The sequence below is a fragment of the Camelus bactrianus genome, chromosome 2, assembly GCF_048773025.1.
Source record: "Camelus bactrianus isolate YW-2024 breed Bactrian camel chromosome 2, ASM4877302v1, whole genome shotgun sequence".
NCBI classification, from domain to species: Eukaryota; Metazoa; Chordata; class Mammalia; order Artiodactyla; family Camelidae; genus Camelus; species Camelus bactrianus.
The window spans coordinates 15,939,855-16,000,802 of record NC_133540.1 but is presented as its reverse complement, the minus strand read 5'-3'; the positions used below and the strand labels follow the sequence as shown (position 1 = coordinate 16,000,802).

General features: G+C 41.7%; 1 long non-coding RNA gene across 2 annotated transcripts; it reads left to right on the top strand.

Annotated features, from left to right (window-relative positions):
- Nucleotides 1-20,834: 20,834 nt before the first annotated feature.
- Nucleotides 20,835-27,294, top strand: LOC141579320 (uncharacterized). Of its 2 annotated transcripts, XR_012510466.1 has the most exons (4): nucleotides 20,835-21,015; nucleotides 25,659-25,755; nucleotides 26,056-26,231; nucleotides 27,057-27,294. It is a non-coding gene; the product is annotated as an uncharacterized LOC141579320 (long non-coding RNA). The 2 variants fall into 2 exon arrangements; XR_012510467.1 differs by lacking the exon at nucleotides 25,659-25,755 and having other exon boundaries at nucleotides 20,862-21,015.
- Nucleotides 27,295-60,948: the final 33,654 nt, after the last annotated feature.

The following is a 60,948-nucleotide window of genomic DNA, read 5'->3' as shown; positions in this document are numbered from 1 at the left end:
AGCCATAAAGACATTAATTCTTCCTGTTTTGATAGACAGTTTCAATGCAATTCTGATTAGAATACCAACCAGATATTTCATAGAATGTAACAAGTTAATTTAGGGTCAGGAACAGCCAAGAAACTTCTTTAGAACCACCACTGGGGAAGGGTAGTTAGGTCATTCATTTCCACTGTTCTTTCTGAAGTGATGAAAACGTTCTGGAATAATAATGGTTGCACCACTGTGAATATGCTAAACGCTGCTGAATTGTACCATTTAAATGGATGGACTTCACAGTGTGTGAAGAATATCACAATAAAGCTGTTATATGAAAAAATATTTCTTGACAATTATTTTTCACTCTATACAACTAGTCTGCCCCACAATTTAAGAAAAAGAAAAAACCAAAACAAACCAAACTGTGCCAGGAGCTCTTTAGGACTGCAATGTCCCTAGGTCTTCAACGCCTCTGGTGGTGCTGTTCCTGTTAACACATACTAGCTGGGCTGGACTACTTAGGGACTGTAACTGTATTCCTAAAATCAGCGGTCACATGTTTCACTCTGGGAGAGGGAAGGAAGGAGGATGTCGCAGCCTCATGCCTTCAGTTCATTTCTAACTGAACAAAGCCCTGCTTTCAACACTGTAATCCCTCTCACTATAAAAACACGTGTCATTAACAAGCACCGCCATCATAAAAACTGAAAGTGTTCAAGGTACTTACCTGGGGCAGAAACACTGAGGGAGGAGAAGGAAGCTCGCTCAGCACTGGCGCTCCCTTTTCCTGACTCCACCAGGAGAAGCTGGGCTTTACAGCTGGAGACTCTCAGCCCGGGGAGCAGCACCCACGCTGCTGAGCTTGTCCTCAGGGAGCGGGAAAGGGAGAGGAGGGGAGCCCTGGGTCGCGGGGCAGGGAAAGTGGCGGTGTGTGCACGCGGGCTGCAGCCCCGCTCGGAGGCCAGCTCCAGCCCCAGCCGCCCGCCCCCGTTTGGGTCCACAGACCCCGCCTGCCCGGGACACAGCCCTCCCAGGGGCAGGGACGGCCCGGCAGCTGAGGAGAGGAAGCCCGGGAGGAGAGGACTCACGAGCGGGAGAGGGGAAGGGGACGCCAGCCGCGGACTGAGGGGAGCCCGGCTGGGGCGAGAGGCGGCAGGTGCACACCTGGCCCTGGACAGCTGTGGCCGGGGCGCCGGGGCAGGTGGTGCGGTCAGAGGTGCCTGGTCCAAGGAATTCAGCTGAACACACGCTGACTCACACCCTCCCGTGCTGTGACACGCAGACCGCCCTCCCGCAGCCGCCTGACCCCTTTCCCGGGAGAGCCCAACTTGCACTTCCACAGTAAGAGGCCCAGGCTTCTGGAAGGAGCCAAAGCCTACAGGGAGACAGAGTTGAGAAGCCTTTGGGGCCTATCCCCGGCTTGGAGCTGGGGCTTCCAACCCGGCGGTCCAGCGTGCACCGACTTCGCATGCGCAGGAGGACCAGGGATCCTCTTTGTTCTGCGAGAAAAGCTGGGGCAGCAATGGAGGGATAAGATGGGAGAAGGAGGAGAGGAGGGGAAAGTGGAGTGAAACAGATGGACAGGAGTTGCAGAGAGAAGGGAGGGATCTGGAGAGGGGAGAGGAGTAGCGGAGATGGGAGAAAAATCTTTACCTCTGGGGGCTCCACAAAGGAGGAGGCAGTCCTGCCTCTGTAACCTTCTCTAACACTTCAAGGCCCGCAGCTCAAGTTTTACCTCCCTGGTCCAGCCCTCCAGCCAAGGCCTCTGCAGAACCCCTACAGGGATCACACCCGTTGCCCCCACGCAGAGCTGGGTTTTCTGTTGCTCTGGGAACCAAGCGCCCGAAGGTGTTGTCGCTCAGAACTACCTTGGGAAGAGTACATATTCAGCTTTTACACGCTGGGAAACAGGCAGGCACGATCTCTGCCTTGGCTCCACTGTCCCAGTTGTTGGGCTGGTGGGGAGCGGGAGGTAGATCAGAGCCCCAGACAGAGCAGACTGCCTCATTGTTGGTGCATAGTCCCTATCCCTCCTGGGTAAACCACACCCCACCCTAGTGGAACCATCAAGGGCTCACAGCAGTTCCCTGGGTGTGGGAAAGCTGTCCTCAGTTCCAGTGCCCAGCTTACTAGGTAGATAGGAGTGTTACCGAGTCCAAATTCATTCTCCTCAGTTTAGGACAGGCCAATAAGTTCGGAGACCAGGTGTTGGGGCATGGAATAGCAAGTTTCTGTAGACCTAGATGGCAAACTAATGTCCTGGAAAACCATCTCCCCAAGTCAGAATTCAGGCTCCTTTCCTACGTGCTTAGTTGTAGCAAACTTCTTGGTGTAGGAATTCTTTGTTTTTAGAATCCTTTGTTCTTGCAGCTATCTGCCTGGGTCAAATCTCTGTAAACCTCCAGCAAAACAAACGTTATTTTCTATTCTGCAACTTGTAATCTTTTTATGAATGAAAAAGTGTTAAATATCCTTAAAGGGCAGAGCCTTCAGAATAGGCTCTCCTGTATATTTCAGGCTCTAGGCAACATTTTTATACAAGCAAGATGAAGCCTAGGTGGCAGAGCACAGGGTTAAAATCAAAGGAATAGATCTAATATGGAGACAGATTTGTTCTTTTCTGTTACCGGGGAAGAAGCCACTTCAGTATTTACATCACTTTAAGGTAAATATAACTAAAACTTTAAAGGAATTTACATACATAGGTGGGAATGTGCATAGCATATCTGGAAAATCACACAAAGATTAGTAAACAGTGGCATCTCCAGGGAGGGCAGAAAGAACAGAGGATGAGGGAAAACTTCTTTCACTTGTGTATTTTTGTGCTCTGTTTGAATTTTTTTAACCACATGCATGTATTTCTTTTTCAGTAAAAAAATTGTAATGGAGCAAAGGAGTAACTAGCACAGCAAATACAGCAGCCATGGAATCACTGAACCATCACTTTTGATTTAAGCCAGGAACCATTTATTGACTCTCTCCTATGTGCCCAGTGCTGTTTTAAGTATTCCATTATTATTATTATTATTATTATTATTATTATTATTATTATTATTATTATTATTATTATTATTATATTAATTATATTATATTATAATAATAATAATAATAATTTTATAAAATTGTAATATGCTATCCCTCACCCCTGCCCTTGGTTTGTGTAAAACCCACTGAGATTTTATTGAGTTTTTTCCAAGGTGTAGGGATAAGTTATAAACAGAACACATTTTCAGGGCAAAAGAGTCGGAGTGATTTCCAGCAAGCCAGATATCTATGAAGAGTTTGTTATAGAGGCGCCCAGAGGCTGAGAGAGAAAGCCTCCAGGACCCTATAAAAAGCTGCCCAAAGTGCCTTCTCCATGGTACTACTGAAGTAGGAAAGAACAAATCTGACTCCATATTAGATCTGTTCCTTTGACTTTAACAAAGCCAAGTTAATATGCTCCAGTCTTTTCATGGGTTATGATGTCACAGAGGAGACGGACAGGTCAACAAGGAACCACTCTGCCGTGATCACGGAGCCAGGGAACGGGAAGGGCGGCAAGACGTATGATGCATCCTCAGCTGTGCCTGCGCTTCTAGGCAGGTACCCAAAGTCACCTCGACAAGGTGTCAAATGCTTGTGACCACGTCCTCATCACCTGACATGAATTAAAGAGAAATGGAAACCTATAAAATTCCAATACACTTGCTGGGTACACCGTCCAAAGAACAAAGTCACAGTTTGACAACTGGCCATCAGAGTTCCCTGGGATTCATTCTTGGAGAACCTTAAAAACCACTCCTCTGTCCTCAAGGAGTGCTGAATATTTGTCCTATTTTTGGCTCAGGGATGGAGCTCATTCAAGTGAACTTCAATGTCTGCACAGATTTGACTGTCTTTGTCCAGGTTCACTTGTCCATTCTAAAGAGGCTTGAGCTAAGTCCATCCTCCATAAGATCTGTTCCCTCCAGTGAAAACTCATCGAGCCTGCAATTAAAAGCCAACTGAACAAGACTCTCCTCAGCTAAAAAGTTCACCCACTCTTCACTGATTTCTTAATCTCCTTTCCTAGCTAATTGCAACAGACTAACAACTCCCTCCACCAAGCTCCCCAACTATGTCAGTTTGTCTCCCCAAACAGAAAGTGAGGTCCATAAAAGAGGTGACTCCATAGTCACCTCTGAATTCCTAGCATACAGTAATGTCAATAAATAGAACTATGATTATGGCTTCTTTCCTTTAAAACCTTTCTGGTTATTTGAATGAGACCTTGGAAGAGAGGTGTTTGCGGTCCAGTATCTTGATCCACAAGACACTGGAGGCCTTTTTCGGAATGGCTGTTCACTGATCCATTCAAAACACACTTTCTCATTCCAGGAGTAGCTGTGTTTTTCTGCCAGGAGTTTGTGGTCACTCTCATGCCAGAACAGCTTTAAATTATATCCCTACTTTGGATTTGTTATTTTTCCCCTCTCCCAACAAAATTGACTTTCCTTACTTTCTTGCCTTGAGGAATTTTTTTTTCTTAGTTCACCCTTTAGTAAACCAGGCTTCTCAGGATCTGCTTGGCCTTACATAAGATCAGCCACTCAACTCCCATTGTGAGAGGCTTGGGGCTCAACTCCTGCCCTCCTGTCAGGGCATTTGAAACACAGCTCAGGAGCCAAACGGCCCCCCAAGCGCTTCTAATGCTCGCTTACTTCCCAGAATCCCTTTCTTGTTTGTCTTGGATTCTGAGTATTTCCCCTCACTTTCTTGGCAATTAGCTGTGCAGCTGGAAAGATGAGGAAGGAAGGTTTGATTTCTTAATCAGCATTTTAAGGAACTTATGTAATGAAGGTTTTAACGAGTTTCTATATCACTCCATTGCCGAGACAGGAAACACACTAGATATTTTCTAAATTTAGGTATCATGTGCATTTTTTCTTTGCTTTTCTTTTCTTAACTAACAGATACTGTTTAATTAAAAAAAATAAGGCCCCAAATAGGATAGGACCTTGAAATGGCATACAAAATTAAAGGGCAAAGACAGAAAAATGAGAAATAATCTACAAAGTTAATAAAATACATACATAATGGATCAGAGCAGCAATTCTCAGTAACAGCTAATTGAAACATGACCATGAGGTAGAACTTCTCTCCTGTCAGGAGATGGCCAACAGAAAATAGAATTAAAACAACAAACTGAAATTCAACGTCTGGCAAGGTACAGAAGGCTACCAGCTAAATGTGTCTTCTTCTGGAAAAGAGGGAGGCCCACCAGCTCTTTAATGTGGAGCCAGAGCCCAGGGGAGGGCGGTGAATAACCGCCCTGTAAGTACCCAATTAGGAAAGTGGGTGATGAATAAAGAGACGTGAGCTTTCATGAGAGAGATGATACTACTATTCACTTGTCCTGTAAAGTATGTCTTCACGTTCAGTGATCAATACCTCGGCGTCCTCAGGGATTGAGATTATAGGAAAATGCACAGCCTGAGCCCAGACCTCCTCTTTGAGCTCGTGACATTGCACTTAGATGTCTCATGGGCACCTCCAACTCCACCTGCAAAGAGCTGACTTCACGGATCTCCTCCCATAGCCGTCCTGCCCAGGGCCACTGGTTGGGGGGCAAGGTCTCTCTGCCTCTCCCAGCTCAGGCCCATCACTCACAGATGTGACTGGACCCATCCTTCAGGGCCCAGATTTCCTCAGTCACCGAGCCCCACCACCCACACCTGACCTACCAGGTACTCACTGGAACTCACTCAGCACTGACTTTGTGCTGGGGTCCATGCTGCACACTGTGAACACGTTATCTCACTGGATCTCCACAGCAGTCCTGGGAAGTCGGTACGTCACTGCTTTAATTGATTAGATAAATTGTTTCACTTCCTTGAGTGCATCATCCAAAGTGAAACGGCTACTAAGCCACAAACATGGGACTGAAAACCACTTGAAAATTGAACACTGCTACACCTCGCAGCCACCCTACTCTGACTCATCACATCACCTCCTGCCGAGCCTTCTAAATGTTTCCCAGCATTCTACAATACAAAAGTGATCTATGAGAGCACCCTACTCCCCTATTTAAAATCTGTCAATGACGGTCCACTGCCCTTAATAGAAAGCCCCACTGGGCCTGAGAACAGCCCAATGGCCCGGCATCCTCATTCCCTGCACGGCCACGACACCTCACCCACAACGCAGCTCTACACTGGCCGTGTCCAAGACAAGGATGCTGACTCCGTACAACCTGGGGCTCATCTCACTCGAACAATGATCACCTTCTTCAGTGGTCACCCTCTTCATTGCTGACTCTCAAAAAAATGTTTTTTCAGAATGAATCAATATCTTTTTCCTCACAACTTCCAGTCATTGATAATGAGCTCCCCCAAAAGAGAGAAGACCTAATTCTCAGTCTCCTTATCTGTAAAGTGAGAATAACAAGGAAATATGTGAGGTTTTAAGAGAAATAATATTCATGTGAGGCTGAGGGACAATTCCACCATACAGTAAGCGCTCAATATGTGCTTACTTAATATTAATAATATATTCCATTCCAGCAAACTTAAATCAACGTTTTATGGCTTTGTCCAACAGACTACAGACAAACTGTTGGATGAAACCCTTTGAGCAGATCAGCACAAGCGTACAGGGAGAGGTAAGCGCTGACTCCATTTACAGCTGCAGCCAACCAGCACTATGGGGCAGGGGCAGTTTGCTCAAACTCTTACATGTTGCTTGAGCATTTAGTTGTCATTATTGAATAAACATGTGTAGTTTAGTCAAAGCTCCTGAAACATAAATCTTCAAAGATTGATGCAAATTGGGTTTCAAGTACAACACTCTCACTAGAAATTATTTGAAAATGATAATCTTAGCTCCTCTGCACATCAAAAGGGCATGTTCTTAATGTATCTGACTAAATACACAGAAAGAGTTGTTTAAAAGAAATTAAGATAAAGCCATCCTGAATAAGCTGTCAGTATCATCTACACAAAGCCCCACCCAAGGGTCTCATTTCTCATTTCTCACTTCCACATAGGTGTTCATGTAGCCTAACTTGGGTCTTGGTTTCTTATAACACAGGGTTGGGAAGAGATGTGGATAGATTTATGTAGCAAATTTAAACCTAGGGTATTTGTTGTGTAGGAATCCTAGAAATAAACAAATTGATATATAGTCCGCCTGAAGAAGCATAGCCTTTCCATTTACAACAGCATTAAAAATAAAATGAGAGATACATTTAACAAAAATTTACAAGATTTGTACATTGAACATTTTGAAGTATCACCGAAGAAATCTTTAAAAGATTTACATATATGGAAGGCATCCCATGTTCATGGAATAGTAGACAATATTGTTAAAAATGTTAAGACTCCCCAAAGTGATCTACAAATTCAGTGGAATCGCTATCAAAATTCCAGCTGAATTCTTTTCAAAAATTGAAAAACTGATACCAAAATTCATATGGAAGTGCAAGGGGACCAGGACAGACGAAACAATCTTGAAAAAGAAGAACAAAGTTGGAGGACTCACTTTAAAGTTTACTAAAAAGCTATAGTACTCAAGTCAGTATAGTGCTGGCATAAGTTTGGATAAATAAGTCAATGAGACACAATAAAACCCAGAGGGGAAAAACTTACATTTACAGTCAGTTTTCCACAAGAGTGCCAACAACACTCCATTGAAAGAATAGTCTATTCAACAAATGGTGCAAGGACAGCTGGGTATCTGCAGGCAAAAGAATGAATATGGAATCTGGACCCCCCATATTGTATATAACAAATAAAAATTAATTCAAAATGGATCACAGACAGAAACATAATAACTAAACCTATAAACTTTCTAAAAGAAGACACAGTATAAATCTTTGTGGTCCTAGGATAGGTTTTGGTTTCCTAGATACAATACCAAGAGCAGAAGTGACAGAAGATAAAGGCAGATAAACTGGACTTCATCAAAGTTAAAACCTTTTTCTTACAAAGGACATCATCAAGAAAGTGAAATTACAGGGGAAGGTTGTTTCTAAGGGATAGAGTGCGTGCTTAGCAAGAAAAATAAAATAAATCAAAACATCTAATTACCTCCCCTATAAAGAAATTGTTTTAATGTTTAAGAAAACTAAAGTGAAATGACAATCTGCAGAATAGGAGAAAAATTTTGCAAAGCATATATCTAATAAGAGACTAGTATCCAGGATATATAACAAATGCTTACAACTGAACAAGACAAAGAAAATCGACCCAATTTTTAAATTTGCCAAGGATTTAAATAGATACACAAATGTCCAATAAGCATATGAAAAGATGCTCAGCATCACTAGCCAAATCAGTATCAAAATGCGATCTCATTTTACACCCAATAGGATGGTTATAATCAAACATGGACAATAACAAGTGTCGTTCAGGAGGAAGAGATACCTTATATGTGGCCATTGGAAAGGGACAATGGTGCAGCTTCTTTGCAGAAGTCTGGTGTTTCCTCAAAAGATTAGAGTTATATGGCTCAGCAATTCCCCTCCTACATATTGAGCCATCCCTCAGTATCCTCGGGGGGTTGATTTCTGGAACCCCCACCCTGGATACCATAATCCAAGGATGTTCGAGTCTTTTTACAATCAGCCATCTGGATCCATGAAGTGGAAACTACACATAAGGTGGGCCAACTCTACAGCCAAAAGAATGAAAACATATTCTCACAAAAAACTTGTACATCAATATTCATAGTAGCCAAAAGTTACAAACAATATCCATCCATCAATGAATGTATAAACAAAATTACCAAGCATAGTCCCACAAAGATTTGGTCTTTGAATCTTTGACAAAGGAGGTGAGAACATGCAATAGAATAAAGATAGCCTCTTCAGCAAATGGTGTAGGGAAAACTGGACAGCTGCATGTAAATCAATTAAGTTAGACTACTCCCTCACAGCATACACAAAAATAAATTCAAAATGGCTTAAAGACTTAAATATGTAGACAAGACGCTATAAACCTCTTAGACGAAAAGATAGGCAAATCATCTGACATACATCTCAGCAATGTTCTCCTAGAGCAGTCTACTCAAGCAATAGAAATACAAGCAAATATATATAAGTGGGATCTAATTAAACTTACAAGCTTTTGAACAGCAAAGGAAACAGTAAGCAAAACAAAAAAACAACCTATGGAATGGAAGAAAATATTTGCAATGAATTAAACTGACAAGGGCCTAATTCCCAGAATATGTAAACACCTTTTACACTTGATAAGAAAGAAAAACAAACAATTCAATCCAGAAATGGGCAGAAGACCTAAACAAACATTTCTCCAATGAAAACATACAAATGGCCAATAGGCACATGAAAAAATGCTCAATATCATTATCAGAGAAATGCAAATCAAAACTGCAATCAAGTATCACCTCTCACCAGTCAGAATAGCCATCATTCAGAAGTTCACAAACAATAAATGCTGGAGAGGCTGTGGAGAATAGGGAACGCTCCTACAGTGTGGTGAGAATGCAGTTTGGTGGAGCCATTGTGGAAAACACTATAGATGTTCCTCAAAAGACAAAAAATTGACCTCTCATATGACCCAGAAATCCCACTCCTGGGCTTATATCCAGAAGTAACCCTAATTCAAAAAGACACCTACACCCCAATGTTCAGAGCAGCACTATTTACAATAGCAAGACATGGAAATAACCTAAATGTCCACTGACAGATGACTGGATAAAGAGGTTGTAGTATATTTGTACATTAGACTACTATTCATCCATAAAAAAATAATAAATTAATGCCATTTGCAGCAGCATGAATGGACTTGGAGAATGAAATTCTAAGTGAAGTAAGCCAGAAAGAGAAAGAAAAATACCATATGAGATCGCTCACATGTGGAATCTAAAAAAAAATAAAACAACCAACAAACAAAAAGATAAAGTTATCTACAGAACAGAAACAGACACAGAGACATAGAAACCAAACTATGGTTACCAGAGGGGAGAGGGTATGGGAAGGAATAAATTGGGAGTTCAAGATTTGCAGATACCGACTATGTATAGAATAAACGGCAAATTTATACTGTATAGCACAGGAAAATATATTTAGTATCTTATAGTAAATTATGTTTAAAAAGAATGTGAAAATGAATACAGGTATGTTCCTATATAACTGAAGTGTTGTGTTGTACACAAGAAACTGATGCAGCATTATAAACTGACTAGACTTCAATTAAAATATGTTTAAATAGACCAAAAACGAACAAAAAGAAAAAGGATATTATCAAACCAAAGAATAAAGTACTGATTCAGGCTACAACATGGATGAACCTTCAAACTTTATGCTAAAAAAAGCCAGACACAAAAGGGCTAATTGTGCCCTTTTAGGTGAACTGTATCTAAGCGTTTATTGTACTATTCCTATAAATTTTCCGGAGGTTTGAATTCTATCAAAATCAAAATAAAATGTATTATTCATTAAAAACATAAAACGATTCCTCACAGGAGGGCTTTAATTATTAAATGCAGAAATGCATGTAAAGCTCCTGGAACAACAATTTGCATGTCCACAGACAGTCACTGCTGTCACTGCCACTCAGGGGGTGGTGCCAGCGCTGATGAGACCTGCCTCCACTTGCTGCCCTGCAGGCAGGAGTGAGGGCCTGGGCTCTGACAGGCAGGGTGAGCGTGAACCTGGGTCAGACACAGCCACGCCCCAGACTCTGCGATAACCAGCTTTCTTATACAAACTGCTCCATGTAACATAAACACACTACAGGGATGTATCTTACAACACAGGGAATATAGCCAATGTTTTACAAAAACTATAAAAGGAGCATAACATTAAAAATTGTGCATCTATTTAACACCCTGAAACTTATATCATATTGTAAATCAGCTATACCTTTAGAAAAAATTAAAAAAGTGATTTTAAATTGTTTTCCCTTTAATATTCCATTCGGTTTTTAAGTAACTACTAAACAGCTTAGAATGTATAAAAGCATTTAAGTGTGATAAATTTGTTTACATATATATTTACTTTCAACTTCCTGCTAAAAGAGAATTTAAACAATTTTTTAAACACAGCTTAACAACCATAACAACAAAAAGACAAAAGTGACAGTGAAGAGAAAAAGGAGATTCAATACTTAAATGAAACCAGGGGGAGGTAAAGTCATAAAAATGGATGCCATGAAGTCAGGGTAAGTGTTAAAGGCCGACTAGAAATTCAGCTGTAAGATTCTTGGCAGCTAAAGCAAAAAGAAAAAGATGAAGAGGTGGTGATAGAGCTCAGTGGTAGAGCGAGTGCTTAGCATGTACGGGGTTCTGGGGTCAAGCCCCAGGGCCTCCACTAACAGATAAATACACCTAATTGCCTAACCCCCAAAAAGAGCCCCAAAGAAAAAAATAGAAATTTCTTTATGAAAGATATCTGATATTAAATTTCGATTAAATACTTAAAAAAAAAAATAGAAAAAGATGAGTGACACAAGCGATAATGCCCGTGAGATAAATCTGCGGTGGCTGCTGGCACGTCCCCATGTCCCACGTGGGAAAATCTGAAACATCCTTCTCACCACTCAAAGTCATCCTCAGCCCACACCACCCCTCCCCCTGTTAAATGCAGGAGCACAAGCAGGGCCTGGCCTTTGCTCTCTCTGTGTCACCACAGTGAGACAGGATGGAAGGGGCCAGAGCACAGCCATTCAAGGAAGGCCACAGTAATTAACATCAAAATGGTGAAGCATTCAACCCCCAATAGGCCTTGAGGCTCAGGATGAAGAGATTTAACTTCTAGCAGAACTTGAGCAACATTTTACACCCACTGTAATAGTAACATGGTGAATAACACAACCCCAGGCATCATGACAGTCCCAAGGCTAGCCAAAAAAGGTCAAATGGTGGGAAATGGCCAACTCCCTGGGAATTCCAACCCCTTGCCCTTAGGCAGGTCCTTCTACTTATTAGCATATGAAACCACCAAGCCCATGAAAACCAGCAACACAGCACCACATTGCGGGCACCCCTCCCTCTCCCTCTTTGGAGAAGGCCCACACTCTGTCTGTGGAGTGTGTACCTACTTTTTTTTTTAGTTAGCATTAAAGATTTTTATTTCAAAATACAGACGTTTTCTAAGCATTACAGCCAACAGATGACACTTAAAATTCAGCAACGCTTTGTTTACGCTTTAGCCATAGTTCTAACAGATTTCATGCTCAAAAAAAAACAAAAAAAAAAGACAAAGAAGAAATTGAAAAAAATAAAAAACCCTGCCATATTTGAAAGAATTAAGATCAACTATAGTCAAATTTCAAGTAAAAATGCATTTCACACAAAATAGAGAAAATGCTCAGAAAGGGTTTTTTTATCTGGAACCATTCCTTGAAAACTTCCTCACATTCTTTTTTTTTTTTTTTTTACATTTTTTATTGATTTATAATCATTTCACAATGTTGTATCAAATTCCAGTATTCAGCACAATTTTTCAGTCATACATGCACATATTAACACTCATTGTCACACTTTTTCTCTGTTCGTTACCATAACACTTTGTGTAAATTTCCCTGTGCTGTACAGTATAATCTTGTTTATCTATTCTACAATTTTGATATCCCAGTACCTACTTTTAATCTGAGCATCAAACCCCAAAACCTCGTGGTGTTTCTCTTGCCTTTCAATGTATCTATCTGAATAAATCTACCTTTATTCAACAGTGGCTTGGTTTTGAATTCTTTCCTGCATGAAACCAAGGACCCACATCGGACGGGGCACATTCCAGGGGCTCAACCAAAGCCTGGGGCACAGCCCTTCTCATGCCCCATGTTTTTTTTTGTATCAACAGGACTGGATTTTGAAGGGAGCTCTGAGGACCCAGCTAAGGGACAGAAGCAGCCCCCAGGGCTCGAATTGGCGGGCAGCCCCTCCCCCAGCAGGGGCCTGGGGTCTGCTCAGTTCTCTGTGGTTCTCTGTTGTGCTGACTCCCCAGCCAGAGAGAGTTCTCCCTAGGCCTATCCCCACAAAACCCTTCTCTCCAAAATACAAGCACATCATGTCACAGTCCTCTTGTTCAACCAGGAAATGTTCAGCCCACATTTTCCTTCCCCAGTAAAAACCTAACTGTCCTCCCTCCGATCCCACCACTTCTTTCTTTGTGAGAACTCTGCACTCCCCACACACCATCGTGAACGCAGGTGCCTTGCTGGTTGGGACCGAGATGTTTCAGTCTCACACAGCCTGTGTCTTTTCACTTTACCCTTGCTACATTAAAAAAGTCTTTCCTGAGTCTCCCACCCATCTGAATCTGAACTTCACAAAGTGCTGAGTTTACGGTCATTATGTGCATACTTCCCTGCTTTTGGCTAGGTTTCCTTCTCAAGATTTTCATTAAGGAGCTGCATCAAGACGTTTTAAAGAGGCTATTCTTACATCTGAGCAGATGAGCCTGCATAAAATTTAAATGGCTTTGAAGAGAGAGTTAACCAGGAACAGAGAGGTCGCAGGTCCTAGTCAAGAGTGTCATGAGGCAAAATGTTCTTCAAAGGCTCAGAGTGGCTTCTGAACACGGAGTCAGAAGGGAGGAGGTGCCAGGCAGTGAGTGGGGTGAGTGACACAGGGTACGCTTCCCCAGCTGGGGAAGAAATGTTTTTTTTTCTATTTTTCCAAAAAATTTCTTACTATCTTTTTCTCCTATTGTCACATACCATTTCCTATGAATTAAGAAAATCAATGTCAGTCATTTGGGCCACTTGGGAGAAGCTACATGATGCCATTCAAAGGGCTGGGGCATGACAGCCAAACCAGTCTAAGTTGAAAGACAAGCGGGGTTATTTCCATGGTGATCACGGGCATGCAGCAAATTTCCCAGCTTCAATGACCTCATCTCAAAGGTGGGGCCAATAAAACTACCTAGCAAAATGCATGATGATTATGGCCAACATCTGTTTACTAGGTAAGTGACCGTGACAGCTGCCACTTAATGGGGAATGAGAATGATCAATGAGGCCCAGTCTACCTGGTCACAAGCACCCTGCCTTCCTGCCTTGGTGCAGCAGCAGAGCTTGTTTAGCTGAGATGAACGCCCCCAGAGCAGCCCCGACGAGAAAGATCCCAGCGCTGCACTGCGAGGCCTGTTCCTTTCCTTCTCAGAGCTGATCACAGTTTGCAGTCATCTGTTTTTATGTTTATCACTTTTGTAACTACCTCCCCTCCGGAGTTTTGCTCAAGGAGCACAGGGCCAGTTGTGTCTTGCTACCTGCTGGATATTCTGTGCTGGGTGACAGTCGACCCCACATCTGTCTCTGGTGCTTAACGAAGAGGGTAGAAGGCCCAGGGGCCCATGCCAAATCGAGGCACCTGCACCCAAAATTATGGTCTGACTTTGGGCAAATTACACAGTCTTCTTTACCCTGAGATTCCTCATCTGTCCATGAAAATAACTGCCCATGGCACACAGAGTTACAAGGATTAATAGAAATCACCAAATTCACAACGTATTCAAGGGGCCACCAGTGCGCCCTCAACAGACACATGCTGCCTTTACGGCTCTGACACACACGAAGCGGGGTGGCCGCACACAGTGAACACTGCTAAGTGCCAGTGTGTTAAGTGCTTCATGTTTGCTCTAATACTCTTTACAACTTACAACAATCCCAGGAACAAAAGAGTATTATCATGCGCATTTCACAGAATCACCAACAGGTTAAGAGAGGTTACATTCTATTCCAAGGCCCTATGGTGAGGAAATGGCGATTTAAACCTGAATCTGGGCCCAGACGTGGGCTCCATCTCTCTCCCATCCACTTGACCACTTGCCTATGAAATCCACCTGTCCAATACACAATTTCCAGCTGGCCAGCTCTTAAATGCATTGTGTTCCAACTTTTGTCAATGTTGGTTAATTACCATAAATTGTTCTCAGAAACCACTACAGAAAAGAAAGGTGGAATCACGTCCCTGCCCACAAAGGAGAGGAAATCTGCCTTGCCTTCTCCTGTAATGTGCAGAAAGCCTTCCCTACACCACCAAATCCTTTTGTATCCTTCCTCCATGTTTATGTTTGCACACAGCTTATTAAAGTAGAAAGTACCTGCAGTAATTCCATCTCGGTTGCTTTCCAAGGTTGCAGATTATCCATAGTCAGTCTGTGAAAGAAATTATTACAATGTGAATGAAAATACTGCAACCATGTCAGTAAACAAAGAATGCTGAAACCAAGTCATCAGCGGCTGCCAACACACCCCAGCAAGGACAGGCCTGCAGCCCAGCCTCTGCAGCCACTCACAACGGTGCCCTCTGAGCAGACTCAGAATAAGAAAGGACAGGATATTAGCCCTTGATAGCTAGGTGTTTGTCTAAAGAAGGAATTCAGTGAGTCCAAATGTGTGCTTCCTCCCATACATAGAAAAGCACTAAATTCTTGAACTTGACATACCTGGCTTTCTTTAGATAACAAGCAATCTTTTATTGTTCCAACTTCCCGGTCTTTGTTGTAAAGCTCCTATATATCCTAGTTCCTCCCCAACCTCTTCTAAGCAGTCCCTCAGAGAGATCTGAGAGGCTGTCATCCCAGGTCAAGTCCTCCTGCCAAATAAATCATAACTCTTAACTTTTAGGCTGCACATGTATTTCAGTCAACAGTTTTGGAAACCATGAAAGGACCCAGAGCAGACTTCTCTCCAGCTGAACTCTCCGAGGAACCGGAGCCTTGGTACCAGCAGTGGCCCTTTGTGCCCGTCTGCCTCCTCGGGGAGTCCAGATGAACTTGAGTGAGTCTCTTCTGGTTCTAGGATCTCCCATATTGGTTGATGATCCTGAGTTTTATTTGGCAGTGTATCCAGGTACCTGGCCCTCCAGTTGAAAGATACTGGGGGGAAAATTACCCACCCAGTGGAGACATGCTGGGTGGGGCCTGGTTGAAAGATAACAGGAAACACCCAACTTGAGGAGACGTCCAAAGTGGGGCTGGTGGAAACATACCAGGAAAGTACTCACCCAGTGGAGACGTCCCGAGTTGGTCCAAGTTGAAAGACTGGGTTCAGGACTGAGTGGTTTGGTAAGAGGCTGGTCTAATGTTTTCCTCAATTTGGTTACCTCTACTGAATTTTTCAGGATAAAAGTAAAACTCTTATGAGGAACCTTTCAACTCCAAAATTGGGACCCTCCTCCTGGCTGGTAACAGCTTTCTCCAGTGACAGAGAAACTTGCAGGATTGGTAGAGGTAAATACTTCATGCCATATACTTGTCCCTGTGGGAAAACTTACTAGCAATTTTATTTTGAGAACCCGACCTTAGAATGGGGAATAGAACTTTCAAAAAAAGAAAAAAAAAAAAGAAAAGAAAAGAAAAGAAAAAGAAATGACAGATTGCCAGCCTCCATCTAATACCACAGCCAGGTTTATATACGTACAAATCTTACAACATTAATTGCAAAAAAAAAAAAAAAAACCTCACCCTGAAAGTAACTAACCAGGAGGACTGTTAAAAACATTTTTAGGAATTCTGAACTTATAAAACAAAATCCCCTTTAGGGGTATCTTGGATGTTTTTTCCTATGTCCTTGAAATGAAAACGTTTTATCTTTCTCTGGGTATTTTATTTTTGTGTACGTATATATATATGTGTTTCATTTTTTTTAAAGGAAACCTTGGAATCTGCAATACAGAAGGTACAAATATTGTGTACATATGGTGGCCACGCAAATAAATTGGGATTCTCAACAATCCTTTGATTGTACCAATTTTCAGATATTTTGCCATCTTAACCTTTGTTTCATCAGCATGTACCACAAAGGCCTTTAGCTTTTGGAGAGTAAACTTTTGAATTTTATTTAGGCAACACACCCACTCTCATGTGGAAAATCCTCTTCATCTTATTGGTTTAAAAATATATATATATTTTATTTTATATAAATGAATATATATAAATTGATGGCCATATGTTGGATCCTTTAATTTGGAAAAACTTTTAAATTGGTGATAGTTGAAAGAGCTCTCTGTATAAACATCTGTTTTATTGGTAACTAATAAAATCAAGTTTAAAGGTCGAAAAATATATCTAATGTTTAACTTAATAACTCAGTTTAAAAAAAAAACTGGTTTCAAAAGCTACATTTGTGTTTTTACTTTCCAATCAATGGTTTTAGACATGCTAATAAAAACTTAGAATAATTAATGTTAATTAGGTTGAATAACTGGAAAAAGAATTGTAAAGTTGTAGGAAAAAAAAGATAAGGGGCTTATCCCAAATGGATAAATATTTTTATATGGTTATTTTGAATGAGATAAATAAAATGGACATTTTTGCATTTACATGCAAGGTTTTGATACTACACTACGTAAAGTTAAAAAAAAAAGAGCCAAAGATATCACCTACTACCTCCAACATTAAAGTTCAAACAAGTCCGTTTTATTTACCACAGTTTTAAATATATATATTTATAGGGCTAAAATATATATATATATATATATATATATATATATATATATATATATATATATATATATATATATATATATATATAGACTGAAATACTTGATCAATGATTGGGACAACAGACCAATTAATGAAATTAAAATTGAGAAGGGCCTAAGCTCTTTGGCTCAAACATTGGGATCCCAGAGACTTTTCTATAAAATTAGATACAATGCACGGAAAAAAAAAAAAGGTTTTTGGCACTCCTTCTAGAAATAAGAATTATTGATTAAACATAATAAATATAAAAATTAAAGGTATAAGATTTAATAAAATTGAGATAAAAGTTTGTAAAATTGGTATATTAAATGGGCTTTGTATAAACATCTTCCTTAATTATCTTTTGGGATAGATATGTTTCAATGGAAAAACGCTTCCTTTTCTTGGTATTACAAGGCTGGGCACGTATCTATCCCTCAGAAAATATTAATTGAACACAGTAAAGGAAACCAATAGAGTTACATGAGCTGTCCAATATAACGTAAAACTAAAAACTAATATTCAGTAGCTAATAAAAAATATAATAAGAGGTTTACCCTGGGTTTAACTTATAACTCAAGGAAAAGAGACCTTACTAAATGCCTTATGCAAGCTTTCAAAGGCAAGATAAAGTAAACCTTAAAATTTTAAACATGGAATTCTTTGTTTACAGCTCTTCTCACTGATACAAAGAAGCAAATTAAGGAGATACAATTGGGCCTGCATGACAGAGAAATTCTCTGGGGAACTGGAAGCGTGTGTCTTTGTCTTGCAGATCAGAAATGTAAATACAGCAAACAGTGACCTAGGACTGAGCCTAATTAGCTCAACGAGATAAAACTCAGGGCCAAAGAAATTTGTGGCATTTTACAACTCAGAACCCTGATGGGTCCTTAAGTCTTTGTCAAGAAATCTTAAATGTCTGTTTCATAAATGGTAAGACTTAGTGATTTGAGCAAGCAAATTCAGTTCACTACAACTATTATTATACTTATCTCATAAGTAAGTTTTGAAGTGAAGCTATGAAATCTCTAACTTTTGTCTGTTTATAAGCCTGCGTACACATTGTAGATGTGAGATAATTCTACAGCTGAAAAAATAAAAATCAATGTCAAAGAGCTCTGCTTAATTGGCGTAAAAAATAAGAGCTTACAAATTAAGTAGTTTTAAAATAAAAACTGACCAAATTGACCTTCAGCTTCATGTGAACTGGAAAATATTCAATATTAAGATAATATTTGATATTGTTTAGTTTAAGTATGTTCTAATTAATATAGACATCTTTAAAGTCACCAATATTAAGTATAGTACTTTTACTGAACCTAGGTTTAATGAAAGTCAAATAAGATCCTGTTATATCTGGTGCAGATTTGTTAAAAAATATAATAGTAATGTGGTGTGGTAAAATTTAAATAAATTAAATGCAAATGAGATGAGAGCTTTGGGTAAATTTTTAAAATATATTTTTAAAATGTATGTTTAAGATAATCTCTAAATGTTTGATATCTTTAAATTCTAGAGTTGTGCTACATTAAGTTAAATGATAGGATTTTATTAAATAGCTATGCCATTTTCAGATATAATAAGATTGAAATATGAATTATTTAACATTTAACTTCCCCTTACAGAGAAAATAAAGGTGTTTAGAAGTATTAATAAATGGTTGGTGCCACCTTGAAATAGTCTTTATTATTAAGGGAATGATCTCAGTATCCTAGGAAAGTAAGATAAATGTGTAAAGGAAGATATAAGAATGGAATTATATTTTGTTAATGAAAAATAGTGACTTTGTCCTGAAGCTGGTTACTTCTGAATGGAATAGAAAATAAGGAACAAACTAATATGAGTATAGAAAGCTGTGGAAGGCTTGTGGAAGAGGAACCCTGAAGAAAGGGATTTGTACGTGGTCGGAATTGGCTAAATTTAGAATCAACTTGGGCAAAGTAAATGAATCTTAGACATAAACTGGTACAAGAGTAGATTTGGTTTACTCTCTGTTAAGAGGACAAAATTGTCTTGAAATGTTAATCCACCTTCAGTAACAAATTGTAAAGCTTCTTATACCACTTACCCGATCTGTTCTGCCTTTACCTTTGACGTATTTTCTTAATGAATAAGTACTACTTCACAGTGATCTATATGTTTACGTGACCAAGTGTTTTGAAATCTTTTAACAAACTCCCCAAATATCAATTTCTAATTAAAGTTCTTTTAATCTCCAGTTAAGTTTGGGATGCTACAGAGGGCCCCTGAAACATCCCAAAGAGAGATTTTAAACTTGTAAATTTATTTGGCATGTTAAATACATGGTATTGTCAAATGAATAATAAATCTTCTAAGGTTATATTGTATGAGAAAACATTATTAATATAGATACTCTAGAAATTATATGGACTCACTAAAATCTGGCATAACTAAAATGTTACCAGTCATATTTCTGGTTATAGTGACCAGGTTTCTTCATCGATTATAGTGTAACGGTGTCTAAACATGCTTTTAAATTTTTTTCATTTATAGACAGTTAATTGCTTTCTTCTGATGATTTTGCAAAATGCTTTCTCTTCAAGGAGATTTACTGGTTTCTAATAAATTTCAAACTATAACACTGAACTAAACTCGGTAAGAAATTTTAAATGTCTAATGAAAACTGATTAAAAAATTAGTTAAATGGGACTGAGTAAACTGGTGAATATGGTTATAATTTTTGATTTTGTCTGACATACTACTGGCTTTTAACCTGTTTCCCTGACATAAAGAAACTCTTCTCCTTAACTAGTTATGATTCACAGAAATTTGACAAATTATACCTATGTAAGCAGACTTGGAACAGTTATCTTTTCTCTCTATGTGATCCCTCAAGAGACTAAAATCTCTTAGGTCCCCAGTGGCTCTATCAGACAAATGAGGAAGATCATCTCCTAACAGATATAGGAATCTCAAGGTATTTTAAGGATTTTAAAGAGAAAAGAATTTACCTAGATGTGTAAGGCAGAAAACCATGACAAGACCTTGATGTGGCTTTCCTGGCCTTAGAAAACCTTATTAACATTCTACACTGAGACTCCTAATTAAAAGTTCCAAAACAGCCAATTTAAAAAAGCCTATATGATCAAATAATCAGACTTAACTTGTAAACAAATTACTCTTGATTTGACTATATTTGAGAAAAATGAGGGTAACTTTAGAGAGAAAAAAGATTATATTTTAGTGGATATTAAATTCTAGTTTTGTTAATTGAGGTCTATATTTACTAAGACATTTCCCAGATCATTCCTTGCTGTTATGTCACATTGCTGTAAAGGTTAATTGAATTATGAAAAGAATACTCTAGGTTTGTTTCTGAAGTTCAGTAATCTATCCTTGGGTAATGTTCCAATGCCCCATGACCTGCAGCCAGGGGATTATACATACTGGAACAGGCATGACTTAAAGAACTGTCTACTACCTGAATGGAAGGACCCTTTATCAGGTACTCTTAACTAGACTGTACATACCAAAGCTGAAGGAAATGGACTTTTGGATTCATTTCCTATCAGAAACAGCCCCTGCAGTGCACTGGCCTATAGAGCACTGCTCACCTTAAAACAATGCGCAAATGAAGAAAAATCTACCCAGGCCAGGATGAGAAGAGGACGACATCTGAGGTAAGACAGCTGACCCAAAACACCGAGCCAGGCCTGTATGCCAATTACTTTGATAATTTCTCCTACCTTTGATTATGAACTACTCCAACTGTTAAGTTTATGGTAAATTACCTATGTCTAGTACTTCTGTGTTACCTTGGTGGGTTTCCCTACTCCAAGGCTCTAACTAGATAGCCCTCAGAAACGTTATTCTAAAAAGGAAATTATAGTTCTGTTTAGGCCACTGTTGATCTTACAAGGTGGGAGACCTCACAAGGCTAATTAATACCTACTCTGACCCTGACCATAAATATGAAATTTCTCATAAGATGACTCAAACTCAATCAGGAACACAAGCAAAATTTTAACCCAAAACTATAACTTCTCGACTATTAAATTCTCATTCGTGACTTTATTAACTTTACTAGCTTTATTACTTATATCCTGTCTATATAATAAAATTGTTGTCTGTTACATTTCCCAATGTGTAACTAGGCCTACAAGATTGATGATGGCTAAACATCTTGAAGAAATAGATAAAATTTATAACCCTGTATAAAATAATTGTAATAGTGTGATTCTAGGTATGGGAATGAGCAACGAAGGGCAAAAATTTCCTCGATCATAATAGACTAGTAAGACAGGCGATCCAGAGAAATTTTAGTATCAACAGGTCCTGATAAAAAATCTAACACCTTGAATGGCAGCTCAGAATATTCTTCAACTTAACTAGGAATGAGCCATCCTAGCACCATGGGACAAAATTGGTCATGAAATGTCTCTCAAAATATTGGTCGAATTTAGGACCAAGGGGGAGCACTGTGAATGAAAATACTACAATGTGAATGAAAATACTGCAACCATGTCAGTAAACAAAGAATGCTGAAACCAAGTCATCAGCAGCTGCTGCCACCCCTCAGCGAGTACAAGCCTGCAGCCTAGCCTCTCAGCCACTCATAGTGGTGCCCTCTGAGCGGACTCACAGTAAGAAACAACAGGATACTGGCCCTAGATAGCCAGGTGCTCGTTATAGAATTGAATTCAATGACCAAAATGTTCGCATCCTCCCATACATAGAAAAACACTAAATTCTTGAACTTGAGATACCTGGCTTTCTTAGATAACAATCTTTTATTGTTCCAACTACCTGGTCTTTGTTGTAAAGTTCCTATATATCCCAGCTCCTTCCCTACCTCTTGGGAGCAGTCCCTCAGAGTGATCTGAAAGGCTGTCATCCCAGCTCGAGTCCTCCCTCCAAATAATACATAACTCTTAACTTTAAGGCTGAATGTTTCTTTCAATCAAGTCCCAGAATAGACACAACTCATCAATTATGTAATGGAACACACTGGATCAGGAACCAAAAGCGTGTTCTAGTCCCGAAAACCACGGGTTCCTCTTACTTCCTGTCATTATACAATCCCACCAGAACTCATTACTTTGCTGTCTGCTCAGACCAAACTTAGAGAAGAGTCAACTCAACAGAGTGTCTTGCTATGGAGAACCCCCTGCAGAAGCAAGGCGGTCAGCCTGCCCTCCCGCACGCTCTGCTGACCCCTACTGTCATCCGTGGAGGCCAGGCCAACTTAGCTGTTCCCAAGACCTGCAAAGTCCCACACATTAAATAAAAGCATTTTATTTTATACCATATGTTATGTATATACCCATCTCTGAAAACAGCTTTGCCAGAAGCTCAAATCTTCAACATGGATCTGCAAAGTTAAATCCAGTCCCCAAGGGAAAACAAGTTTTATGAGGATACTAAGGCCTCCAAATTCTCTCCACTAACTTCAACCAAACTGCCTGAAGGTCTGCAAATGCAGGCGGCTACAAGTCTGCTTTTAAAGCAACCTCTTCCTGCCCTCAGGCTCTACAATGTCCCTCTGCGCCCTCCCATCTCAGGGTAAGAGCAGCTGCTGCAGAAACTTGCAGGGTAGCACTGACAGGACAGGACACAGAGGATCAGAGCTAAACTAAGCCTTCTGATGACACGAGCCTGTCACTCTGTCACTTTACACATCAAGATATATGTAGAGAGAGGTGGAGTGATATTGCTCAAAGTCACACAGCTAATAAGTGGCAAAGTCTATAACTCTGCTCCTCCCTCCGGCGTGATGCCCCAGCTGGGATGGCCACAGGGTTCTCTCGTACCTGCCTGACCAGTCCTTTCTTGTCACTCATAACCCACCACAGGGTCGGACCATTGCCTGACTTTTCAGCATCTTTTCCCTCCAGTCTCTCAGGAACAAGGCTGCTCAGGCCACTGTATGACTTCCGGGTTCCCAAACCCTCCGTGCTCAGGTTGGTCTTGCCTGTGTTTCCGGCCCCGTGCTCAGAGACACTTTCTCCCCTGCAGGAGGATGTTTCCCCTCTCCACAGGGACACCCCCTCAGAGGAGCCCTCTTCTCGCCCTCAGAATGGCAGGTATCCCAGGCTACATCATGAGCTGCCCCATTAGGACTGCGGGTGCCCAGGTCTGCTAATCAGAGCAGCAGCCTCAGAGCCAGGGATTATGCCCGGGTCACCCTGCAAACCTACTGCCCTCCTCACAGCCCCCAGTCAGCAGGTCACATGGAAGTCACAGCAAGTGCCCCACCCAATCCTGAAGTCTCTTCATTTGCCAGCACCGCTGATGACTGGTCTCCAACCTTTGGTCAGTTTCGCACAAAACAGCAGCTTCCACTGTGAAGAGGGGGTTTTCGCTCCTCTGCCCCATCCTTACTGGAAATGTCAAGGGAAACCAAAAGGCCTCTTCTCAACACTTTTCTGATGACATCCTCCCACCCACAATACTCACATGCTCAAGAGAATTGGGTCCACGTGATTTTGTTTCCCTTACGCTAAGTGGCTCAAAACACTGCGGGATTCTTTCACTTTTGAGGGTACTTGTACAAAGTTTATAGGCTTTAATCTGTTTTCTTGTCTCTCTTCAGTATCTCTAGCATTTGCCACTTCTTAATCCCTTCAGCAGCCTCCCTCCCAAAATCTAGTCTAGGAAATCAGCTGTGATGAGGGGCCCGGGGGCAGTCACAGAAGATGCTACTAAGGCACAGAGAGACTACAAAATTTGCCCAAGGTGATCAGCCTCAACCCACAACATTGTGTGCCCCATCCCTTTTTTTAAATCTTATGCTAAACAAGCTTTTGTAGATTATGCTTATAAAGAGATGAGGTATCAAAATACATACAAGGACACACATCAACTCTAAGATGTTGATTAACTCCACTATTTTGTTTCTATTTGTTTAATTTCTATTAAAAATTTAAGAACCTCTGCACTCAATATAACAAAATGTTATTGGGTTTTAAATCCAGAATTTAGAGGTTTTGTGTGTCATTACTCATTCTTATTTGTATGTTCACAAGACAAAATGATTTGAAAAACTCTCTCCCCTTCCTCTACTCACTACTGGCTCTCACCTGAGTTCCCAGACCACACATCGAGCAGCCTTTCACTTTACCCACAAATGAACTCATCAGTTTTCCCCCCGAACTTCCTCTGCAAGTTTCCCTCCTAAAAGCACAGCAGGACCATCATTTACCTGATTAATCCACCAAGAAAGCTGGGCCTTACTCCATCCTACCTTCACAGACAGCATTCATCCTTTCTTTTTACCATCTAAACATGTCTTCAATCTGTTCGCTTTTACCCACTGACCATCTCACCGCACAAGTGGAAGCCACCAACACTGCACTCCTGGACTCACGAGTCTCCCAAGTGGCCCCACAACCGCTCTCCCCTACTTGAGTCAAATGGGATTCTGTCAGTCCCGCGCTTATAGGACTCTTTTCAATCCCACTGTTCTTAGAAGAAACTCCCAGTTCTTCACCTGATGAAGGTCTTTGCCATGAAACTGTCAGCTCAGGGAGGGCAGGACACGCCCTCTCTCCTCGGCCCCGCCCTCTGGCAGAGCATCAACATGGAAGGACCTGCTGAGCTACACCAGCCTGTATTCTAAACCTGGTCTTGTGTTCTTAGCAAACTGCTTCACTTATCCATATAAATCCAAGGTAGATTAGAAAGATCTTAGATGTTGAGCTAGAGTATTGATTTGGGGATTTTGCACTAGCAACCTGCAAGTACATGTTCTAATGATTCTCTCTTCTAAAAACCACACTCAGATTTAAGTAGTACTTGTGGAATGTCTTCAGAGTAAAAGGGACTGTACTTTTACAGACTTTATGTTTTATAACATGAACAAACCAGACAGGGTCACAAATGGAACTGCCTCACAAGTGACAGAAGACAGGTGATAGGCATATAGCAACAGGTCACATAGATGGTAAGAGAAAAGTTGATTCTCCAATCCCCCCCCAAATTTCCTCAAAAAACCAAAAACTCTGAATTTTGAAAGTAAAATACTATCATATAAAGAAATAAGATAAATAGTCCTCTTCATCAGGGTTTCAAGATCTGACCCCAGAATTTTTAGCAGGCTATACTGAATCCTAGCACAGAAAAATCAGATGGAATAGTGGTAAGTTTCAGAAAAACTGCAGTAATTCCTCCAATTGTAAGTGGACATGCACTCACCTATCGAAGGTGAATGTAAACCGCATTCTGGAGAAATTCGGAAGCTCCCAGGCTCCGCTTCTGGATGGCAAAGACACGGACAGCTTTGAAGCATGCTTCTAACTGAGTCACCGGCATTCTTACACTGCAGGGGGAAACGGATGCTCTCAGTTATGAGCAGAGATGTTCCTGTCGTGTCTCACAGCCCGTGCCTGGGGACTCAGTGCCCTGCAGCAGCCCGGCCCAAGGTGAGGACATGCAGCATGGCCCACCCAAGCAGGAGGTGCACTGTGCTTGAGAAAGCCCATCCCCGATGGGTTCAAGAGGGGCTGGTGGGTTTGTGTGAACCTATAAATGCTCACAGACATACACCTGCCTACATTCAAGTGATACAATTAAGAGTAGCAGGCTGTTTAACAAAATTTCAATTGTCAGTGGAAATTTTACCATTCCTTTCCACTTGTCCCCTGCACTCTGAAACAGGCTTAGGCTCTCTCATACCTGCAGCTCTGATGCAATATTTGTAAAGTCGTTTTACTTTGCTGCAGGTGTCCTCGCTCCCCGTTTCGCTGTGAATGTCCTCCCTAACACACTCAGATGTCTTCCTGGATCTCTCCCTGAGTTCCTTGCTCCTGTTCCTCAGATCCTAAGATAAAGGACAACTGAAGACACATGACCAGAAAAGGCACTGTGGACTTGAACAAAGTCCTCTGTGACCCCCTATGTGAGTACTGCCCACCCCTTAATTTTGTTCTCAAGGTTCTGCCTAGGGTGACGCCCAGACAGCAGAGAGTCCTGGGTCATTAAAGGCTGTGTGTCTTGGGCGCGGGGACAGGTGCAGGAGCTGGTTCTGGAACCGGGCCCATCCCCACCCCTGCTTCTCTCTCTCCGGAGGCCTCGCTGCCAAGCCCCCAGGCTCCATGATCTTCTGTCCTTCTCTTCTACTCTACTCCAAGCCCCTTTCCTCTTCCTTTTTTCCCTAATTTTCCCCAGCTGGAGTGATTTTTCAATCACAGAATCTGAAAAAATTTCCTGCACCTGAAAAAGAGGTCTCCAGAGGTCAATGCCCATATGCTGGTTCCTTAAGATAGCCCCTGGTTAGGGGGACTCTCATCAAGGGTCACGGGGCAGCAGGCATGTTGCTGGGTCGACCACCCCCAACAAGAATTTGCTGTGACCCCAAGGCACGCACAGCATCCCTGTTCACAAAAATGTATTTGGACCACTTATCCGTTATTAAGAAGCAAAAATAAAAAAAAATTGCCAATGTTTCTTAATAAATTTATTTATGAGGTGGAAAAAGAAATTGTAATAGAAAAGAACAAATTTGACTCCATATTAGATGTGTTCCTTTGGCTTTAAACCTCTGCCCTGTTTTCTAGGTTCAGACTTGTTAGCTCTGGAGCTTTTGTAAAAGAAAGTTGCCTTTAGCCTGAAATATCCAGGAGAGACTATTCTCCGGGCTCTGATCTTTAAGGATGTTAGCTCTTCTGCACTTATATATAGATGGCAAGTAGTAAAACAGAATAAACTTTGTTTATTTTTGGAGGTTTTACAGGGGCACCATGATTTGACCCACATGGACAGCTGCAAAAACAAAGGATTCCAAGGAAATCAATTCGTACAGCAAGAAGTTTGCAACAACCAACAACACCCCCGCCCCTTTTTAGTAAAAAAGGAGACTGAATTCTGACTTGGGGAAGAGGGTTCTCCAGGATATCAGTATGCCATCTTCTGGGTCTGCCAGCTTTTCAAATAAAGTCACTATTCCTTGCTCTAACACCTCATCTCCCGATTTACTGGCCTGTCATTCAGGAAGCAGAACTAGTTTTGATGTGGTAACTAAATGACTTCATTGGAGGTAGTATGTCTCCACTGTTTCCTCATTTCCAATATGTCACAACCTATCAATTTTATATGCTGTTTAACAACACAACCAAAAAACCTTTGTTAGGGAATTGATTCTACGGAAAGAAAGTTATTTCTACTCCTTCAAACCTTTTTTTTTCTTTTCTATTTTATTTTGTTTTGCTTATTGAAAAGAAAATAAAAGTGAAATCATTTTATTTCACGTATTTTTGTTACAACTACATATTTTAAATTCTACAGAAAGATTTAAATTGCATTATAAATTTGTTCATATATTAATATAAAGATATATACACAATCAATGCGGATTAGGAAAGGAATGGATATTTACTAAAATCCACTGCACATCCAGTCTTTTACAAGCATATCCTGGAATATAATAAGCTCTAGAATCCAGGGGTCCCCCACCCCCTTTCTCCCTGCCGAGTGCCTTAGTAATCAACAACCAAGGCACCATCATAGAGCCACGCGATATATATTTTAGGTATAAATGAGGAAATTAACTCATTCAACTCTAAATCAAAAACCTTAAAATAAATACTGAACTTATTTACAAATAAAGAAAATTGAACACAATTAAGTACAGTTTCTTCCCCAAGGTCACTAAGCTAATAACTGGTAAAGGCAAGATTTGAGCTCATCTGCCTGATTCTAAACACTAAGGTGGAAAACACATTTGATTGTGGAGGGTCCAGTAGCAAAGCCTATCACCCTATCTTTATTCAGATCTAGCCTTAGACAGCCTGAGACAGCACCCCATTCCTATGGAACTCGAGGATAACACAAAGGATTTTATATCCAGTAGTTTCTTAGGTCTCATTTATATAAAGTGTCAGCAGGTCAGCAGAAAAAACTCTGGGAAATATGAGTGGGTCCAGAGCTTTTTGCTGATTAGTAACTTTATTTATCAGAACAGCGTTACCTTCCCATGAGAGGCCACATGGACCTTAACTAAAGGCAGGTGAGCAATGAAAACTAGCAAGACCCTGGAACTCAAGCAAGAAGGATCACTGCCATCCCCCACCAAGTTGCCTCTTCACCCTCGTGGGCACGATGGCAGAAGATCCAGGTTCTTGTCCAAGTTACACTATCATGGATTCTCACCCATAAACAGATACGACTCTATGCTGTCTTAAGTCCTTCCCAACTCAAATATGATGACACCAATATCTGAGCAGAATGTCTATGTCTCCACTTCCTCTCTTCTGTTAGGAGAATAATTCTATGGCCACAAAGCAGAAATCCAACTAAAAACACCATGCATGAAGCCAGGTGAAAGTCTGCGTAAGACACTTTGCTCTCACGGACAGTGAATGAAAACTCAGAATAAGTGGTTCTTCTTCCTCTGTAAGTGGGAGGTAGCCTGATTGTGTGTGTGTGTGTGTGTGTGTGTGCACGCGCGTGTGTGCGTAAATCAAATACAATGAATTCTGGGATGTGTACAGATTTTTTTTATCTTACTGTCATTTCATGAGGATGAGACAACCTTTAAAGTAATTTGAATCTAGTGTTCTGAGACATTCTCAGGTTCTTTTGGTGGAGGAGGGGAAAGGGGAAATGAAAGGAGGAAAGAAGTAAATGAAGCAAAGGAGTAAGAATACTGCTAGCGAAAGGCAAGACATTAATTTTGTTCCTACTTGCATCACACACAAATTAGGGACTGGCTTTCCCCAGGTGTCTTGTCGAACACTGAGTTGCAGAAGAGGCAACAGCCCATTTCTCACTGAACTTGTGACAGTACGTGGCATCTTATAGACACAAATCATTTACCCTGATCAAACACTCTAGCAGCAGGCCGTAATTCTCCTATTTTGAGACACAAGAAAACAGGAGTTCAAAGCGGATATATAACTTGACAAAAGTCAGAGGACCATTAAACAAGAGAGGATGAATTCAAACTCAGATCTGAATGCAGAGTCTGCTCTTCTCACTCCCAGGACTGGAAAATCCTTAACACACAGGCTCCCCAGCTCCCCTGCAGTGTTCCTGGCGCCAAGCATTTCCCATGTTAATGGTCGCCAGTTCTCACAGTCACAGCGCTCTGTGCAGCCAATGGCCTCCATCGGACCTTGATCATCTACCTGTCACGCCCAACAGGCTTCTCCACAAAGGCAGGAATGCTGGCTTTCAAGTGCATAAAAAGCCATCCCTGTTCTAACCTGGGCTCTTCGGAGGCCTCTCCAGCCTAAAGGCAGCCATGAAAATGCTCACAGTTTGTACATGAGCCACACTACCTCTCTCCATCAGTCTCCCCAAATATACTACTTAGCTACGACCACTTTGATAATCTTGGAAACAAATTTTGAAAAACAGAAAAGAAAGGATTCTGGAACAAGTATTTAATACTTACAATTTTAAATGACAAGTTACAAAGTGAGTATTGACAATCCGAATCTGCCTTCCTAGGTGTCAGTTTGAAGAGTTAAAAAATATAATTGCAAAAAATTCTCACTTACAAAATTAAGTAAAACATAAACAATAATCTGGGCTAAACTCAAAAATAATGCCCATGTTGTACATGGAGAAAAATACAGGACTATACTGAGGGGTAAAGTAAGAGATGTGAATGTAGAGACATCAACATATTGCATGGAGGAAAGCAGCTTTGTAAAATGAATGCTCTGTTAAAGATAATTCAAAACTTACTAAATAATCCTATGAAAACCCTTATCTGTTTTTATTCTTTAACTTGAACAAAGTATTTTAGAATTCTTCAGGAATAATAAAGTCATGATACTAGCCAAGAAAAATTGGGATGGAAGAAAAGAATCAAAAAAAAAAATCACACTGTCAGATATTAAATAAATTTTTACAATATGTAAGTTATGGTGCTGAAGTAATAAAGTAAGATTGACAGAAATAAACCATGAGCTCAAAAAGAGACTTTAGTGTACATAAGTATTTTGTGCATGTGGGATTTCAAATCAAAGAGCAAAGTATGAATTCAATAATTGTCCTGGGAAAATCAGAGAATCACCTGGAAAGAACAAATTCTATTCCTGTCATAATGACCACAAGAAAAATTACAGATAGTGATGTAAATATTAAAAAGTACTAATAACAGCAAATACAACTCTTTGCTCATATTAATTCAACTTCTCCTCACTATAACAAGTACTATTATCATCTCCATCTTAGAGATTAAAAAACCTACAGAAGAGATTTGTACCATTATAAGAAAGTATTTCTAAAATAATACCAAAAATAAAACCCAAAAAGAAGACATTTACTATCTTAAGTATATTTTGGGCCACAACAAAAGTAAACCTACTGAATAAAATGAAAAGCAAGAAATGACAAGTAAAAACTGCGTGATACATATTGATGAAGTCAAGGGATTAATGTTCATAACATACAAAGAGCTGTCACAAAGCAACAAGAAGCTCCCTCACTTAACTGTGTGCGAAGGACAAAAGGGATCATTCACTTTTTAAAGTCAGATGGCTAATAAGTGAAAAATGCTGAATACCTCATTGGTCATCAAATGCAAACTAAAACAATGAAAAAGCACTTTTGCTCATCATATTGGCAAATATTTTTAAAAGTTGTTCTAGCTAGTGTCCATCTGTGAGAGAACAAACTGTGAGCAACGTGTTTGGAGGACGACATGTCAATGGATATGTAAACTCTGAAAAACGTGTGTACACACAGACTGAACTCCCCTTCTAGGAATCGTTTCGTTTAGAAAAAAAATCAGTTCAAAAAGATGTACTCATCAGGATATTTTCACAGCACTGTTTACAATGGTGGGATGAAAAGCTGAAGTGAAATCAAATCCTGCTATAGAGAAATGGTTACATAAGTAATTCTACATCTTTTCATTCCCCACTGGAGATGGAATTTCTAGAGTCACTTGAAAAGAGCCTGTGATGAATGTAAATGTCACATCCAGGGACTAAATTTCCAGAAGCCTTAACTAAAGGAATACTCATACGAGATCACAGGAATATTTACAGAAGAAGGATGCCAGTCAAACATCTTTTCTGACAGTGGAAAATGGAGAAAACTTAAGTGTCCACCATCAATACAATGAAGTGGTAAATCACGGCGAGCTGTGGGCTCTGATGGGGCCGGCGTTTCGGCATGGTTCAGGGCCTTGTCCACAGCACTCTCCCACCAAAGGTGTCCTTGCACAAGAGAACACACCTGCACATCAGGGGACCCCTCCACTCTATCTGAAAGGACCGGGTGAGTATGGAGTGGGAGGACGTCTATGATATACCACTGAGTGAATAAAGCGAGCTGCATAAAACATGTATTATGGCCTTATTTTTCAATAAAGCTTATAAACACACACATATACATAGATTTCTCAGATTCGTGTATGTATCTATGTATGTATGTGTATATACATAGGCATAAATGTCATGAAATATATACACCACATTGTCAACAGTTTTGCCCTCAGGAAAAAAGGGGAAGGGATATAGGGGCCTTTCGGTACCACCACAGTTCTCTTTTCAGTATTTCAGTTAAATATACTTGGAATTTAAAAGTTTATTTAAGTCCGAAGTAAAATGGACAATGCCTCCACAAGACAGAATGCTATACTGGTCATTAAAAATCATGCCAGGGAAATTAGAATATTGTAGAAAAACATATAAAAAGCCAAATGGAAAATGGAGGTCTCCACACAGTAAACAGGCACAGAGTGCTCACTGGTTTTTATGAGAGAGTTGATACACACTGATGAAAAGAACAGAAAATAGATGTTAAAGTGTTAATTATTATCTCTGAGTAGTGGGATAAGGATAGCCTCTTTTGCCCCTTTTTTCAGACTTATTATATTAAATACACATTATTTTTCATCTGAAAAAAGCATTTTAAGATGTGTAGTACCACACATTGGAGAAAATACACGAGTACATACAGAAACAAGTAACTAGGAGACACCGCAGCAGAATCATGTAGTGTAGAACGGGCGATCCTGATTAACACCGCACAGTTACATAAGGACCCACTAAGTGAGAGCACCTGCTGTAACAGGGCGTGGCCCCCTTCTATTTGTCAGTTGTGTCTTCAGGGCTGAGGCAGTTCTGAGCACGGCCAGTGTCAGTGCTGGTGTCTGGATGGATGTCACTGGAGGTGAGGGCACCTGCAAGCCGAGAGGAAGAACAGAAATCATCCTCTGCTTTTTCTGTCTTGTTTCTTTGTTACTTTAAAAGAGAGGCATAAATAAGGTAAACTGAATCTTCCCTACTGAAATTTCAGTAATGAAACCGTTCTTAAAATCTTCACAGCTTATATTCTGCTTATAACTGTCTTTTCAAAAAATTATCATATTAATTAAATGTTAATTAACTCAATTAACTCCCTGTTGAAACCTTCTATTAAAGAACATGAAATGCCGTATGTAAAAGCACCACGCCTGCAGTGACTACCTTAGATGCCTTGACGGCAGTGCAGTCAGCACTCACCATCCCGTGGCCCTGAGCTCCTGATGCTGCTAAGAGAGCACACTGCCGCCTCAGATGGAGAGAAACTGTGAAAAAATTCTCTGAAATCTACAGCACTGACAAAACTTAACTGACAAATCCCAGGCTCCTTTGAGGCTGTCATTTTCTGTTTCTGTCCAAACACCGTCAATGAGCAGGACCACCCCATTCCTGAGCCATGGGACTCATGTAGGAAAGAGTTTTGGAGAAATTTCCAGGTATAGAATGTAACCAACAATATGAAGAACTCTGACAATATAAAAGATGAAATACTCTGATTTTGGAAGACACTCAAAATATCCTCCTAAGCCTTAGTAGCTGGAAAGGCTGGGCTTCTTCACATCCACTTATTTATTTCACAGCCAGTGAGCATCTCCCACAAACCGTATTTCCCTGTGTCTGCTGGGAGCCTCAGGCACACTCTTGTTGTCGATCTGATAAGTCACAGGGCAGAGGCGTGTGTCTCACGCCTGCAAACATCACACAAGCTAGCTTCCTAGCCTCACTGTCTGAACTTGGCCCCATTTTCTCACCTGTTTATTTGGTATCTGTTCTTCTGTAAGCTGCCTGAAGTGCTTCTTGGAACATGTCAGAAGAATGAGTGGGTAGATAAATGGACAGATGGACAGGTGAGAGATGGGCAGACAGAGAGAGAGACTGCAAGAAAAGGGGAACAAAGAAAATTTCCTATGCAAAACCCTCTTCTAGTCAGGGAAGAAAACCACCACGGAGAAGTGTGAAGAGGCAGGTGGCTTAGGGCTGTTTCCTGGATTCCATGAAAAGTCACACCAAGAGATGAGAGAGTAGAACTGTAAATAATAAAAGAAAAAAAGCACGCATGCTTGAAAAAATATATCTACAATATGTACTTTCCAAAGAATAGATTCAAATCAGAAGAGCCCAATAACACAATCATTGGGTATTTACCGAAGTGAGAATCCCATCTCCAAACCACAAGTCTTCCCTTTGGAGCACTGAGAGTCTACACGGCGCCGCCATAACGCCGTCTCCGCAAATCCATTCTATCCTGCACTTACGAGGAACGAGAAGCTGTGCTTGGTCTGCCCATGCACGTCATTTACACCCCACAGCACCCCTATGGGGGTGGGACGCCTAGCGAGTCCGTCTTTGCAGGACAGGAAACAAGTCTGAGAGAGGCTAAGCTGACCTAACATTTCTCCATCTCACAGGACTGGTCACTCCAGAGCAGGACACGAACTCGGACCCACATTTGTAAGCACGGTACTAACGTGCTCTGTGTGCTTTTTGTGTGTATAATACATTTTTTTCTGGCATGAAAGTATATTTAATAAATGTTCGGTTGTCTTGTCTATCTCATTAGCTCACAATCAATCTTTATACTGTTGAATTGTACTCTTTTCCCCTGGAGAAAGGAATGGAAAAAGCAGGGGTCAGAATGAGGTGGGGCTCCATTCTTTATCTGGTACCTCATCTCATCCAAGTCCCCAACAAGGGAGAAGGAGCAAATGTTGTCTTCAAATTTTAAAGAGAGTACTACACTGATGGTGACTTACTCAACTCCAAAACCAAGGCTGGGGGCAGGGACATGCAGCAACCAGAGCAGTATCACCTGTAGGAAGGCAGAAAAACCTCATGGGAGGGCTCAGGGGGTAAGCCTGATTTAATTTCAATCGATAAAAGAATAACACACTCTAAAAATACTAGCATGCAATGGATTTGCTCTTTCTTGTCATTTAGCAAGTTTCCAAAGGGCACATGTAAGATTATCGTGAACCAGTGAAAAGAAGAGTCTACAGACAGGGAAAATCAATGCCACAGGCAGGCTGAAAACCAGGCTGTAGGAAAGGAAGGGAAAGGGCCTCATTATGAATAGGGGAAAGGCTGGGAAAAATACATCATTACAAGGACTCTCAAGTATCATTCAACAATCATATTATCATTCATTCAAAAGAGAGTTACTGAGGTCCTATTTTGTGCAAGATTTTACACAGGGCAAAGCAAGAGTGCAGCGTCCATGGTGGCAGCAAGTGGCGGGGTTCAAATACACTTCTGATCCCGGAACTGGCACACTTGTCCTCAGTATAAAGGCAAAGAAAAAAAAGTAAAATAATTCTCTGTAAACTCAAAGCATTTTTGAAAAAAATTAAAGAAGACCTAAATACCTGGACAGACACAGCACGAACATTCCTGGATCAGAAGACAGCGCTCATGGAATGGCAATGCTCCCCAGAGCGATCCATACATGCAACGTGGTTTTGATCACAATCCCAGCGGGTTCCACTGCAGAAACTGACTAGCTGCTGCTACAATTCATATGGGAATTCGAGGGTCTCAGTAACCAAAATGTGCTTGAAAAAGAACAACGTGAGAGGACTTGTAATTCTCAATTTCAAACCTTACAACTGTATCTCTAGGTGAGGCTAGAGGCCATTTTTAAGTTTTTATTCTGTTTATCCTTATTTTCTAAATTCTCTACAATGAATATAACTGTTACAATAAGAAAAATAAAAAGTAAGGTATCTTTTAAAACATGCACACAGATTCATTCATTGGGAAAGTAATATTTTAACTATAAAGAGGTAAACAAATATCTAGTGAAAAAGGACTACTTAAAACAAGAGTGCATTTATATTTTTCATAAATTGAAAACTGAAAAGTACAAACACATCAAGTTTCTAGGGAGACTGATGCAACATATTAATAGTTATTTTCAAAAATTCTAATTGAAGAATGAAAACTCAAGAAAGGGAAAATCGTGATTGACAGCCAACTGCAAACACATGGAGAGCAAAGTCCTAGAAATCACAGTTCCTTTAACTCTGCTACTACCTCAGTAGGAGAGGAAATTCCTCACTGAGGGAAGAGTGGAATCCCATGCATAAGACAGGATACACAGTACAAACTGCACTAAAATAGGGGGTGATTTTCTTAGAAGAATTCTAAGGCTTCAACATTGCTGAAAAACTATAAAAACACTGACAGACAGATTAAAACACACAGTCATATATATTATATAGAAACATATGAAGTCTGCTCCCATGTTGCATAGAAATACAAACATATTTGTTCATTTATAGGCACTAATTACTTTATCCCAGGTACAATTTTTCAACTAAAACAAATAATCAATAATACACTACTCTTGTCAAATCTTGTTAAGTTACTCTGCTTTGTAAACATAATGTGTCTAAGATAGATCTAAAATTAGTGAAAAAGATCTTTATATGCTTTCTTGAACTCTTCTCAAAATTCCAAGCTTAATTTTAAAATAGATCTGAGCAGTATTTCTATATGATCTTTTCCCTCTTGAAATGAACAACACAGTCTGTTGTCAAAATTCTGTCCTTACAATGATTCACGAGCACCATATCCTAACAAAACTGCTGGACAACAAGGCACTATCCAGACACTGTGACTAAACAAATGAAACACAAGGATGACAGTGACCCTATTCTGGAGGGCTTATAATCTATTCCAACACAGGGGTTTTTATTTGATTGGTTTGATTTGTTAGAAAAATAAAATCACTCAAGTACTTTCTTCTTTGAGCATTCTGTAAGTAATGACTCTCTTTTTAGTGTCATGAACAGGAAAGAGTTAAGCATGACTTGATTAGTTCAACTAGCAACAATCATCACTGGAAAGTGAGTAATAAAGAAGTAAACTGATAGCAATGCTTCTGCCTACATGAGACCTAAAATAAACCTACACTGATCTCTGCAAGGAAAATGAGGAGTTGAGGTCCCCAATGAGAAAACAAACTAACAAGAAATCAAAAAAGGAAAGACATTTTCCATAACGATTCCAGGAAGTAGTGGAGCATGGTGGTGAAGAGCACAGATGCTTGGGACAAACATGAGTGTCTGAACTCCCTCAGCACTTGGTAGCTTTGACACTGATATGTCAGTGAAATTTTCTGCATCTCAGTCTCCTATCCATAGACTGGTGACAACAACAGAACCCGTCTCCTAGAACGGTCCTAAGAATTAAGTTATTTTATATATAAATGTTTAAATAAAATACCTCAGATTATAAATATTACCCCAAAACACAAGGAACAAAGGAAACAATGATAAATTTGAATTCATCAAAATGTAAATCTTTTCTTCAAAGGACACCATCCAGAAAGTGAAAAAGCAACAGGAGAAAATTTTTTCAAATCATTTATCTGATTAGGAATTTTTATCTTCAAATTAAAAAAAAAAAACTCCTATAACTCAACAATAAAAAGGGAACTCAATTAAAAAGTGAATAAAGGATCTGGAAATGTATTTTTCAAAGAAAATATACAAATGGCCAATAAGCACAATCAAACGATGTTCAATATTATTAGCTGTAATGGAAATCAAGTCAAAACCACTAGGAGAAACGGCTTCACACTCACTACAATAGGGTATAATAAAAAAAGTGTAACAAGCTCTAATGAGGACACAGAGGAAGCGGAACTCGCAGCCCTTGCTGGTGAGGATGTAACGCTGTGTGGCCACTTTGGAAAACAGCCTGGCAGGTCCTCAGAGATTTGAACATTTGGTTTATGAATGACCCAGCCTTTCTGCTCTCTGGGCACACATGTAAGAGAACTGAAAACCAATGTCCACATAAAAACTCCTACAGGAATATTCACGGCGCAATTACTCATCACAGCCAAAAAGCAGAAACAACACAAATGACTATCACCTAATGAATGGGTAAACAGTGGGGCCCAGCCATGCAGTGGAATATTATTCAGCAATAGCAAAGCATAGAGTACTGACCCAGGCAACAACATGGACAAACATTTAAAAGATTACTCAGTGTGAAAGAAGTCAGTCATAATAGACGGTTCCTTTTACATGAAATGACTCGTTTTACATGAAATGTCCAACACAGGCAAGTCCACAGAGAGAGAACAATGGCTGCCTGGGGCTGGGGGAGGATGGGGAAGATGGGAATGACTGCTTGTGCGTATGGGGCTTCCTGTAGTGGGATGAAAATGTTCTAAGATTGACTGCAATGCACAATTATGGCATAGAGTAAAAACCGCTGTACATTTTAATGGGTGAATTGTATTAAAACTGTTAAGGACAAAAGCACCTAGGGCCAGTACTTTCAAATAGTAGATGCAAATTGCTAACTTTTATCACAGGAAGAAGAAACTGCCCTCAGCATGAAAGCAGGAGATCTTCAAATGTGGGTAAACTGAAATTGGACAAGAGCATTTCATTTGAAACACTTGCTGAGTGTACACAAAATATTCAGAAATAGGAAAATCAGTCTGACATCACGAAGAAGCATTCTGCTTCAAATGAAGATCAAGGATTCGGCAAGCCCAGCTGCTAAAAATGACCAGAGAAGAAACCTGGTCCTTAAAACAAGCACCAGAGCCAACAAGGAAATGGTGGTGAGGAAAGCAGGTGGCCGAAATTCTGGAACAGTTAGCTACAAATAATTTCTCCACTGAAAATTCAAAAATAAAATGAAAGTGACGCAATGCTGTGCTGGCCTCACGTGAATGGGCTTTCTCTGGTGCTCGACAGTTCTGTAACCCCGAATGAGAGACTCAGGAGAATCAGCATGGTTCCTGGCAGTCCCCAAGTGACTGCCCACCAGCACACTGACCACCATCACATCTGCCAGGGTTGTATTGCAGAGAAGAGACCAACTTCTAAAAGGCACAGGAAATGTTGACCAGGGAAGAAAAGGCTGCAGTCAGTCCTGGGACAGAGGCCCTGTGAGCAGAGGCCAGAAGGCTGCAGGTGAACTGGAGTTGCCCTGGGGCAGGAAGGGACCATGAAGGAGCAGATCTCAATTCTCTACTCTCTCTCCCTCGGGTAGGAGAGATAAATCTGCATCCTTCTCACCTGGAACTGTGGTTTCTTGCTTGCAGAAGTCTTAGCTACAGTAAATGATTACTCAAGACTCTGTGGAAAAAACCCAGAAATCGATAGGGAGTAGGGAGCCAACTCCACGAGCCTATCAAATGCTCCCATATTTATTGTGTATAATCAAAGGAAAAAGTCATTAACAATTGTGTGATACTAAGCAGGAACTTGGGGAAAGAAGGGATGAGAAAGAGATTGTAGAATCCACCATGAGTACAAAGTCTTACTGTATCTTAAGGGAAGTCATGGGTTGAGGGGAATAAGATACATTCTTTGATATGTGAATTACAATGCAGACCACCAGAACAGCTAAGTCCTTGTTTTGGGGATAATAGACTATATAACTGCACACAAGCCCAGCGTTTATAGCTGAGGGCCTGGGTCCTTGGTTTGCAATGAGCAGAGTGCTATCTAAAATCTCAACTATGCAAGCAAAACATTGTCTCTGCATTTTAAGGCAAGATGACAGGAGTGAGGATGCACAGGCGCTTGCTTGCAAAGCAGTTACTAAGCTTTTTTTTTTTCTCCTTAAAGTTGTCAGGCGGCTGGGGTCTGTTTCAATTTGTTACTCCAATCATGGGCTCCCACATGGAACCATTATGGAGGACACACTTGGGTGACAAATCCTGGCTCTGGGCCTTTTCCTGCCAGCTTCAGCCTCTCTAGCAGGGTCTAGGCAGATCCCTGAATAACGATCCTACAGAACCACCCACACTCTTAACTCCTGGTGCTTGAAACTTAATTTTAGCTCTACACAACTTAACGTAGAAAAGTTTCAGAAATAAAAGGTATTATATTCATTTTATATCTCATCATAGGACTGATTTTTCTGATTGCTCTAAGCTGCTTCTTCTTGGAAAAGCAACTAATTCTGCAGGTGAATTCAGTACTTTCTTTGGGCATAACTAGCCAGTTTGGTCTCGCTGAATTCTATTGGTCAAATACCGATACACTTAATTGATTTCATTGTTCATCAGTTTCAGCTGGGAGTATAGGGAGTGTCAATTTTTTCCTCAGCTCACCCTCAACACTTTATCATCAGCAACTCAGGCCTCTGGAAACCAAAAAAAAAAAAAAAGCATTTGTTTCCCTTCTACACTTTCAACATACCCAACAGGATACATCAGCCTGGAGAAAGAATTCAACACAAATGTTTAAACAAAAATCTATAAACCTGAAGTAACTCCATCTCCAAATCATGATACACAATGACATGAGAGTAAAGCATGGGTGGGCCTGACCACCTGATTTCTATTCTTCAAAGGAAGGAAGGTTTTCCTATTTTTATTATCACTCTGTCATTGTTTCTGATTAAGCCAAAAACTAGTGTATGAAATAATGAAGCAGTGCAATAACAGATTTTTGTTGTATCAATTACAGAAGGCATTCAGAGGGGTTAGGAAAACCCACCTCTGTAAAATATTCAAAATTTCTTCCACTGTTAAGAACACGTATACAAAATGCAACAGAGAATTCAAACTCTTGTGGAGAGGAGCAAAAGCCACAGAAACAAAGCAAAGTCATTATTATGAGTCAATTCAAAATTCACTGGACAATCATGTTCAATGCATTCAAGGAAATTTAAAGGCACACTGAAAACCATTCACTTAATGATCTGCAGGCTAGAGGAAGAATTTTTCTCTTTATCAGACAACAGTAATCAATAGGGTGCCCCACCACACAAGGACCAAAGAACAATCAGTTTTTTAACAGTTCTGATAAATCAGCATGTTGTAAAGATTAAAATCCAGAAATTTTAAACATTCATTCACACCACAATGAAACAAGCACTTAAAAAAAAAAAACAAAAAACCCAAAGAAACTAAGCACATAGATCATGTACCTGGATCAATGAGAACTTCATGTACCGCTGGAAGAAACAACAAACTATACCCTTTTCCTTGAAAAATAAAGCTACTTTTAAAGATAAATGCTAAAACACATTTCATCATTCATGTTGCCTTGAAAAATCTGAGGCACTTGTATCTGATTAGAAAAGAAATTCTGAGTAATAGTATGTTACGATTCAGTGCCAGTTTGCTTTAGAATAAAAGAGAAAACAAAAGCTACTGTTTCTCACATCCTGCAGTGTGTGAAGTGCCTCCCTGCCTCTTTCTTCTCCCGTTTTCTAAGCTCATGCTCCCCAACCCTTCTGAAACAAGTATGAGAACAACTTATTCCCACCAATATGCCAAATGACAAAAGAATATCAATTTATTTGTGTAAATACATGCCTACAGCTTAAACTAGAGGAGTAATATATCAGAAGTCTATATGGAACTTCTTTCTACATTCCTGAAATAACACACACAATCGTTCACAGAGACACAGACATATTCCCCCTGGATTACTGGGCACTTCACAAGCTTAGGACTTCCAACTTCTAGAAGATAAATTTGTAGTTAGTTTAAAATACAAAACTGTCAGCTTTTGAAAGCCTTGATCATCTGCTAAACCATCCAATTATCAAAGAGACCCAATTAGCCTTCTCTGTAGAATGTAATTTCCCATGATGGCAAAACAGACCCTAAGAAGTACTGGATCCAAGTCTCTTGTTTATCACTAGCTATGATCATTTTTAAGCACATTAACAGATTCAGAAAGGTTTGTCCCAATAACATTTATTCTTCTTGATATAGTATACATGTTCAAATGCCTATACAGAGACTATGTCCCATGATGGTGTTAAGAGTTCTTTTGTGTATTGCAATATTTATTTTTAAGTGCAGACAAGGAGGGTGGGTGTTACTCAGTTGTAGGCCACCTGCTTAGCATGCAAAATATCCTGGCTTCAGTCACCAGTACCTCCAAAAAATAAATAAAAATAAGTGCTTATTTAAAAATGAGTAAAGTTATAAAAAAATTCAAATAAAAACCACTTCAATCTAGGAGCCACAATTGGAATAAAAAAACAAGTGTTTCTATCAAATATTGACTTTATGCCAATCACAGATACAACCACAAATCACCCTTGACAACCATCACGTGTGATTCTCAGCAACCCTACTAAGTAGACACAGATGAGAAACCCGGCACTGAGGATGAGGAGACGAAGCTCGGAGGAGCCGGGGACGCTGACCGTCCTGCTCCCCGTGACACCACGTCAGCCCAGGACAAGAGCTGACAGAGCTGCACTGAGGGGACACCCAGCTGCATGGAACCTTGGGGAACTGGGGAGTCCCAGAAAACACTAAAAATTTTTCAGTGGAATACCAGCTCAAATATATTACACTGTGCCACATTCTTTAAAAAGGGAACGTGACTGAGACCTTTTAGATGCCTCCGTGTCCTTTCTGCCATCATCAGTTACTTGCCCTCTCAGCAAGACCAGTGATGATCTGGACCCCTTATGAAGTGCACTCAGATGGCAGAGCTTTTAAAGCTGTTTTATTAAGTTTGTAAGACTCTGTCTATGCCTCACACAGGCGGTCATCCATCAATTCTCCCCGGTGTGGATATACCACCTGAAATCATTCCTTTCTGCTTTTTAAAATCCCTTCATTTAATCCAGACTTTTCAACAGCAAAGAAGCAGCTCAACCACAGACAGTGGACAGCTTTTCACTAAATTACTCGAACAGCCCTTCGGACTACCTGGAATCCCTTTTCTTCTATTAAACCCACTTCCAGGTACTTCATCATTTTCTGATTGGTGGACATGGCCGCTGACTGGCCTACTCAGAGAGCTCCCAGCGTCACATCCAGGGATGGGAGAGGACCCTGCAGTTGGGAGAAATCATTGAGGAACGCGAACATCCTCCAGTCAGGTGTGCACTGCTAGAAGTGCCACAACGTGCTAAGAAATTATACTGTCTTTACCCCTGGGCTCCCATGGACTGGTTTCACATTAACCAAACTCATGAGACACTGATGCAAGAAAACCAGAAATTTAACTTATTAATGTAACAGAAGACGTGAAAATATGAACCAGACTGCAATATCAGAGTTCAACCATGAGTACATGTTCTCCTCCATGGCCCAATCACGGGCAGGCAGTCACATGGCAAGCGTGGACAGAAGCAGAGCAGTAAGGATTTCTAGATTAATTCAATGGACTGAATTTCTGTTATACCAACAGATCTACTGCCTGGAAAACAACGCTAATCAAGGTGCACTCTTCGTGGACAGTGGCCGAGACACGACTGTGAGCAACTGTGTGACTCTCCTTTCTCTGTCCTTTCTGGGCTAACTGATGCACAGATGTACAGAAATCCAGGGATGCAGATACATCTAAACACCCAAAGCCCGTCTCTGTGAGCCTCAAAACCAGACAGCCAGGGTTTAAATACCAGCTCTACCACTTACTAGCTCTGTGACCTTGGCCAACTTACCCTCTGTGTGCCTCAATTTCCACACTGTAAAGCTGGGATAAAAATCAAACTTTTCTTACTCGCTTGTTGAGAAGATTGAAGGATACATTTCTGTAAAACGCTCAGAAAAGAATGTAGCACTTTTGGTGCTCAACAAATGTCAACTTAATATTACAGTGGTTTACAAGTCTCCCTTTTAATCATCTTCTGTGTTTCCTGGCTAGTCTAAGTCCCAAAGAAAACCCTTATTTCTCCTTTTATAAAATCTTGGGGTGCACCTTTCTGTTCCATCCCACCACGTCTTTAAACTGAGGGAGGTGATGCCTCCTCCCCACTCCTCTGGGCCATGTAGAGTGCATCTCCCTTCACACCCCTGACCCCTTGCACACAGCTAGCCCTCCTCACACTAACAGAGTGAGGTGTGATTCCAGGGAGACAAGCAGGGCATGTGAAACCCTTCCTTTCCCTCCAGGGTTGGCCACCCTTGGGAAGCACCCGGGATGCTCCACTCCATGGCAGGACATCCCTGTGCATGATGGGGCAGATCCTCTCAAGGGAAGGCTAGCTGTGGCCCAGAGATACCTGGGACAGGGTAAGTCTCTACTTCTGGGACACAGTATCACGACACTCATTTACCCACAGCCCTGAAGTTCATGGAGAACTTGGCTTCATCAGTAAAAAATAAGACATTTATCGCCTGTCTACTCTTTTGTGTCATCTCTCAGTTGGTGCTGGAGACAACATATGTATATTATTGGATCCTCTTAGGCCCCAACATATATGAAATAACAAAAAATTCTGAGGCTTAACATTGTTTCAGGGCGACTGTGTAACAGTTCTGACTCTGCTGATGCTAAATTATGGGTATAGGAACTATGGAACCTCCTCAAATATCTTTTGTCATAAAACCAGCTTTTCTTATTTTCCTGTTTCTTAGTAATTGCCAAGACCATCAAATGAATGCTTCACACAAAACAGCAGCTAAAGTTTATGAGCCCTCCTGACATACCCACTGTGGTAAACACTTCACATAACTTCTAATTCACAAAATTCTACAAAGCAGATATGAGCGTCCCCATCTCACAGACGAGGGAAAAACTCAGAACGAACTGACTCAGGCTCACGTGGTTCAGTGGCAGCATGTACACACAAATCCAATTAAAAAAACTACACCCCTTTGTATATGTACCAAGTCATCTCCCACCAATTAACACACATCGGCGGGGTCAATTCTCAGGGAACTCAACACACTTTTTAGCTTTAAGTTGCTCCAGAGGCCGCTTCTTGCTCTTTAATAAAATCCCGGCCCACTGATTTCTAACACTGGAAGAAAAGTCCGATTTTGCCATTGTTTGCACAGCAAGTCTGAAATGTTCACAGCGAGATGACAGAATAAAACTAAGATATAAGCAGAATAATTTTTGCAGGTAGACAGACACAATGGACATTGTGCTATTCTGAAGCATTAAGTGAAGAAATCAAAATAAAATCATGTTTTTTAAACCTTCTTTTATAAACAGGAAAATTAAGACTCTAAGAAGGTGCAACAGCGCCACCTACGGCTAAAAATACCTTCCAGGTTCCCGGGAAACATGCAACACAAAAATTGCCTGTAAGATCAGAAAAGAGAATCAGGTAACTAAAAGCTTGTGTACCACATACTGCACTTTGCTTTGGGGGAAGGGAGGGGTAGTCAGTATTTAATCTGATATTGCTAATACTCCTGAATATAAACAAAAGACACAGGCTCATGGAAACTCATCTTAGAAGAGGAAAGAATCCAGTCCAGCCACTTCATTTTACAGGAGGGGAGACTGAGACCTTGGATATGTCCTCCTGGCAATCCGCAGCAAAGCTCTCCTAGGCCTCATGTCTTGCACTGTAGCAAAAACCAACAGATCTGTACTAGGCCTATATTCATAAAAGTCACGTCTGTAATTTTCCAACAGCAGGTAATCAAAGTATCTTGCAAAATACTTCTCAAAGGGCCAGGAAATCATACAAGTTTGTTGAAATACAAAAACATTTATTTACATATTAAAACAGCCTGAGCTTTATTCTCTCTATTAAAAATGTGACATGTCTAATCAAAATGTTGATATTTTAAAACCTGTTAAGAGTGCAGAAAAAATATCAAAAGTTTCTTTAATCACAAATGAGAGAAGCTTATTCCCTGAAAGTGATCAATGCGGATTTTTCTAAACTTAATGTTTCTGGTCAGAATCCCACGAATTTAAAAGTCTGAGTGGATGTTTACACGGCAACATTAATTTTGAGCTTTAACACTACACATTCTGTGTAAATAATCTTCTAGGTCGTCTGCTTAAGGCAATTTAAGTATTCCCTGTCTCACAAGAATGATACAGATTTCATTAAAACTTCATACTGCACTAAGGAAAAAAAAAACTGAATCCTCGTTATTTTAAGCCATATTCATATATATCATATATATACATACTGAATATGCATCGGAAATAAGCTACACTTCTTAGTATTCAGAGTTGATACTTCTAAAGTATCAGTCATTGTGACAGCACATTTTTATTAAGCACCTCTACGGTGCTTTGTATACAAGGAGTCTAACTCTCACAGTCAGACAAGGTAAACGATATTACTCAAATTTCACAAATAACGAAATGTATTTCAGCCATGAAAACAACTAACATATTCATCATCAGGAAAGAAAAGAGTAAGGATTTTACTTACAATACTCACTGACAATCTTTTCTTCCATACTAAGGCTACATAAAAACAATTCAGTCTGTGTAAATTTTTCAGTCAATAAGCTCCCCTAGAGAAAAACTGTAACATCATTAGCACCGGTTGGATTTTCAAAGCCCACTACTCTTTTGCACAATAATTATTTTAAATGTTTTGTTTTTAGTGCTTACAAAGCACTAAAATAAAAAATAATTACCTTTTTAAGTCATTACCTGAGAATAAAACATTTGTGAAAATGTACAATTTTAATTTATGCCAGTCTGTCTCACATTCTCACTGGTGTCTCTCCTTTGAAGACCTCATCAGGCTGAGATCGCTAAAATCGGTCATTTATGGACTCAGAGGAGTTCGGGAAACCACTCAATGGGAGGCTGATTAGAGGAGCAATTGAGATTGCATCCTGTGCAGCCTGGATTCCAGCACCGAGCTAGACACCACCAGCTGCGTGTGATTTGGGACAAGCTGGCCCATCTCTCAATCACTCAGCTGCAAAAAAGGAGACACAGATACCTACCCTCAAACACCTGCTATGAAGTAAAATATGAGGAAAGCATTTTAGCCTTAGGTAAGTGTCCAATCACAGAGAATTTGGTCATTATGATGATGAGGATGGCTGTTAATAAATTAAGCTAGACCAAAAAGGAGAAATCACCATAAAGGAGAAACATTTTATGTCAATGAGCATTTCCTTTTGGATGGATTGCAGAATATTCTATTGATTTTTTTAATAAAACAAGTTTTGTCCATTAATTATAGATTTACAGGTTCATGGACAAGTCTCCAGAAAAAGAATTAGAGGCCTCTAACCACTGAATATTAAGAAACTAAAGTTTAAAAAAAAAGGGGGGGAGATTATACCTCATTTGGGAGAGTATGTGCTTAGCATGCACGAGGCCCTCAGTTCAGTCCCCAGTAACTCCATTTAAAAAATTTTTTTTAAGAAATGGAGAATTAAAGCAAAATGATGGAGGAATACAGAATTTTTTTAGAGACTCAACTCAGATTTAAGATGGGGAAAAAAACATCCATTTCTCAGAGGAATTCTTGAGAACTATGTAAACTGGGTCTGAGATGTCTAGTCTTTTAACATTATTCAAGAATTCATATTACCAAGTCTTAAAACTACCTGATAACCCACAGTGGTGATAGTGATCGTAACAGCTGCCAACACGGATCGAGTTCCGGCTAGGACTGCTCTGTTCTGACATCTCTGCCCCTGAGGCCTCACCAGGCTGAGAGCACTAAATTCGGTCATTCATGAGCATCACGTGTAAGTCCTACATTTGTGCTTCTCACTCCCCCCTCCCCAGCCCCTCTGAGGGAAGCATTGTTATCATGTTCTCCACCCGCAGACAAGGCTACTGAGGCACTGAGACTAAACCCGTTCCAGGTCACATCGGCATTAAAGGACGTCTGTATTTCTGCTGTTTTGCTTTTGACAAAGGAATCTGAGATATCAATTCAAGAGAGACTGTTAAATAATCAAGTCTGTCTGGTCTTCACCTCAAAGAGCAGATACTATAAATTCCTGATGTAGGATGAGGCTGCCGCCACAAACTGAGTCAGCTTGAAATTAATATCCAAGATGAAGCAGCGGATACACGTAAATATTCACGAGTGTCAACTCCGCTCACGGGTCTGGGCCCTTCACTGCCTGAACGGGGGTGAAGTCCCCACCCGTGTCTGGGAGGGAAGCGTGGCTCTTCCAGGTCTCACCCAGGCTTCACGTGCTCTTTCCCCCCACAGACTGTCCTCAACGTTTAAATGCTCTCAAGATTTTTACACCATGCAAAACTAAAAGACATTTCTGCAGATGGAGAACTTTCTCAGGCTTAAACCTTTTTTGCCTACACTTAGCAAGGGTGAAAAAAGAAACATAACTCTGCAAAGTGTCTGACCCTCACCACTCACAGGAGTAGAAAGGCCACAGCAGAAGATGACTCTTCACATTGTATGATGAGGTCAAAATAAAGCCGCCCCAACAACAGGCACTCCCAGAGACAGCGCTCAGCAGTCTTCTGCACACTCACGGTTGTGCAGCCCTCACCACCATCTATCTCCAGAACACTTTATCACCCGAGAAGAGCACCCCTGTCACTAGCAGTCACTCCCTAACACCCCTCCACCCAGCCCCTTTCAACCATCACCTGCTCTCTGCCTCTGCATGTGCCTTTTCTGGGCATTTCAGATCACTGAAATCAACAATATGTGGCCGTTTGTGTCTGGTTCCTTTCACTTAACATGCTGTTATCAAGGCTCGTAGATGTTGAAGTGGTATCAGCATCTCCCTCTTTTTTTTTTTTTTTTGAAAATGTTAAAGTTTATTAGAAGGTGGTAACTACTGTCAAAAAGAGTATAGTGGAATATAATGGATTGTGTTTCAAAGATAAAAGGTCGGGTTGAGCAGACAGGGTGGACTTCCCAGAAAAGGAGCCCTTTTTCATCTGCCCTTTTATTTTTATTTTTTCTTTTTTTGTCACTCTTACGTCTGAATAATATTCCACTACATGGAGATACTACATTCTTTTCATCCATTCAGCAGCTATGTATGGACGAGGTCCAGAAAAATGAGTGAAAAATGTGAATAACAGGGATGGCATTTAAACAAAGGGCAAGATGTACCTTAAAAAAAAAGCCAACCAATGGAGGCACAAGGAAATTCACTGCGTTTCTGAGCAAAGTGCATGCTTGCTTCGGCAGGATTACCGTGCATGGCTGGGGCTGATATTGGCAGGAATCACGGTGAGGGTGTCATCTGAGAAGACTCTCTACTGCAAGCAGCTCAGGTAATTCTCATCCCTCATCTTGTATTTTTAGAGCCATGTTTCTTGGTTTATCTTATTTCAAGTAATAGCACTTTAACTACACATCTGATCATCTGCATCAGACCACCTTACATCCAAGCCACAGAAAATCATTCACTGACCGGAGCAGCTCCAGGACATAACGGTGATGGATCAGGGAGTACTTCAGCATCCCAGCCTGCAGGTATAAACCCAACATGTACCCTGTTGATGTCAAGAAAGTAAAATGCATGGAAATATCTCACTGCTGGTGCATGACATCTGCCCCCAAATTGCCCCAAAATCATGCTGGCAAAGAACTACTCAACCCGCACACTACAAAAAAAAAAAAAAAAAAAAAAAGCTAAGAAGGCAAATTTGGGCTCTTCCATTGAAAACCAGCAACCATCACTGCCAGTATGTGATGTGGAATTCTCCTGACTTCAAAAACCACTGCGCAGTTACTTTTCAAACGTGAAAGTTATATATGTATTCCAAGTAGATGATATTACAGAAGGATTTTTCTTTTCAAAATTTCCAGTTGCAACATAAGAACAAGAAAGTTTTTGTTTCAGCTTTAAAAAAAATCAATTATCTTCCACTTTCTTAATGTTGATCCTATGTTTATTTTATAAAGGGAGCTATGCTGCATATTATAAACCAACTGTTTGGCTTCTGCAAACAAGAACTGTATGACTTCTCTATTTCAGAGCAAACTTTAACGATTCTTTGAGAGGTGGGGCCTGTGGCGCTCACTAACTGCTCTTTAAATACTGACAAGGATGTGCTATTAAGTAATGCAAAGGCTCTAACTCCACATTAACTCAGAAACCAAAGAAACTACACCAAAACCTTACTTTATCATTTTTAAATATTCTGATTCTTTTGAATGCTAAATTTCTTAAAAGATATGATTTCTTTTTGAGAAAAACAACAGCTGTATTAAATTTCCTCTCACCAAGAAAGCAATCTTTATCAAGAATAAAAACCCCTATGGAAATCCAAAAGACGGGACGTTTCTAGCTAAGTGAACATGCAGATCTGAACACAAACTTATGTCCTATCAGATCTCACTCGAACGAGCGGAACAAAGTACTGGGCTACCCTAGAACTTACCTCTTCTGTTCCAAATGTTGGCTGAGCTAAGATCATCAGGCAAGGCAGGGAAGGAGAGAAGTGGAAAGTCCACCTGGCGACCTCCATCTGTTTTCTTCCAGCCACAAGGTGCCGCTAGGGCGGCCCCGCTAACACGCCCTCCCCAAAAGGAAATACGGCATCCATACTGCCCCTGACTTCCCCAAGCAACCCCGACGTCCCTCTCCCACTGGTCGCCTCCCAGCCTGAGAATGGTCTTCTAATGCCCCCCCAGTTGGTGGCACCCTCCCCCTCTTCCCAGCTACACACACACACACACACACACATAGCCAGGGCAGCCTTCCCAAAGCACAAATTTGATTACATCAACCCCCACTTCAAACACTTCAGAGGCTCCCTGGTAGAATTCTAGCCCCACCCCTGACCCTGACCCTGACCCTGCTCGCCAAGCCTCACCTCAGCACCATGGTCCCCAGTGACCTCAGGGGACCCCTGAATTGCTCCTACTTCCCACTTGCCTCCAGGCTCATCTTGACTATTTCTCAAGGAAGACTTCCCTCCCTCCAACCTCGGCACTTTGTTCCTCTGTTCCTAGAACATTCTAGGCTAAGTCAACTTCTGACACTTCTAAGCTCCCAAGAAGCTAATAAATTTTGCTTATTAATGTGGGCTCACTCTCCCCTAGACACTCAGAACTGCGCATGTTATGAATAAATGAATGACGGGATGGGTCTCAAAGGGAGAGACTTACCTGCTCTCGCCCATCCCTGCCCTTCTTTCTGTAGAATATCAGAAGCAAAACCAGAAGTACCTTTCCTGAGAGTCACTTCCTGCTGACACCCTTCACTGCCTCCTGGGTCAGTTTTAGTAAAACCCAAGCTCCTCCAAAGCCCTCCTCCCAGGTCCTCTCCAGTGTCCTCCCCAGTAAGGGCACCATTCACCCTGGACCACAGAGGGCACTTTCCCCGGGTCCCCACCCCACAAGCCTCCATGTCTCTGCCAGGGCTTCACCTGCCACCTGAGCCACCTTCTTGACTCCTTCTCCTGGCTGACTCTTACTCTGTCCTCAGAACTGTATGTAGAGCCCATTTCTTCCAGGAAGTCCTCTCTGATAATGTCCTTTAGTTCTTGGCTGGGCTTCATCTAGAGCAGCAGTGCATGGCGACCAAATGGTGTTTGTCCACCCACTCCTTTGAGACCATGACATCTTGGAGGCCACGTGGGAAATAGGAGTGAGATGACAAGAGGGTAGGGAAGAGCTAAAACCAAAATCAGAGACTAAGTTCAAAATTTAAGTATCCTTTCTCAGAAAAAAAGAATAAAATGTTTCATACGTGTGTCATTTGGCTACGATTTTTGTGGCTCATGGAAAACAAGAGCTTGGTGTTCTAGTCCAAAAACCAAGTTACATGCAAAGAAATGTATATATTCATATATAAAGCAAGCCAGAACTGCTCAACAACAGTTTGCAGTTTAATTCCAAAGGAACTATGATAAAGGCAATCTCTCTCTCCTTTTTTTTTTTTTTTTTTTGGAATCATAGTTTCAGAAGTATTTGTATAACTAAGTGATTGCTACAGCCCATGATTCTGCACTGGAGTGTTTGGGGTTGAGGAAGCCCAGATTACATGCACTGTGTAAATGCAATCACACCAACACACTGACAGGCGCCCTAGTGGCTGAGCTGAATTTTCAAAGCAGACAACCTTACAATGGAACACAGTTCTAAGTAGAAAGTAAGAAATGCAATGTTCTGTACTCAATTTCATACGTTATATGGGCCATTAACCGATAGTGCATCTTGTCTAATGATACCCAAAAATAAATTGCCAACGTCGGTTTTCTCCATCTGATCGTTTTATGTTAACATTGGTTATCAAACCCTCAATCCATACGGAAAACTCAGGCTTACGCTGCAGCAGAGTTACATCCCGCAGAAGACAGCGGATCAAGGAAGAACTGGAGAGTTTCCCTTCAGAAGCTGCTAAGTCTGGTTTTGCACCTGTATGTCATTTGCAACCACGTCATCGTCAAAGGAGTAAGACCTTACATCGGTGGGGCGTAAAGCACTGCTTTGTTTCCGAACAGTCAAAGAACACTGAGCTTTGTGAAACAGTCCTGAGGCACTTAAATCGCACTTTTTCTGAAAGGCTCCAAAACTGACCCACTTCACCATTCCAGGTACAACAGGGAGGTACCGGAATTAGTAGATAAAACATGCCCTTTAAGTCTGACAAGGCCCAGCTTGAATCCTGCTACAGCATTTACTAGCCGCTAAATGGACCGATACCTTAACCCCTCTGAGAAGTCTTGCCAATCCGCAAAAGGGGGCTGCCACCGCCCACATGGGAGGGATGGATGTGAATGGAACACGCAATTAGGGCGGCCAACTGGTACCTAACACAAGGCCTGGCTAGTTTACCTCCGCTGCCCTTCTCCCCCTTTAAACTTGCACTGTTGCCTCTGGTAAGGATCAAGCCCCCGCAAGAGACTGCCCGATTCTTCTGTGTATCCCCGTATACATGACTTACTCTTAGGAGGCCAGAAAAACTGCCTCCTCCTCAGTTACTGTCAATATTCTTTAGAGTCTGTGTTTTTTTAACTCTATTTTGCAGGAAGACTATTCCAGAACTGTCCAAGCACCATTCTCCAGGTTGTCTCCCCTCACAGCACCCATCCCTTTTCATCTCAGACCCTCTGTCTAATTGCCTTCTGTTCATGGGAAAGAGAGTCCGGTAGGGTCGGGACTCCCTAGGACTCTTTCCCACCGTCACAGGTAAGTGTGACTACATTCTCCCCACTCCCCAATCCAACTGCAGCTTCTGAGGAGTCTCCCCTCCCGGACCCTGAAGCCTCTGCATCTTCCCAAGACGCATATGTGGCCACGACCCTCCCTTTATATTTCATCCTGGCTGGCCCTGCCCACCACCCGGCCCTTTAAGGATAAATGGCATTGCTCTGAAAATCCCAAATGCCACTGACTGACACAGCAAAGCTGCATTATCTGGGCTTTCCTCCAACCGAGGCACAGCCCTGCCCTCCCTCAGCCTCAGTCTGCACCTCTTGAGAAGAGCTAACCCACATGTAAGGCTGTGAACTCCAGCTAAGAAGGACAAATCCCAACGTGTGTCTCTAGTCCGGCACCTTCACCTGAGCACCAGGCTCATAGAGCCAAGTGCCTCTTTGAAGTCCTAACTTGGATGACAAATGGCATCTTAAAAATGCCTCATGTCCACCAATTACTCTGGAATTCAATTCCTGGCAGGTACCTCCCAGGCTCCCCATTTAACTAACAGAACCATCACCCACCTAGGTGTTTGAGGTCACATTCAATATCCCCTGTTCCCTCCCACCAGCCCTGCCCTGGAATCAGTCCTATTATTTCCATTGCTAAGCCCATCTCAAGTCTGGTTCTGCAGGGACCATGGCCGTCACCCCATAAGCTCACAGCATGGTGCAGTGAGTCACAGTCCTCCGAATGGTGCTCCCTGGAGGAGGAGGCATCTCCTGCCGCTGGTCACCTCAGAAGGCACTGTATTCTCACACAGGAGGCCCAGGAGAAGGGACTCAAGGTTCGTCCATGGTCTGAGCTTTGAAGGACCCGAGGTCTGGGGGAGCTCCTAATTAGCAGACACACCTGCCAGTGAGCAGAAGAGAATGGAGGAACCCAGGCAAGGCTGTTCTCACTCCGACCCCTGGGCTCTCAGGAGCCACGGGAAAGGCCTGTGTCCAGGGCACAGCCCAGCCATCACAGATCCCAGCCTGCATTTGCCAACCCGGACAGCCTAGACTCCTTCTATTTGCGACATTTATTTCTGTTCTGTTCCCCACCCAGAATGTGGTGGACTCTTTCATAAATTCTGGCCTGTCTCAAGCAAGACCAAGTCAGTGAAAAACGCAGTGTCGACATTTGGACCAGAGCATGAAAGGAGAAACAAAGCCTCAAAGTCAGCATTATGGTGGTGGCCAAATCCTTCCCCTGGGTGAGATGAACCATGGTAGGGGTGAGAATGCAAGATTTGGTCGGCCAAAGCATCTTCCTTCAAGGCTGACTAGGGTATTGGGGTCTCACTACCGAAAAGTAACGACATGGCCGTCAGTGGTGGACGTCAGCTGCAAGAGACACTGAATCAGCCATTTACTGCCAACGTGGGTTAAAAGTAAAGGCCAGTGCAGGGAGGCCTCCACGGCTGCTGAGGCAAACCACAGACCCAGTTCTGAATGCCCACTGGATGAAGCAGAGTGGAACATACGGTCCCCTTTAGAGGTCACTGTGTCCACCAGATCCAGGTAAGCCAGCCTCTTCGGAGAAGGCCATGTTGTCCTGATACTCAGAAAAACCAGCCTCGTACAGGGAACAAAAGAGTGGCATGGATTTTGGACCCGATACTGCCCCTTTATGAAGGCAAAGTAAAGTAAATGACATAGGGGAATTTGAATGCAAAAAAAAAAAAGTGACTGCTTCCTCCAACAGCGTACCCTGCAGCTGCTCACCCCCGAGCATGCCACTTCCTCACCAGTGACCACCGGCCAAGAAGGGCTATCACGCACGTCACACAGCGACAGCCAGGAACCGCGTGCTGAGCACTTTTTTGTAAAAGCAGATATCGAGCAAGGTGCTGCAGACTTTGAATTTAGAAGTTTAAATACTCCATGAAAAGAATCCTTCAGCAGACGCCTAAATCAATTCCCATCTCACTTCTTCAAAACAAACGAACAAATTTAATAAGTGCGCATTCGTCACCAAATATGAGGAGGACCAAACAGGTTCCTCAAAGCAAGGATTTTAACAGGTATCAAACACCAGTGGGTGATGTGTTAACAAAGCAAATATTCCAAAAAATTAGAAAATTAAAAGATGTCTAGGATAATACATGGATCAAGGCAGCTTTTATGTTTTTGGTTTTTAAAGCGATGGAGACAGCATGGAGGGTGATCCAGCTATTTCCAATGCAGAGTGTGCACAGCCCACCTTTTCAGATGCAACAACATACTCAAAGGGCAGTACAAGAGAAAAAGGAATAAAGAAAAAGGAAAAGAGGAACAAGCGAAAATTAGAAGCACACAAGAACAAAAATGAATTTGACAGCCTGTACAAGAATTTACGTGAGTGTGTGAGGCCAGGGACGCAGGGACAGTGAGACCCATCCTCACCTCCTGCTCCAGGGAAGGCAGGGGCCTGTGTGGAGCAGCGCTGCCAGGGGACACCAACGTGGTCAGAGCCCCAAACCAAAACTCCACCTACATGCGTCTAGACAGCTTTTGAGCTACAAATTGTGGTCACATTTCAGGCTGGACAGTTTTACTCACTCCCACCAAGAGTAGCATTAGAGGATTAGGCTCTGCTCCTGCACTAAAGTGTTGTTTTATAAATTAATGACTGTAGAATAGTAAAAGGAACAATGGAGTAAAAGTGACTGGAGAAGAACGTGCTTCACCCGAGCTCACAGGCCGCGTTATCTCACTGACGTTCTGATGCTGGCTAGGTGCTTTTTGTACCACAACAGACAGACCCACCAGGAGGGAGGTTTTAATGCGCTGCTGTATTTTGATGCTGAGAACCATGCCTGGTACATGAGGTTCTGGGTAAACAATGGTGACGGTGTCAAACACTATGGGCTAAGCACACATCCAACTACTCTGCGAAATCCCAAGGAAAGACTTGAAAAGGCAAAAACAAGCTGGCATTCTCTGGTGGGTCTACAGACTCAGAACAAAGCAGTTGCTGAGCAAAAATGTCACCAGTGCCTCCTATGACAAAAGAGGAAGCACTGGCCATGGGGCTGGGGCATGGCTCCAGGCTTCCACTGCTCACCCAACAGTCTGTCCAGGGGGAGAAGTTGGTCCCTTCTTACGTTGCACTGATACACCTACCTGGACTAATGCCTGGGGGCTCAGCAGGAAGTGACAGGTGAGGTGAACGGATCCAGTCTGGGAGAAGCCCGGTGCTGGCAGCTGTGCCTTCAGCAGTGCCCAGGCTCCTAAACCTGCCACCTCATCTCCAAGGAGCAGAAGGGGAGTGCGGACATGTAGATCGCAGGGCCGTGTGAGGACAAGTATAGATCATTGCCACGACATGACTTGCCCCTTCCTTAAGCCATAGAGGAATATCCGGGGAGGAACTGAAAATTCATGCAGAGTTCGCCAGGCATCCACACGCAGGTGGGACTCATGTCCCCTGTGCCTCTCACTCACAGGGCTGGTCTGGACATTCTTTTTTTCAATTCTCTGGCACCTTCTCCTCCAACTGACCAACAACCAGAAAGTAGGATCTGATCTTGGGCAAGTTCAAGAATAACAGATCACCGCCTCCACAGCGGACCCGGCTGCACGTGCTAGGTTCTCCGACCGTCACCTGTGAGACCACCATAAGTGCTCTCCAGACTCAAGGCCCGAGGCCGTAGGCCGGGGGTACACAACTTCCCTCACTTTCCCCAGCAAAGGGGGACCACCTCTCGGCAAAGGCATCTCAACCTCTTCTGCCCGAGGGACGGCACAATGGACACATGGGGAAACAGAGCAGAAAGTGGGGGTGGTGGGTAGGCAGCCCATAAGAGCTCATCTGCAATTTCGAGGCAAAGTGAGGCCTTTGACCTAATCACAGGGACAAAGTGAGGATGAACCTTTCCCTGCTCTGTCCCATACTCTGTGACACGCCTTTTCCTGTGTAAGGAGTTCATTCGTAAATCCCTGGCGGTGTTTCTGATGACCTAACCTGGCATGGTGGCTGTCGGGCATGAAGAGAGGACCTGAGCCGTGCAGGTACTGGGCCTAGGAGTCAGGAGACACCGGGTCCACCCCCAGCTCAACCAGAGCCTCGTTCTGCATCTCGGGATTCAGAATCTCTTATCTAAGCAAAGGGATGAGACTGTCGCAGGACAGGCTGCCCAACAGAAATGAAATGAGATCCATGTAAAGAAAGTTTCCCAGTTGCCACATTTAAAAAGTAAACAAAGAAACAAACAAAAAACAAATACTAGAAAGTGATTTTAAGAACAGATCTTACTTATTCTACTGTACGTATAATACTATCAATTTGACATGTAATCAATATAGAAAGGAACAAGGTAGATTACATTCCTTTTATTAGATGTCTCAGCATCTGATGTTCATTTGACCTACAGCACATGTCAGCTCAGACCAGCCTCCTCCCCAGCTCTCCTAGCATCAGAGGCTGTGGCTACTCTATTGGACAGCAACTCCAGGGGTCACACCAGGGGTCCTGGCTGAAAAGCTGGAGTAAGTGTCCACAATATCCCTAAAAGGATCTCTCTGAAACAAAGGCAGATTCACTTTTAAATGTCTGTAAACCAGCGGGCTGCACCTCCATCCACTCTTGGCTACAAGACAGCCCTCTTCCTTGATGATCCCTTCCTGGATATAGGGAAGCAATCTGGCACACATCGAGGGTGGCCGGGCCTCCAGGTAGACTTACCTGCTGTCTGTGTCCAATCCCATGAAGTCCTCCTTCTCAAACAAGGTGCAGAGGAGGGGGATCTTATCCCCAGACTTGTTGGGGGCCCTATCCAGCCACTTGGACTTGAGCATGATGAAGAGAGAGACAGTGAAGTCCTCGATCCTCTTCTCCACCAGCCTGCAGTCCTCGTAGATTGAAGGCCACGTCGGTGCGCTTCTGCTCGGCTACCTACCTATGCAGCACAAAGAACTGAGAGTCATTAACGATGTGCCATACAGCTCCTCTGCACGTGGAGCTTCTCGAAGGCCTTGGCCGAGAGGCAGTCGGCAATGGTGACAAGGCCCACTACCTTGCTGTGGGTCTGGAAGATTCCCCACCCATTCTCGGGTTCATAGTGATGCCTGTAGTGGATACAGAGTGCCCAATGGGAGCCACAGGGGCTGATCTGGCTCACCAAGGTGATTCGCTTATAGATGCAAAAGAAATTCCCCTCTGAGATGATCCCAATGGCTTGGACCACCACGGGGAGAATCTGGTCGTTCTCAGCGCACTGCACGTAGTCAGGGGTGCTCATGTTGCAGCCCCTGCCGAGAGGGGAGAGGAGATCGATATACTTACTCTGCTGTGGGCTGTGGGCCCCTCTGGATTGCGGTGAGCTGGTGTGTATCAGCCAGAAGGCAAGGGAAGCCCAAGCAAAGACGGGGGTACAGTTTGTCCTCAGTGCCTGCACATGGCTACTGTAGGTCGGATCACATTACCCAGCTTTTGGTCTAGGCTTCCTGCCCCTGCAGAGCAGGGTCATTTCTTGTTTTCTGTTCCAAGCACCTAGCCAAACCCTAATACAAAGACAGTGCTCAAAACTGCTGAATAAAGAAATGAACAAAGGAACTGCTTTCCACACCCCTTTAAGCAGAATATAAAGAAAAGAACCACAGTGGGATCAAAATATCTGGATTTCTATCCAATTTATTTGAACTCCTAAGCTGCAGAATAATGAATAAGAAAACTTGCCTTGGGGAGGAGGGTACAGTTCAGTGGTAGAGCACGTGCTTATCAAGTATGAGGTCCTGTGTTTAATCCCCAGTACCTCATTTTAAAAAATGAAACAAATAAAAAAACCTAATTACCCTCCTCAAAAAATATTTTTTAATTCAAAATTCAGAAAACAGCTTGAAATTGACACAACATTGTAAACTTGACTATACTTCAATTAAAAAAAAATCATTGCCTTAGAAGAAATTATCTGGATTACTGAAGTTTGCAAATGTTAAATGCCTAGGTTACAACCTGCATAAAAAGGGGGGACTGTACAAATTTACTATCCCTCCTTTATCAGCTATATTACCTTTCGGGGGGTTATAACCTCTCAGAGCTAATTTTCTCAGATTAAAAAACAGAAAACATTACCTGATTTTCAGTACTGCTGAAGAATCTGATAACCCTATTAAAGCATCTGACACACAGAGTTTATTCAATAAATGTTTGTTGAATGAATGAATAAACAAGCAAAGTGAATGCTGCTCCCTGCCACAGACCATCATAATGGTACTGCCTGGAAATCCCAAGCCCACTTTCACCCGACTCTACACTAACCATGTGTGTGACCTGGGCAGGCCTGTGTGATTCTCTAAGCCCCAGTTTAATCATGAATAGAAATAAGGGCAATAACATAAACCTCAAAGTGTTAGTGAGTCAGTAATGAATTGTACCCGAAATTTGCAAGATTGAACCGTTAAGGAAAATTGGGCAAATTGTCCATAGGCCCTCTCCATATTATCTCTTACAACTACATGGGAATCTAAGTTACATCACAAAATTAAAAGTCTAATTTTTAAAGAGGCTATTGAGGTTAAATGAGCTCACTGTCTCAAATAAGGAACACACAGCACAAATAGGACAATCCCTAGACCATGAGATACACTCAAATTTCCCACTGAACCCACTGGTCCCTCCAATTTCAGAGCACGAGGTTGGGTCCTCGTGGCCAAAGGCCACTGCACCTGAAGCTAACAAAGCTAATGGCCCCCACTTCCAAGAGCCCCTGTCACCACCCTAGGTCTAAGTTTGTATTTGTAATTTTTTTTCTTTTTATTAAATAGAAACCCCCAATTGCATAGCCTTCAGGTCAGCAAAACCTGACCACAGAGATCATGATGGCAGCCCTTCTTGGTGAAACAATAAAATGAAAAGCTATTTCCACAAGAACTCTGTATAAATCTACTAGGAAACATCATTCAGGACGGAGAGGAAGAGGACTGGGGAGGAGGGGGCAATCTGGGGCACAGAGGACTATGGGCCACCTGTCCCATGATGGACTTTAGTTTCAACACTCACCCTCCAGGAACTTCAAAATACACACAGACAGAGTGCTATGGACAAGATTTTTTTTTTTTTTTTAAGAAATCATTGACTCCCTAGCAGCTCTTGTTTCTACCGAGAAACAAATGAATTATGTGTATAATGTTTCACAAAAACCCTAAAATACTATCACCCCAACTTCATACATGAAAAAACTGAGGGAGAGAGGTTTATCACATTGTGCAAGATTAGAGAGAGGCCACATCAGACACCGTATTTAAACCCAATCCCCTGCTCCATTGCTCACACCAGAAAGTGTGACATACTGCTCCTTTCCTGCCCTTTCCCTGCAATAAATCTCTGAAGAGTCTTTCCTGTGCCACCTGGAATCACAATCACATCAGCTTTCCACAAAGAACTATGTCACTCTTTGGAGGACATATCAAAATCTAAAGGGTTGGAATGAGAGGAGAGATTTGCATTTTCTGTTTCTCAAAGGAAACATGGCTTTAAAAGAAACTGAAAAGGACTTATCTAGTCTACGGTCTCATTGTGCAGAGAAGGAAACGGAGGCTCAGAAGAGATGAGGAAAGGGCCTTATTAACAAATATTGCCTGAGTGCAGCACCAAGCCAGCCCTGGGCACTGTTGTGGGAGGATCTGGGAGGCCCAGGAGAATGAGTGTTAGAAAAAGGAAAGAGAAGGAGCATACAAAGCCCTGTCTCTACATCACCATACCATGGAGTTCCACCAAATTACCCAGTATGGGTGCAGCCAACATTAAGGTTGGCTAGAGAGGTTATAGAAACCTGGAAGTCTCAACTATAGTGGAAATACCAACATTTACTATGCTTTTTTCCCAGTTCAAGCATCAGCTCAGTGGGCGCTCTCTACCAGGGACTACACGAGGCCTGGAGTTCTCAAAAATACAGATCTCTATTACCACGTGTGCAAACCACATACAGGTCCACCAGAAGAAAAACGCCCACAGATAAGATGGAATTACTGAAACTGAAAGCAGCCAAGCAGCATATATTAACTAGGAAAAATGGTGCTGCTAGAAATGGACTCATGGGCATAGAAAGCCAACTGTGGTTAGCAGGCAGGAAAAGGGGGATTAACAGATACACATTAATAAATATAAAATAAATGACAAGGACCTGCTATATAGCACAGGGAACTATATTCAAGTTCTTGTAATGAGTTGTACTAAAAACAATCTAAAACGTATGTATATACATATGAATATGTTTATAACTGAATCTCTGCTGTACACCTGAAACTAACATTGTAAGTTAACTACACTTCAATAAAAAATTATTAGAAAAATAAAAGCAAGTCTTTAAAAAAATAAAAGAACACTGTAATCCCCGTAGCTGTAGGTGGTGGAAAATTCTGGCTGCAAGCAGCAAGTCCACTGTATCACTCCAGCACTGACTGTCACCCTTTCTGACTATCAGAGAGTCACTTGGCTTCACTGAGGTTACTTTTCTCTTCTGTGAAAGGCTACATTTGCAACTAACAATGTATAGAATCTCATCATTCACAAGCCCCCAAATTAGTGAGGACTTCCCATGGGCCAGGCTCTGGACAGATGAAAATGTAGGGTCTCAGATATATTCATGGTTAGAAGAAGTTTATGCCGTAAAGACATTAATTCTTCCTGTTTTGA